The sequence below is a fragment of the Rhinopithecus roxellana genome, chromosome 8 (genome assembly GCF_007565055.1).
Source record: "Rhinopithecus roxellana isolate Shanxi Qingling chromosome 8, ASM756505v1, whole genome shotgun sequence".
Classification (NCBI taxonomy): domain Eukaryota; kingdom Metazoa; phylum Chordata; class Mammalia; order Primates; family Cercopithecidae; genus Rhinopithecus; species Rhinopithecus roxellana.
This window is the reverse complement of record NC_044556.1, coordinates 40,481,747-40,549,941: the sequence shown is the minus strand read 5'-3', so window position 1 is coordinate 40,549,941 and position 68,195 is coordinate 40,481,747. Positions and strand designations below refer to the sequence as shown.

Genomic DNA, 68,195 nt, shown 5'->3' with positions numbered 1-68,195 from the left:
CTTTGTCTCCAACTAGTATTCCCATTAACCCCTACTCTGCTTCCTATGTGTTCCCGAGTCCGGCTAACTTGTGGGCCTACTTGGCGCTATGACTAAGCTAGGTGATGCGAATGCAGAGATGTATAAGCGCAGTGAATGCTCTAAAAAAGTTTGCTGTTCTGACACAAGTGATAGACACACAGTCAAATAAATTAGAGGTCTGTGATGCACAGAGGGAGGGGGTCATTGCTGTGATTAAGAGCAGCGAGGCCGGGCACCGTGGCTCAAGCCTGTAATCCCAGCACTTTGGGAGGCCGTGACGGGCGGATCACGAGGTCAGGAGATCAAGACCATCCTGGCTAACACGGTGAAACCCCGTCTCTACTAAAAAATACAAAAAACTAGCCGGGCGAGGTGGCGGGTGCCTGTAGTCCCAGCTACTCGGGAGGCTGAGGCAGGAGAATGGCCTAAACCCGAGAGGCGGAGCTTACAGTGAGCTGAGATCCAGCCACTGCACTCCAGACTGGGCGACAGAGCGAGACTCCGTCTCAAAAAAAAAAAGAGCAGCGAATGACAGGGAAGACATCCTAGTGGAGGTGACAGCTGATTTGGGTTGAGAAGTGAAAGAGAATTCATCAGATTGAAGAAGAGAGGCAGTGCAATCAGTGGAAACAGCATGTGCAAGAACAAGAAGGTGAGTTCGGGAACTTATACTCGGTTCAGTTTTAGAGGAGAACAAAGCTCAGCCAGGGAGAGGCCAGAAGGGATCCTGGAGGCACAAGGCCAGGTCCAGTAGCACCTTGGGCACCATGCTAGGGCCCTGGCATGGGGTCTGGTGAACAGTCACCAGCCAAGGAACACTTTAGACGTAGGTCAGAGCCAGATTTGTCTTTTAAAAAGAGCCATCTTGTAGCAGGGGATTGGAAGGGGGTGAGGCTAGGGACAAAGACCAGTTGGAAGGCTACTGCAGTAGCACAGAAGAGAGATAATAAGAGCCTGAACTAGGCTGGGTGTGGTGGCTTACGCCTATAATCCCAGCACTTTGGGAGGCCAAGGCGGGTGGATTACCTGAGGTCAGGAGTTCGAGACCAGGCAGGCCAACATGGCAAAACCCCATCTCTAGTAAAAATACAAATATTAGCCAGGCATGGTGGTGTATGTCTGTAATCCCAGCTACTCGGGAGGCTGAGGCAGGAGAATTGCTTGAACCCGGGAGGCAGAGGTTGCAGTGAGCTGAGACTGTGCCATTGCACTCCAGCCTGGGCGACAGAGTAAGACTCCATCTCAAAAAAAAAAAAAAAAAAAAAAAGAGCCTGGACTAATAAAAAATAATTATGACACCAACAACTATGCTGAAAAAATATTATCTGATAGGTTTCCCCATCTTGTATTTCTCCTTTTACCCTTTCCCCACACTCCATCCAAGCAACCAAGCAGCCTAGGCTTATAGCTTGGGCAGGTAGGAGAGGAGAATGTGAAAGAACAGAAAACAGAAATCCATACCTAAAGCCTTCAGAGGAACAGAGGAGACTCAAGGGCTGAGACAAAACTGGGAAAAGTAGGATTGAAGAGAGCGGATGCCCCCCTGAAGATCTGAGGGATTCCCCTTACCTCTCACCAGCTAGGGGAAATAGAATCTAGATGTCGGTGACTCATGGCACCTGGGGTCCCATTCTTTGCTTCCTGGAAAGGACCCTAGGTGTACAGGACCCTGAGAAAGAACAGTTGTATAATAAGCCAGGCAGACAATAGACAACTTTGCAGAAATTCCTGACCTAGCCAGAAAGGAAGTATCTGAATGAATTACTCCCCTCTTCTGCTTGGTCCCTGGGCTTGAAAGGGCCAGGTAGATGAGAAGAAAGAAGGTGTCAGTGGACACCTTTGTGAATAGATGGCTGAGGACCAGATGAGCCTCACCTTGGCATCATATACCTCCCCCTACTTAGACTCCACCCTGCGGAAAAGGAGGGGGCAAATCCCCAAACTGATTCACATTGTTCCCATCATCCCAGTGGAATCAGGGCTTGAAACAGAAGTTGAGTAGAGATGAATTTCCTCCACACCAGAGTTATGGACCAACACACATATAGTGTTTGCTATATGATAGGTACTATATTTAGCATCATCTTACAAGAACTGTCTTGTTTAATCTTTACAGTACAGATTAGAAACTGAGGCTTAGAAAGGTCACACAGCTAATAATGGGTAGAGACTAGAGCTAAATGCAGATAGTTGCACTCCAAGCTTGAGTTTTTTTTGTTGTTGTTTTCTGAGACAAAGTCTCAATCTGTTACTCAGGCTGGAGTGCATTGGCACGGTTTCGGCTCACTGAAACCTCCACCTCCTGGGTTCAAGCAATTCTCCTGCCTCAGCCTCCCAAGTAGCTGCGATTATAGGTGCCCACTACCACGCTTGGCTAATTTTTTTGTATTTCTAGTAGAGACGAGGTTTCACCATGTTGGCCAGGCTGGTCTCAAACTCCTGACCTCAGGTGATCCGCCTGCCTCAGCCTCCCAAAGTGTTGGGGTTACAGGCATGAGCCACCATGCCTGGCCCCAAGCTTGAGTTGTTAACCACTATATACTATACCACCTCCAAGGCATGAGACTGCAGTACAAAGGGTATACTAGAAGAGGATTTCAAAGGTAGAATCAACAGGCTGGGATTGAGAGCCAGAGAAGGAGTCAAGAATGAACGGCTCCTGGGTTTCTGGTTTAGAGACTGGATTGTTGGTCTACTATTAACACTGAGAACACGGGAAGGGTACAGTTAGGGAAATGTGAGTTTCACTCTGACAGGTTACATCTACAGGTATACATTTAGAAATTATCAGTCCATCAGTGGTGTTAAAATCACAGGAGTCAGTGAAATGTTCTTAGAACAGTATATAAAGTAAGAAGAGAAAATAGCAAAGGGCAGCACGTTGGGGGACACTAGCATTTAAGAGGCAGACAGAGGGCCCAGCAAAGGAGATGCAAATGGAATTTTCAGAGAAGGAAAGAGAGAGCCAGGAGACAGAACGTTATGGAAGCCAAGTGAAAAAAGAGTGCAAGGATGTGGTGGATACAGAAAGGAATCAAACAAGAAAATGATTCAGAAATGATTGCTGGATAATTGGGAGGTCATTGGAGCCTTGGTGAGAACAGTTTCAGTCCCTGCCCTCTCCCTAAATCATCCTCCCTTCTTAAGGGAAGCCTATTGAGTGAAGGACAAACTGAGCTGCATATTTGGCCCTGACCAGGCTGTGGTAGCATCTTAAAGGCCCAGCTGTCGGCAGAAACTGCGGACAGCTGGGTTAGCCTGCCTTGGGCATGGGACTCAGGACACGCCACCCCAAAATATGACTGTAGGAAACTATAATATGCCACCTCAAAATATACTTCTTTGGCATATTTTGAGCAGGTTATTCTGAGAAACTGCGGACACAGGAGTAGCCCTGAAAAGTTGTCCTTTCATAAAAGAAATTTATATCTGTAAAGGAAATCTACATTAGTAAAGTATCTGTATCAGGAAGAGGGCTGCTCTGAGATAACTTTTGTTTGTCCTAGCCGGACAACCTCTGTTCACCATGCACTTGCTCCTCTCACCCTCCAATAACTTGGATCAACACCACCCCCGAGATGCCCCAACCTCTATTCCTTTCTGTAGCTGGGGATGCTATATAAACGTCAATCATCTGACCTTTCTTTGAGTCTCATGTGTTATGGGACTCCTGTGTATATGCACATACAGTCATGAGCCTCATAACAACGTTTTGGTCAACGACAAATCACATATACAATGGTGGTGACGTAAGATTATAATAGACCTAAAATATTCCAGCGGCCGGGCGCGGTGGCTCAAGCCTGTAATCCCAGCACTTTGGGAGGCCGAGACGGGTGGATCACGAGGTCAGGAGATCGAGACCATCCTGGCTAACCCGGTGAAACCCCGTCTCTACTAAAAAAAAAAAAAAAAAAAAAAATTAGCCGGGCGAGGTGGCGGGCGCCTGTAGTCCCAGCTACTCGGGAGGCTGAGGCAGGAGAATGGCGTGAACCCGGGAGGCGGAGCTTGCAGTGAGCTGAGGTCCGGCCATTGCACTCCAGCCTGGGTGACAGAGCGAGACTCCGTCTCAAAAAAAAAAAAAAAAATATTCCTATCACCTAGTGATGTTGTAGCCACCCTGACATCTTAGTACAACACGTCACTCACATGTTTGTGGTGATGCTGGTGTAAACAGACCTACCGTGCTGCCAGTCATATATATATGTATAGTAATGTCCTAGGCTGGATATGGTGGCTCATGCCTGTAATCCTAGCACTTTGGAGGCTGATGCAGGAGGATTACTTGAGCCCAGGAGTTCAAGGCCAGCCTGGACAACATAGTGAGACCCTGTCTCTACACCAAAAAAATTTTTTAAGTTAGCTGGGTATGGTGGCACACGCCTGTAGTCCCAGCTAGTCAGGAGGCTAATAGGGAGGATTACTTGAGCCCAGGAGGTCAAGGCTGCAGTGAGTTGTGATTTCACCACTGCACTCCAGCCTGAGTGACAGAGAGAGACTCTGTCTCAAAAAACAAAAACATAAACAAAAAATGGTAATGTCCTAGGCCTTCACATTCACTCACCACTCACTCACTAACTTGTCCAGAGCAACTTCCAGTTCTGCAAGCTCCACTCATGGTGAGTGCCCTATATGGGTGTACCATTTTAAATCTCCTTTTTTTTTTTTTGAGACAGGGTCTCCCTTTGTCACCCAGGCTGGAGTGCTCTCCCTTTGTCACCCAGGCTGGAGTGCAGTGGTGTGATCTCGGCTCCCTGCAACCTCCACCTCGTGGGTTCAAGCAATTCTCCCGCCTCAACCTCCCCAGTCGCTGGGATTACAGGTGTGTGCCACCACGTGCAGCTAATTCTTGTATTTTTAGTAGAGACAGGGGTTCACCATGTTGGCCAGGCTGGTCTCGAACTCCTGGCCTCAAGTGATCCACCCACCTCAGCCTCCCAAAGTTCTGGGATTACAGGTGTGAGCAACTGCACCCCACTTAAATCTCTTATACTATATATTTAGGGTACTTCTTCTGTTTAGATATGTTTAGATACACAAATATCATTGAATGATATTTGGTGACAGTATTCAGGAGAGCAACATGCTGTACGGGTTTGTGGCCTAGGAGCAATAGGCTATACCAGAGAGCCTGGGTGTATAGTAGGCTACACCATCTAAGTTTGTATAAGTACACTCTATGATGTTTGCACAACGATAAAATCACCTAATGATGCATTTCTCAGAACATATCCCTGTTGCTAAGCAAAGCATGACTGTAATTAAAATGGTTTTTCTCCTGCTAATCTGTCTTATGTCAATTTAATTTGTAGCCCAGCCATAGAATCTAGAAGGGTAGAGAGAAGCCATTTTTTCACTCTGCCACAGCACCATCTGTAGCACCCAGCACTAGGCCTGCACATAGCAGGCATTTAGCAAAGGCTGCAGGCCAAATGCAGGTGAGCCCCATCACTTCATAATTTTGTTTCTGGCAAAGGCCTCTTTACTTAAAAGAGGACTTTCCCTAGGCAATGAGGACGTTTGCTTTCTGATGCAGGCCACCCTTGGTGAGTTAGGGCATTATATTCCCATCGTCCTGAGGCCCGCTGTCCTCTCATTAAGCAGAAACTGTAGGTTGCAGATCAGTGGAGTTGGAAAAAGGAGTCTGGGGGGAGTCTCTTCTGATCTCCAGGCCTTTCCTATCAACCTTTCACCCTATTCCCAAATGTGAAACCACCACACAGAAGCACAGTATGTGAGTGTGTGTGTGTGTGTGTGTGTGTGTGTGTGTGTGTGAGAGAGAGAGAGAGAGAGAGAGAGAGAGAGAGAAAGAGAGAGAGAGAGAGAGTTCACTTCCAGGACAGCTCAAGCCCCATTAAAGCTTGCTATCACAGGTCAGGCCAGGTGCAGTCTGTAATCCCAGCACTTTGGGAGGCCAAGGCAGGACAATCATTTGAGCTCAGGAGTTTGAGACCATCCTGGGTAACACATCAAAACCCCATCTCTACAATAATAATAATCATAATAATAATAATTAGCCAGGTGTGGTGCCACATGCCTGTGGTCCCAGCTACTCAGGAGGCTGAGGTGAGAGGATCGCTTGAGCCCAGGAGGTAGAGGCTGCAGTGAGCTATGATCATCTATGCACTTCAGCCTAGATGACAGAGCAAGACTCTGCCTCAAAAAAATAAAAACATAAACAAACAAACAAAAAAACTTGCAATCACACAGTGTAGTGGAAGGGACCCTAGGCTACTCACCTTGAATCAAAAAACCTAGAGTTGGCTGGGCGCGGTGGCTCACGCCTGTAATCCTAGCACTTTGGGAGGCAGAGGCAGGCAGATCACCTGAGGTCAGGAGTTCAAGACCAGCCTGGCCAACATGGTGAAACCCAGTCTCTACAAAAATACAAAAATTAACCAGGCGTATGGCAGGCACCTGTAATCCCAGCTACTCGGGAGGCTGAGGCAGGAGAACCACTTGAACCCAGGAGGCAGAAGTTGCAGTGAGCCGAGATTGCGCCATTGCACTCCAGCCTAGGCGACACAGCAAGACTCTGTCTCAAAAAAAAAAAAAAAAAAAAAAAAAAGACCGGGCACGGTGGCTCACACCTGTAATCCCAGCACTTTGGGAGGCTGAGGCAGCTGGATCACTTGAGGTCAGGAGCTCGAGACCAGCCTGGCCAACATGATGAAACCCCATCTCTACTAAAAATACAAAAATGAGCTGGTCGTGGTGGCATGCACCTGTAATCCCAGCTACACAGGAGGCTGAGGCAGGAGAATCACCTGAGCCCGGGAGGCGGAGGTTGCAGTGAGCCGAGATGGTGCCACTGAACTCCAGCCTGGGTGATAGAGTGAGACTCTGTCTCAAAAAAACCTAGAGTCTAACCCCAGCTTCATGACTGCTCTTTGACCTTAGTTAAGTCACATCTGCTGTCTGAGGCTTGGTCCCCTCCTCTGTGAAATGAGGGGATGAAGTAGATGATATCTGGGGGTGTAACTAGTAAGCGCCCCTCTGATGCCTTGATTCATTTCTTGAAGTGAGGGACTTGAGGGGGTGTGTCTGCAGCACTATCGAGGTTTAGCACTAAGATACGGCCCCAGAACTGTCACTCAAATAATTCCCTAGGAGTGGAGGGTGGTACCTGGTTGTCTAGTAACCTCCAGGGCTTTGAGCTAACAGCTAGGGAGGTAACCCAAGCCAGTGGGGCCATTCCAGAGAGCCAGCTGCGGAGAAGACCCAAGGAGGTAAGGTGTCCTGCAGTGGGCGTCCCCACACTGCATGGGGGTAGTCAGAAATGCCCTGGAGTGGAAGGCCTTGAAAAGTCAGGATTTCTGAGTGTTCTTAGAAGTGAGGGGAATTTCTTTTAAAAGAGACTGTTTTTCCTCTGCCTGCCCCTCCTAAAAAAGGGGGAAAAAGAATAAAATGGGAGGGGTCAAGAGCCCAGGGCCTGCGTCTTTTCCACTCTTTTTCCCATCTCCTGGGAGGAGAGTTCATGAAAAGCCTTTGCCCTTCCAGGGGAAAGATAACTAACAGGATATACAAGCTGATGAGATGCTTGTATTCAGGTTTAAGGAGGCTCTGGAGACCAGAGCAGGAGGCTGGGGGCCTGGAACCAGCCAGCAGACAGAAAGCAGAAGAAATGGAGAGAGAGAGCTTCCTCTTGAGCTAGGGAAGGGGCAGTAAATGGATGTTCCATCCCACACCACACTCCTTTTCTGAGAATCCTGCGCTCCTGGAGGTTGGCTCCTTGCCAATTCAGGAGCCTCCTCAGTGCCTAGTGTGGCTCCTAGCACATAGCAGGGACTTACTGAGTGCTTGTTGAGCTGACCTAAACTACATCTTGAGATTAGATAGCAGGAGTACCCAGATGATGAGTGGGTGAGTATTAGTAGAGGCACAGTGTGAAGGAGGTCATAGAGGAGAGGCCCTGCATATGCGGTTCCTTCATCTATTTATTTGCAGCTTTTTTTTTTTTTTTTTTTTTTTTGAGATGGAGTCTCGCTCTGTCACCCAGACTGGAGTGCAATGGCATGATCTCAGCTCACTGCAACCTCCACCTCCCAAGTTCAAGCAGTTCTCCTGCCTCAGCCTCCTGGGCAGCTGGGATTACAGGTGTGCACCACCACGCCTGGCTAATTTTTGTAATTTTAGTAGAGACAGCATTTTGCCATGTTGGCCAGGCTGGTCTCTATCTCTTGACCTCGTGATCTGCCCACCTCAGCCTCCCAAAGTGCTGGGATTACAGGTGTGAGCCACTGCACCTGGCCTATTTGTTCATTCCAAAAACATTTGTATGGTGGTAACATATATATAACATACAATTTACCATTTTAATCATTTTAAAATGTGCAGTTCAGTAGCCTTAAGTACACTCACATTATTGTGCAATCAACACCACCATCCATCTCCAGAACTTGTTCATCTCTTTCCAAAAACATTTATTGTGAATCTACTATGTGCCAGACCCTGCAAGTTGCTCCAAATCTAGCAGCGGGGGGAAGACAAGAAAGTCATCAACTCTGACCCAGTGTGATAAATGTTATAAAAGACATAGGCATCAGGTGCTATGGGACCACAGGAGTACCCAGTTCGTTGAGAAGAAGGTGTGCTCTGAAGCAAGCTGTTACTTGACTTGAGTCTTGAAGGAGGACTAAGAATTAGTCAGGACGTTAGAGTGAGAGTGGATATGGTACCCAGTGGGACAGAAGAAACAAAGTGAGAGGTCAGAGAGCAATCCTTGAAACCCTGAGGGTCATGCTAGGGCAGGGGTAGAGCTGAATTTCTCAAAGGGGGTCCTGCTCCAGAGGAAGCCAAGGCTGACATACAGATCCCTCTGTTCCCCTCTGTCAGCTCTATGTCTTCCCCCAACCCTGAGGATGTGCCCCAGAGGCCAGAGCCTGAGCCTTCAAGCTCCAATAAGACAAAGAAGAAAAGAAAGTGGCTGTGGCAAGAAGCGAGCATCCAAGCCCTCACCAGGGCTGGCCACGGGGCCCTTCAGGCTGGCCGGAACCATGAAGCCTTGAACAACTTCCAGAGGGCCTTCCTTCTGGCCTCCAAGACCCCACAAACTGGGGACACCCCAGTGCTCCGGGCCTGTGCCTTCAACCTGGGGGCTGCCTATGTGGAGACTGGGGACCCAGCCAGAGGCCTTGAGCTGCTCCTGCGAGCCCACCCTGAAGAGAAGGCACAGGGCAGGCGTCATGGAGACCAGTGTTTCAATGTGGCTTTGGCCTACCATGCCCTTGGCGAGCTGCCTCAAGCTTTGGCCTGGTATCACAGGGCCCTGGGCCACTACCAGCCACAGGGTGACCAGGGAGAAGCCTGGGCAAAAATGGGAGCCTGCTACCAGGCTCTGGGACAGCCTGAGCTAGCAGCCCACTGCCTGCAGGAAGCAAGCCGGGCCTATGTCCAAGAGAGGCAGCTGCAGGCCGCAGCCCTGGCATTGGGGGCTGCGGCAGGATGTATGCTGAAGAGTGGGGGGCATCGGGTAGGGGAAGTTGTGCAGGTGCTGGAGAAAAGCCGGAGGCTTGCCGAGAGGAGCACTGAGAGGGGACTGCTGGGTAAGATCTTCGGGCAGGGAAGGTATGGGATCTGGGGAGACACAAAGCCTGGTGCTATTCAGAGGGCTGGGTTTGGGGAACACTGGAGGAGTGGATAGGGGCTGTACCAGCCTTATTTATACCTGGTCCGGCTACCAGTGACCCTGGCTATGCCCTCTAGGGCACCTCTATAATGACCTAGGCCTGGGCTACTCCCAGCTCCGGCTGTTTCCGCTGGCTGTGGAGGCCTTCCTGCAGGCCCTTCCTCTGTGCTGGGTGCCAGGAGAGCAGGCCACAGTGCTAAGAAACCTCGGGATGGCCCACAACGCCCTTGGCAACTATCAGGAAGCTCAGGAGTTTCACCAGAAGGCTGCTGACCTGCACGGTGGGTGCCCGGGGCCGGGGAATGGGACTGGGACTAAGACACTAAGAAGGGTTTCCAAAAGGGGCCCCAAGGCTTAAGGGTGGATGGCCCTTTGGGACCACTTATGGAGCCTGAAAACCCATAACCAGTCGGGGAGAGCTGGAAGTGCAGGAGATGGGACAGTCAGACAGGACAGAGGGTTGTGGGCCCAGAGGCCGAGACCTCAGGGTTGGGAAGGCAGCAGTGGGCAGGGGGAAGGGTACTGGCTGGGAGAGGAGGCCTGAAGTGGAATCCAGCCCCTCTGCTGACTGTTTGTGTGACATTCAGGAATCACTTTCACTTTCCGAGCTTCAGTTTTCGCATTTATAAAAACAGGGCCATTAACACCTGCCTTGCCTGCATCACAAGGTTGTTGCCTGACTCAAACTAGCCAGGTGGAGGCACTCACACCAGAACTCAGGATGGGTCCAGGCTGGGAGTGGAGGGTTCAGGCCTCTCGGATGCATCTGGAGTGTGCTGGGGCTGGGCACCAGGCCTCCTGGGAGCTCTGTCTTGGTTGCTGGAGGGTGGAGTCCTAATGTCCCAGCAGCCAGAGTCCCCTCTGAGGATGGGGTGGGCTCTGTCCTCAGGCTCTGTGGGGCAGCGGTGGGAGCAGGGCCGGAGCTTTGGCAGCCTGGCCTTTGCATTGAGCCAGCTGGGGGACCACAAGGCTGCCAGAGACAACTACCTGCATGCCCTGCAGGCTGCCCGTGACTCTGGTAAGCGTGAGGGGGTTGGGATGTGACTGGGCCAGCGGGGAGGTTGAGGGTCCTAGGAGCTGGTGGGGAGGCAGATGGGGGGAACTGAGGGTAGGGAGTGCCTCTGAAGGGGCGGGTCAGTGGGGTAGGGAGCCATGAAAGGACCTTCCAGGCTGTCTTTCTCAGGGGACATGAAGGGACAGTGGCAGGCCTGTGAGGGTCTAGGGGCTGCTGCAGCCAGGCTGGGGCAGTATGACCAGGCCTTGAAGTACTATAAGGAAGCACTGGCCCAGTGTCAGGTGAGACCCTGTATCCCAGAATCCACCTCTCCCCTGCTATCCCTCTTCTGGCTGACATTCCTGCCTTCACTCCTTGCCTTCACCCACAGCATCGGACACACTGTGTGCTAGGTGTTGGGATACTATTGTGAGGAAGAGTCCATCACTGTCCGCAATTCTGGGCAGGTGGTGGCAGGACCCTGGGAAAGGCATGGGGATGGGGTAGAAGAGAGGGGGAAACAAAGTCCTGCTCCCTCCTCCCTTTCCTGCTTCCTTCTTCCCCAACCCCCAGAGGATCACAAAGTCCAGGCATTCCCCATTAACCTATTATCACCCTCTTCCCAGAAGGAGCCAGATTCTGTGCGAGAACGGCTGGTGGCCAAGCTGGCAGACACCGTGAGGACGCACTTGGCCCAGGTGGGGCTGGTCACACCCTGGTGAGATGACACCTGAGACAAGGAGATGGGGGTGGAGAGAGGTTACCCAGAGAAGGGGTTGGTGGTAAGCAGAGCCCATGTTCCCTGGGATGCGGCGCGCTTGGCCGCTCATCTGTGTTCATCCGCCTTGAGCCTGCGCATGAGATACATCACTTTCCAGGGGTGGGAGGTGGGTGGGGGACTGCGGCATGTCTCCAACACAAGGGCTGATATGTAGGTGATTAAAAATAAATTTAAAAGAATCGGTAGACCATGTGTGCAAGGAGATAGAAAGTTTCAAGTCCTTGGCTGCAGTTCCCTAAATGGCCACAGGATGGCGATGTGCTCCAAGGAAGTCCCTCTCTGCCGTCTTTAAGTCTCTGGAGTTCATTTCTCTGTGGGTCTCCACCGTGTTACTCCTTCCCTGTCTCTGCTTTAACTTGTTTCTATCTCCGGGTCTCTTTGTACGATTCGTTGACTCTCCAACCGCCTCCTCCTTCACATTTTCAGACAACCCCAGAAAACCTCTTACCACTCCAGGAATTGAAATTATATTTTAATATTTATATGTATGTAATAGATTTTATGCTCCTGCATTTTAAAGATCACATTTAAAGACACCATATTTAAAATCTGCAAGAAAAATTAAATTGCCTGGTACAGGCAGAGGATTGGATTGAGGGGTCAGAATACCTGGGTCCCAGCCAATGTCTGCCACCTACTTTCTGTGACTTTACCATATCAGGCCCCAGAAGGGATGGGGTGGCCATTAGACGCTGGCCAGGTCTGCTAGTCCCTAAATCTGAATTCAAGCTTGAGAGTTACTAGCAGGGACCTTAACAGAACAAAGAACCTCACCCCAGAATTGTATTCTCTGAGACCCTGGCACACACATAGCTGGGATGGCCGTTTTTCTCAGACCTAGTCCCTCTACTCCGCTTCATTCCCAGACCTCGGCTCCGGGAAGACTCCAGGCTCCAGGTGGGGCCAGCCAGGTGGAGGGGACCCCAGCAAAGGCAGGAAGCAGTGCAGCAGGTGCTCAGCACAGGTGAGGGTGGGAACGGTGGGGCAGGGATGTATGCAGCCTCTGCAGGGTGTTGGGGGCTGTCACAGTGGGGTAGGACCCCATGCATACCCCCAGGGAGGAGGGGACTGGTGTTGCTCTGCCAAGCTGTGCCCTGGTTCCTTGCCCCTACAGATCTTCCAGTGGGTGGGAAGATGAAGAGTTTGAGGAGGGCCACCAGGAGAAAAAAGAGGAGAGGTCGGCAAATGTTCCCATGAGGGCTGGGCCAGGGAAACTGGAGCGTGAGTTGATGTAGAGTATTCCTGGTGGTGCCTCTCCCCACTGCAAATGTGGCACTCCCACCCCCACCTGCCTGCCTCCACTTCTTACACCCATCCTGCCATCCCGCCTTCTTCTTGTCATTTCTCTGAGGCCTGGCACAACTTCGCACCACCCCTGACCCTGACTGTCCCAGTTCACAACTCCCCAACAGCCCTCCCCTGATTTTTGCTTGTCTCTCAAGGCCCTGGACCATTTTCCCTGAACCCTTTCTAGAACTGCCTCTTTCTTCCTGCTCTCATGGCTTTCCTAACTTCTAGAACTTTGGATCTTGGACCCCAGGGTTTTGTTGAAAGCCTACTTTGTGCCCAACACAGCACTGGGCACTGTTCGTAATCCCCAGCTCACTACTCAATAGCCTCTCCCACAAAGACTTGCAACTCGGGGAGCAGAGTTCCTTGCTACTTATTGAGCTGACCTGAATTTACCGATGTCTCCTTTTCAGTGTGTTTCCTTCCAGGCACAGTGAATCATTCCCACCATCTAGCTTCTAGTTGCCCATGTTTACCAAGTACATGCCCTGCAGTGGGATAGTCCTCGGCAAAGCCTCCAAGTATAGTGAGCAGTGCATCCCCTGACACCGCCCCAACTCCTGGTTCTTCTCCAGAGCTTTTTTCTACCATGATAGTTCTTGGTGCAGAGAGGCATGTGATGAATGTGTCTGTCCTTCTCCATCTAGGTCCAGGACCCAGGGCCCATTTTCCATTTGTAGGTCGAGGCCCTCCCAGAGCGGAGTACCCTAGCATCCTGGTACCCAATGGCCCTCAAGTCAATAGGTGGGTCCTTGGGGGAGAGCAGGAGGCCTGGAGAATAGCAAAGAAAGTAGAATATGTGGCTTGGGATGATATTAATGGAACACGACTGCTGTTGAAGTTAGGGGATGCTGGGTTCTCATGCTTGGGATATAGGGCCCCGAGCTCCCCTTTGTCTTTGCCCTTTAGCAATGTGAACAACCCTCACCCAGCTCTGGAAGCCCGGGGTATGCCCTGCTTCCTGAATGGCCTGATGGTAGGCCTCAGTGAAAGACAGGGTGCTGCAGGATGGGGGGATATGAAGCTTAAGCCAACTCCCTCCTTCTCTGGAGCCCACCAGCAGAGGTAAGGGCCAAATAGGGCAAAGGAAGCTGAAGCCAGGGCAGGCTGCCTCCTGCTGTCTCCCCAGTCACCCCCACTGGCAAGCCCCTCCCTGCCTTTTTCAGGTCATCCAAGTGGCCCAGGGAAAGCCTCAGCAGGAGCTGCCAGAGGAGACCCATGGAGTCAGGCATCTGCACTATCGTGTGACCTCCCCCTGCCGGCCGCAGCCCTCATCTCTGAAGCACCTGCCCAACACGCACATGCTAGGGGGTCCTGGGGACCAAGCCTCTTCCCAGTTGCTCAGCTCTGCAGGGATGCGGAACACAATGCAGCTAGTGGACTCCTGAGGAGGCTGGGCAAGGGCTTTTTGCAGGCTTGGCCCTGAGAGGTTCTGTTTGTTCTTCCTTGGGATTTTTGGACTCAGTAGGTAAAATAAAAAAGGAAAATGGATGGCAAATTCCCTTTGTCTTTCTGGATCCAAATCTTATGATTGCTAGGGGCCTGGGAGTTCTAAAAACTGACTTCGTGGTCAAGTAGCTTTGGAGTCACTGACTGTCTCCAGACCTCCATTTTTGCCTATGGGAAATGAGGATATAATACTACAGAAGAGGCATCTTACCCAACCGATGCACCCTACTTCCTCTGTGAAACATAGGGGATGCTGGGCGCAGGCCTAGGCTGTAGCCTGTAGCCTGTAGGACAGCTCCTGCCAGCAGCCACAGGGACAATGATGTGCTGTAACATTTCCCTAAGTACTTGGCTCATGCCCCACCCTATTCTAGGTGCTTCACAAGTGTATTCTCCTCTGATCCTCACAACAAATATATGAGGTGCTATCATCATCCCCTTTAACAAATAAGGAAAATAAGGCACAAAGCTTCAATCGTCTGAATTCCCAGATCACATAACTAGTATGTAGAGAAGCTGGGAATCAAACCCAGGCAGTGAGCACTTTCTAGAATGCTGTGCAATTCCACTTCCCCAGCTAAGCCCTTGCTTACCCAGAGGCAGTTGTGATTTAATACCAAGTGTGTTTATGCCCATTGTATGTGTTACTGTAATTCATAATTTAATTAAATACTATATACATTGATGAACAGGCCAGGTGAAATGGCTCATCCCTGTAATCCTAGCACTTTGCGAGGCCAAGGTGGGAGGACTGCCTGAGCCCAGGAGTTTGAGACCACCGTGGGCAACATAGTGAGACCCCATGTCGATGTAAAAGAAAATTTATCTTTAAAAAAAAATAAATTGATGAACTGAGAGTGGGAAAACTAATCATTGTTTCTATGAAAACTAAGTTGGGTCCGGGCGCAGTGGCTCAAGCCTGTAATCCCAGCACTTTGGGAGGCCGAGACGGGCGGATCACGAGGTCAGGAGATAGAGACTATCCTGGCTAACACGGTGAAACCCCATCTCTACTAAAAAATACAAAAAACTAGCCGGGCAAGGTGGCAGCACCTGTGGTCCCAGCTACTCGGGAGGCTGAGGCAGGAGAATGGCGTAAACCCGGGAGACGGAGCTTGCAGTGAGCTGAGATCTGGCCACTGCACTCCAGCCTGGGCGACAGAGTGAGACTCCATCTCAAAAAAAAAAAAAAAAAACTAAGTTGGAGCCTTAGAAGACTCGACTAAAGTAAGTTACTTTTTCTGTATTATTATTATTCTTTATAATAATATATTTTTCCTCCAGTGATGGAGGAAAAAGTGAGTTTATTTATTTATTGAGACAGGGTCTTGCTCTGTTGCTCAGGCTGTAGTGCAGTGGCACGATCACATCTTACTGTAGCCTCAAACCCCTGGGCTCAAGCGACCTTCCCACCTCAGCCTCCCACTAGGACTACAGGTGCACCACCATGCCAGGCTAATTAAAAAATATATATAGAGAGAGAGACAGGGTCTCACTATGTTGCCCAGGCTGGTCTCAAACTCCTGGGCTCAAGCCATCTTCCTACCTTGGCTTTTTAATCACCTGGGTGGAGGCAGGCTGAGTCCGAAAAGAGAGTCAGCGAAGGGAGATAAGGGTGGGGCCGTTTTATAGGATTTGGGTAGATAAAGGAAGATTACAGTCAAAGGGGATCTGTTCTCTGGCGGGCAGGAGGGGGAGTCACAGGGTGCTCAGTGGGGGAGCTTTTTGAGCCAGGATGAGCCAGGAAAAGGACTTTCACAAGGTAATGTCATCACTTAAGGCAAGGACCAGCCATTTTCACTTCTTTTGTGGTGGAATGTCATCAGTTAAGGCAGGGCAGGGCATTTTCACTTCTTTTGTGATTCTTCAGTTACTTCAGGCCATCTGGGCATATACGTGCAAGTCACAGGGATGCCATGGCTTGGCTTGGGCTCAGAGGCCTGACAGAGCCTATGGTTTCAATTACATTTTAAACCATAGCTTACAGAACCTATTTAAGGATAATTTTCTATTTTCGTAGCTATTATCTCAGTAAAAGGGGTAAGTATGACTAGGGAAGTACAGCGCGATATCCTGGTAAAATAGAGGTAGGGGAAGCTAATTTAGTGGAGAGGGGGCCTAAGTTACATAGGCTTGGTGATGTAAATAACAACAGTAGCTTAATTTCTATAGCACTCCCTCTGCGCCGGTTTGCAGGCATTAGCACCTATGAAGTATGTACTCATTTCCCTGTTGTATAGGCGAAAAACTGACACCAGCAGCTCCCCCATTCACTCAGCCTCTAAGCAGTGGGGCAGGAATAAAGGCTAACTGCTATACCATACACCTTTCTGAAAGAGTTACAAAGCCAGCACTTATTATCAAAGGGCGGTTGGGAGCAAGGCATTTCGGCGTATCTGGAACTGTGTGGCGATTTGTAAACGCTCCTGAGGAGAGCTGGGATCCCAAGTGTAAGGGAAGGTGGCCCAGGTGGAAACGGCTGCCCTGCCCAAGGGCTGCTAGAACCACAAGACTCCAGCCCCGAGCCGCTTCCGGAATCCGCGCGTGCTGGCCCGGCCTCTCCGGGGGCGGGGCGAGCGCCGCGCATGCGCCGGGGTCGGATCGAGCCGGGCCTGGCGGGGGGCGAGCGCTCTGCGAGCTGGATGTCAGGGGTGCGGACGCTGCTGGGCCTCGGGCTGCTGGTTGCGGGCTCGCGCCTGCCGCGGATCAAAAGCCAGACCATCGCCTGCCGCTGGGGACCCACCTGGTGGGGACCGCAGCGACTGAACTCGGGTGGCCGCTGGGACTCAGAGGTCATGGCGAGCACGGCGGTGAAGTACCTGAGGTAGGCGCGGGTCTCGGGTGGCCTGCCCTGCCGCGGGGCGGGGCCTGGGACGGCCAGGCCACCTGCGCGACGGAGAACACGAGGGGCGGGACTCAGGCCGCGGGTTTTCCTCAGCCAGGAGGAGGCCCAGGCCGTGGACCAGGAGCTATTTAACGAATACCAGTTCAGCGTGGACCAACTTATGGAGCTGGCCGGGCTGAGCTGTGCCACAGCCATCGCCAAGGTCAGTGGCACAACTCTCGACCTTTGGGAGCAGCCAGGGAGGAGTCACTGTCCCAGCCCCCTGGCCCAGGCACAAAGGGGTGGGAGAAACAGCTGGGCCAATCTGGTCTATTACCGCCTGAAACCCCGCTGAACCACCCTTGACTCTGCCTTCAGGCATATCCCCCCACGTCCATGTCCAGGAGCCCCCCTACTGTCCTGGTCATCTGTGGCCCGGGGAATAATGGAGGAGATGGTCTGGTCTGTGCTCGACACCTCAAACTCTTTGTGAGTATGTGGGGAGGGGCTGTCGGGGAGGAGGGTGTGAGGGCTCTGGGATCTGGGGTTGAATTACCACTTCCTTCCTAGGGCTATGAGCCAACCATCTACTACCCCAAAAGGCCTAACAAGCCCCTCTTCACTGCATTGGTGACCCAGTGTCAGAAAATGGACATCCCTTTCCTTGGGGAAATGCCCTCAGAGGTAGGCGGCTCCAGTTGAATACTTCATCTCCCAGTAACCACTGCCTGTGCTCCGCTCTTCCATCGTGTTTCCAGGCTAAGCTCATTTTAGTCCCTGGTACAGAAGATGCCTAAAGGATGGTATTCAAATAAGTGTGCAAGAGCCTTCTCCCCCTTCATAAAGTGTGCTCCATGAGTCCCACACACCACCTTCTCTAAAGCTTCCCTGCCCTTTCATCTCCCTGGTCCATCCTTCCAGTCTGTAATCAGATCCTCTTGCCCTAGCATGCAGTAAACACATGATTGCCCCTCAGAGGCCAGAGTTGGCTGCCCTATCTGAAACCCTTCCTGCAGATGCATGGATTAAGGGATGGGAAATTGGGTAATTTTTCTCCTTAACCCATTTTACAGATGAAGATACTGAGGTGGAGAGAAGTGGTTTGCTTAAAGTCACTGAATTGTATCATGGCAGAGCTGAAACCATAATCTGGCTCTCCTGACCTGGTCTCAGGCTATCTCACCCTGTAGCCTCCCCAGTGGCGGGCAGGTAGGCACCGAGAACAAAAACTGTCTGGTCTCAGTTTGGCCTGAATCAGTGACCAACTCACACTTTCTCTAGGCCTCAGGCTGCCCTCTGAATGAGATACAATACTTGTGTCTCTGTGAATGGTCTGCAGGTGCAGAGGACAGCCCTCTCCAGTTAAGGCTGTTTGTGCAGCTGCTGGCTCTGACATCCTTTTCCTGCTCCACCACAGCCCACGATGATTGATGAACTGTATGAGCTGGTGGTCGATGCCATCTTTGGCTTCAGCTTCAAGGGCGATGTTCGGGAACCGTTCCACAGCATCCTGAGCATCCTGAAGGGACTCACTGTGCCCATTGCTAGCATCGACATTCCCTCAGGTGCTGGGACCCAGAAGGTGGGGCAGGGGTGGGCAGAGATTGGGGCCCTACCCTCCTGACTCTTGCCCACACCAGGTCTAAAATAATTTTAGTCTAGAGGGGCAGAACACAGCTTTCTGGACCCCCATCAGGGCTGGGGAACAGCATTCGGAAGTCCCCTTTACATGTTGGCCCCATGAAGAGACCATGGCCCAAGGGTACGTGGAGCTTGTTGGATGAGAGTTCCTCAGGTGGGAACTGAGGGGACTTCCCACTTCTCTGGGACTAGGGTAAAATAAGGTGTAGAAGGGGATGAGACATCTGGCCTCTTCCTGAATATCACCCTCTTTTCAGGATGGGACGTGGAGAAGGGAAACTCTGGAGGGATCCAGCCAGACTTGCTCATCTCCCTCACAGCCCCCAAAAAATCTGCAACCCAGTTTACTGGTCGCTACCATTACCTGGGGGGTCGTTTTGTGCCACCTGCTCTGGAAAAGAAGTACCAGCTGAATCTGCCACCCTACCCTGACACCGCGTGTGTCTATCGTCTGCAGTGAGGGAAAGTGGGTGGGTATTCTTCCCAATAAAGACTTAGAGCCCCTCTCTTCCGGAACTGTGGAGTCCTGGGAGCTCCTCTGGCAATAAAGGTCAGTGAATGGTGGAAATCAGGGAGCAACCCTGGGGATTGGGTGCCATCTCTCTAGGGGTAACACAACGGGCAAGAGGTTGCTATGGTATTTGGAAACAATGAAAATGGACTGTTAGATGCCAAGTGAGTTGTGCTGTCCTTTACACAATTCTTACTCATTTGGGACACAGACAGGGAGCGACGTTCACTTATCAGTGTAGCAAGACTATAAGGAGGTTAACAGACGGAATTTCCTCAAAGGCCTCCAAGAAGTATCTTCTAATTTGTATTCAGGACCTTCCCAGGCTGGGAACAGAGAGCCAGTCAGTCCTAGCCAGTTATCTCTAGGCTAGGAGCCCAAGCTGCTGATTATTATTCATTTGGTAGTGCTAGGAACTGGCAACTGTGGGCTAAATCTAGCCCATAGACCTAAATTTGTGTTTTTCTTAACCTTCACAATATTTAAAAATCAGAGCACTTCACATAGGTCTACATTTTCAGCTTCTTTTAATTTTAGCAGGAATGCTCCTTCAAAGGGTATCTGCATTCCTATTCCCACAGCCCCCAGCATTCCTTATCCTTTAGCTGCCTGGCTTCTCTAGGCACCTGAGTTGATGATCCTGGGTTAGAAGCTGCAGAGGGGACTATGCTGACTCCCTCAACTAAGGGATGGTACTACCGCTTGCTCCTCTCAGCAGCTGACATCCCAGAGATCAGTTTCCTTTCTGGGAGGGACTCCTCATTGAGTGGGGGTGCAGAAGACCTGCAGACCTGCATCATCCCTGGTCTTCGAGGCTTCAGCTCCTGAAAATCAATCGAGCCCCACCTTGACCAGACCTTTAGTCTCGCTTCTTCTGTTTCTTCTTTTTGGCTTTCTGGCTGATGCTGATTTCAGCTCTTTCCTTCTTGGCACGCTGCTGCCTCTTCCTCTTACCTCTGCTGCTTGAGCCAGTGTGTGCTCCGCTCTCTGCTTCTCTAGCCCCACCATCCTCCTCATCCTTTACATCCAAGATGTCCTCCTCCTCTTGATGCTGCTGTCTTTTCTTCTTGCTTCTCCGATCACTGCATGCTCTGCTCTCTGCTTCCCTGGTTCCACTACCTAAAACAGTTTCCTCATCTCCATCTTCTAGGTTCAAGTCCTCCTCCTGTTGCTGCCTCTTTTTTCTTCGGCTGCATGGGTCAGCGTACGCTCTGCTGTCTACCTCCTCTGTCCTGACACTGCCTGCAGCCTCCTTGCCTTTTCCTCCTTCCTCCAAGACCCCCATCTTCTCTTCACGGTGCCACCTCTTCTTTTTCTTCACTTTCCTGAGGGACTGATTGGCTTGCTCTCTGCTATTCAATTCCCCAAGCCCACTTGTTCCTGTGGCATCCTCCTCCTCATTCCCTTTAGTTGTACCCTCTGTTTCATCTGAGACCTTTCCTTCTTGATGTCGCCTTTTCTTCTTCTTGCTTTTTCTGATGTTCTGCTCAGCGTGTTTGGGGTGCTTTTCATCTGCATCATTCCTTTCAGATGCTGTAGCTTCTTCCTCCTCTTTCTGCTTCCTTTTCTTTTTCTTTTTTTGGGGGGGCTTGCTCTCTGACTGCGGTTGAGGGGCCCCAGGGTCCTGGCCTTTGAGACGAGCCAGGAAGGCCTGCTCCTGGGCCTCTAGGCGAGCAAGCTTGGCCTTCATCGTGATCCCAAGACGGGCAGCCCTGAAACAGACAGGGTCCAAGTCAGAGCAAAGGTATCAGGGAAAATGGGCCTAGTCCTTAAGCCTGCAGGGAAAGTTGATGGAGGGTAGAAGGAGTGGGGAGCTGCCTATCTTCAGGCAATAGATGGGTAGGTAATAGGAATCATTTCCCTGGGGTAAAAAGAACCAAGAGGTGGCACAGGCCATGCTCAAAGGTGGGGAGAAAAGAAGGGAGCTCAAGGAGCTGACTACTACTTACTTGTGTGCTGTTCGCCCTTCACAGGCTTGGAGCAGCATCTCATCAGTCAGACTGTTAGGGGAGATCAGCAGTTACAAACAGACCCGGTAGAAAGGCTTGACCTCTCCTCCTTCTAAAACATTCCTTCAACACTGAGTTCTTGTTCAGGACCTGGCACTTTTTGAGGTACTAGGGATACAAAGATTAGTACAACACAGTTCCACCCACCACCAAGAAGCCCCCAGTCAAGCATTAGACTTAGCCCTTTCTCTTACCATCTAAGGACATCTCCTCCCACATTCCCCAAGAGCTAAAATGAAGTCTCACATCTTTGGGGACTTGGGCCCCTGGTTGTCATCATCACTGCAGCTCTCCAAGTCTTTGTGTGGCTTCTCTCCACTTGAAGTCAACGTGGCCATCTAGGAGGGGTCACGGGGGTGGACAAGGCCTTCTCAACACCACCACCATCCCTATTCCCTTGTGGAAGCCCCCTAAGGATTCATAGCTCCCGGCAGGAGTTTGCCAGCCCCCACCATTGCTCCTTGAGGAGCCACAGGGAGGCATGCCACCCTGCATACTTGAACTTGGATAGGAGTTGGGCTGCTGCTGCTGGGATGTGCAGCAGTTTTGCCCTCTCTGGCCTACAGCTGGCTGGTGAGCAGAAGAAGAGGAAATGCTCTAGTTCATCAGGTCTTCACAGTGGACAAGTGCCAGTGACTGGCAGTAAAGATGCCCCGCTCTGGCCGGGCGCGGTGGCTCAAGCCTGTAATCCCAGCACTTTGGGAGGCCAAGACGGGCGGATCACAAGGTCAGGAGATCGAGACCATCCTGGCTAACACGGTGAAACCCCATCTCTACTAAAAAAAAAAATACAAAGATGCCCCGCTCCACCCCAACCATAGTACTCATTCTTATTCCGCTCGGAATCCCCAACTCTGTGGCCCATAGTAGACTCTCAGTCTGATTAAATGAAGGTACTATGAACAGGTATGACTTCTAAAAGTAACTGATGTATAAGCTGAGCTCTGGAAGATAAGAAAAACTCAGCAGATGAAGGGGGAAAGGGAGAAGAATGTCCCAAGCAGAGGGAGCAACATGTGCAATAACCTGAAGATGGAAGAATGTAGTGCCTTCAAAGAAAAACAGATTGGAATCTGTTAGGCTGATGGTTAGGCTAAAGTGTAGTGGTCCTGGAGAAAAGTGAAAAGAGATGAGGCTGCAGATGGCAGGAACAGGCATGCAGGGCCATATAAGCCAGTCCAATAAATCTGGATTGTGTCATCCTAGGTCAAAGAAGACCCAGTGACATGATGACATTTATGTTTTAGAACACTCTGGATGTTCTAAAACATCCAGAGTGACATTTATGACATTTATGTTTTAGAACATCCTCCACAAAAGTTGGGGTGGGGAGTGAGACTAGAGGTGTCCTTAGGAGGCTGCTGGAGAAAGAAATTAGGCAAGAGATGATGATGGCCTGAAAGTAGGGTAGTAGATGGTAACAGAGATGTAGAGAAATGGGAAAGATTTGCTAGGTAACATGTATAGCCCTTAGCACATAATGACCATTACATGTCATTGTAATTACATTACATTCCTTATATTGGCACAGTAGAAAGTGGAGGCCTGAAGACTTGGGTTCCAGTCCTGTTTGCCATTGCCATTACTAGCCAGCCGTGGGCTCTTCAGCAAACCACTTTTCACTCTTTTAGCCACATCTGCAAAGCAGGGATGGTCCAGATAATCTCTCAGGTCTCCTCTAGCTTCTCTTTTTTTTTTTTTTGAGACGGAGTCTCGCTCTGTCACCCAGGCTGGAGTGCAGTGGCGCAATCTCGGCTCACTGCAACTTCCGCCTCCCGGGTTCACATCATTCTCCTGCCTCAGCCTCCCGCGTAGCTGGGACTACAGGTACCTGCCACCACATCCAGCCAATTTTTCTGTATTTTTTAGTAGAGACGGGGTTTCACCGTGCTAGCCAGGATGGTCTCGATCTCCTGACCTCGTGATCCACCTGCCTTGGCCTCCCAAAGTGCTGGGATTACAGGCGTGAGCCACCGTGCCCGGCCTCCTCTGGCTTCTAAGTCCTTTGAATTAGATGTCCCCTGGCCCCCCCAAAATTTGGCAGCTCCTGACTTAAAGAGACTGTACCCTACCTCTCACTCCCTATTGCTGCTCCCTTAACAGATGGCAGGATCCATGGAACCTGAAGATCTCAATTCCTGCTGAGGGTCTGGGCAGTCTAAGTAAGCAACAGCAAGGGTGGTCACAGGATCCCACTATGTTAGGAAAGTCCTGAGAATTGATAAGGCATACAAGGCAACTGTTCAGGCCCCAGGGAGACCAGGGAAGAGAAAAAGGATGGACGCTGTTACTCAGTCTCTAATACCTTCACAAACTTCTGATATAGCAAGTTGGGCTTGGGATGATTATAACGGGTGGTCTCCTTAGAAAGGCTCCTTATCTGTACTCCATCCTGTAGAGAATTATCAGTATCAGTGAATGGGTGACATACCATGACTGCCTACCCCACAGGTCCCAGGCCCTCTGTTTCATGTGCCCATCTATCAAGAGCTCATACCTGCCCAGTTTCCACTACCAAGTTGGCCGCAGTCTTGTTGAAGAGCTCATTCCACCAGTGGTTTGTGAACTCCTTGGCAGGGTCATGTCCCACCTGCCAGGGGAATAAGTATGAACTCTGAGTGCCTGCCTCACATGCCCTCAAGGGTCCCTTCTCCCATGCATGCTAACCTTCCTCAGTCCACCCAGTCTTACCCCATGAGTGTCTTGCTTCAGTGTCACCCTGAGAGCCTGGGTGATACCATTCTCCTTCCGGCCGAGGCCTTTGCCTGCAGAGGACAGTGAGCAACTTGGCTTATTCTCCTGCCTGCTGTGAGACCTCACAAGGCACGCCCCCCACAGGCCTCTTGCCATTTCACACACCTGACATTGGGGTATACTCTGTACCTCTCAGAAGACCTCCCAGCTCCTTTCTTTCTAGTACCACTCCATATAGTCCCCTGCCTTTGTGTGAGCCTGAACTAGCTCTTCCTTCATAATTCTTTTGGAAGAGAGGCCATGTCTCTTCTTCTCTCCCCTAGTCCTCACAACCACAACTTCTTCATTATCCACAGTCAAATTTCTTCCTTTCTTCCCTTTTCTGGGAAAGTCAGAAATTTTCTTCTGCAAATTTCCCTTTAAACTAGCTTTTCCTCCTTTAAATAAAGGAGGGCGGTAATCCAGGATGATGCCTTTCCCCTGGGCAGAAGGTAGGCAGGGAGTTGGGGGATGTGAGACCCCATGGGGATCACCTTGAGTCCATCCATGCTTTAACAACTGCTCCTCAGCAAACTTCATCCCACGACTCTTGACCTCTGGGGTGACATTCATGGTGAGAAAAAGGTCTCTATCCTCCGACTCTCACCAGAGAAGAAGGGTGATAACATCCTTTTAAGAAGAAAGGAGAAAGTGCCCAAACAGCCATCAGTTCCATCCCACCTGCTTGTTAAGAATTCTCTGCTAGTTGGGTGCAGTCACACACACCTGTAGTCCCAGCTACATGGGAGGCTGAGGCAGGATTTCTTGAGTCCAGCCTGGGCAGTATAGCAAGAACCCCCTCTTATAAAAAGAATAAAGCAGCCAGGTGCAGTGGTTCACATTTGTAATCCCAGCACTTTGGAAGGCCAAGGTAGGAGGATCACTTGAGCCCAGGAGTTCCAGACCAGTGTGGGCAACATAGTGAAACTGTCTCTAGAAAAAAATAAACAAAAGAAAGAAAAAAGAATTCTCTTTCCTGAGCCCTGGGGAGAGAGAGAGGAAGGAGGTGGCCTGGTCTTTGGGGAGCTCCCTATCTGGCTACAGAAAGACCAGCATGTAGAGAAGTCAAGGATGAATGGTGTCAATTCTGATACCTAAATTTATGGTGTGCTCACCACATGCCAGGATGTGCTGAGACTTTACAAAGATTATTTCATTTAATCTTCCCAGCCCATTCAGGGAAATATTAGCCTATTTTACAAATGAGTAAAGTAAGGCCTAAAGAGGTTAAGGAACTGCAAGGTCACACAGGTTAACATGTAGAATTCAAGCCCAGGCAGCTTGTCTGCAGAATCTATACTCTTTACCACTACATAGTATCTCTCAAAATACATTACCTTGTAAAAATAAAGCTAATGAGGTGCTTATTAACCTGAGTCATAAGATAATGGTACTTGGTAGAGACCAGATCCTGTACTTATGCTTCAGCATTTACACTGTCCTCTTGGTGTGGGGGCTACACACTTCTCACACACCACTGCAGTATTTCAGTCTGGCTGGAGTTCTCCTTTTGAAATTGTCCAGCTTAGGAAGGGCACTCTTACTGAGCACTTAATACATAACAGGTGGATTACACATATTGACATACTGTCAATATTAACTCAATCTTTTTTTTTTTTTTTTTTTTGAGACAGGGTTGCTCTGTCACCCAGGCTGGATGGAGTGGAGTGCAGTGGCACGATCATGGCTCATTGCAGCCTCAAACTCCCAGGCTCAAGCAATCCTCCCACCTCAGCCTCTCGAGTAGCTGGGACCACAAGCACATGGCACCACGCCTGGCTAATTTTTGTATTTTTTTTTTTGTACAGACAGGGTTTTGCCATGTTTCCCAGGCTGGTCTCTAATTCTTGGGCTCATGCGATCTGCCCACCTCTGCTTTCCAAAATGCTGGGATTACAGGCATGAGCCACTGTCTGGGCTTAACTCATTTAATCTTGATAGTCCTGTGAGATAGATGTTATTCTTATTTTGCAAAAGAGGAAAACAAGGCCTGGGTTTCTTGCCTAAGGTTGCATGGCAAATGATGGAGCTGGAATGAGCCCGAGTCGCCTGACTCCAAAGTGGTCCTCTTTTTTTTTTTTTTTTTTGAGACAGAGTTTCGCTCTTGTTGCCCAGGCTGGAGTGCAATGGTACAATCTTGGCTCACTGCAACCTCCGCCTCCCAGCGTCAAGCGATTCTCCTGCCTCAGCCTCCCGAGTAGCTGGGACTACAAGGCTCATGCCACCACGCCCGGCTAATTTTTGTATTTTTAGTAGAGGTGGGGTTTCACCATACTGGCCAGGCTGGTCTCGAACTCCTGACCACTCGCCTCGACCTCCCAAAGTGCTGGGATTACAGGTGTGAGCCAAGGCGCCCGACCAAGGACTGATGTTCTTCATCACTACAGTCGTCAGTCTCTTATAGCTCTTTGTGCTTTCTCCCGTAAGACCACAGCCTAAACCTTGTCGCAGTAATTGAAAACTACATGGCCTGGAAGTTAAGAGATCGGCTTTATTCCGCAACTCCTGAGCACGTAACGCGGCGCCAGAATTCTAGAAGGCATTCAGTCCTTATTTGTTGAACTGAATGGCATAGTTAGGAATGGCTTTACAGGATTTTCAATGGATAACTGGACAGAAACTGTGAACCCCAGTCTTTCTGAAACCTATGATCACACTTTGGGCACTGTCCCCTCTACAGTCAATCTGCGTTTTCAGACGTGGCCCCAGGTGCACTAACTAGTCTTAGAGCTGTCCTCAAGAGCCGGCTGCCCTTTCCCTAGGCTTCCTTCCTCTTGAGGTCTAAATTCCAGCCCTCCTACCGCAGTGCCACTTGGGTAAAAATACTCCGCTCCTCTCACTTTTGCTACTAAGCTCGGGCTCCGACTACCACCGTTAGGGGGAAGGGAGCCCCTTACCGTCAATGAGGGGTCCTCTCCTTGGAAACATGTGCCAAACCTGACTTGTGCGCCGCCATCTTCCCGGAAATGCCGTTTTGTTCCTTCTAGGCTGTCGAAACCATAGAGACGTCCGCTGGAACCAAAAATCACGGTCCTCCCAGGGGAAACCACTGCGGAGGCCAATTTGCCGGTATGGTTGCCATAGAAACTGGGACCTGAAGTGTGCCCATTTTCGGAGGTTCCGAGGCTGTTCCACTCGCCTCATCCCTGCAATCCTTGAGCAGCCGAGGGACTTCAGTACTAACTGGCCCTCTCAGGATGCCAAGAACGCTATGTGTCCTACACTGAGCTAGTCCCGGGCACAAATACGAGGAAGAAAAACTCTAGGGAAGCATTGAGAGTAGCCTAATAAATTCGTGGAGGCAGAATGGGTGATAGCTGTGTCCTGATTTTGCAGGGTTGAATACTCATGAATACTCAGCCTTCACAGGAACAGTTATTTATAAAAGCCTAGAGACTAGACATCTCAGTATGTTCATCAAGCACTTTATTTATTATTATTATATTTATTTTTTATTTTTTATTTTTTCTGAGACAGGGTCTCACTCTGTCGCCCAGACTTGAGTGCAGTGGTGCGATCTCGGCTCACTGCAACCTCCGCCTCCTGGACTCAAGTGATCCTCCCATCTCAGCCTCGTGAGTAGCTGGGACCACAGACATGCACAACCACGCCTGGCTAATTTTTGTATGTTTTGTAGAGAAGGGGCCTTGCCATGTTGTCCAGGCTGGTCTCCAACTTCTGGCCTCAAGTGATACGCATGCCTCGGTTTCCCAAAGTGTTGGGATTACAGGGGTAAGCCACCATGACCGGCCTCATCAAACACTTTTTGACTCACCACTGTGTGCCAGAACTTGTCCCTTTGGTACTGGGGGATACAAGGATGCTTAAGACACAGGTCTTGATTTCGGGGAACACCTAGTCTACCCTGGGAAAGTTGGGACTTTGGGTGGGATCGGATGGAGGACATGGCCAGTGGAACTTGGAGAAAGATACAGGATGGGTGAGACGCGGTGGCTCATGCCTGTAATCCCAGCACTTTAGGAGGCCAAGACAGACAGATAGGCTTGAGCCCAGAAGTTCGAGACCAGCCTGGGCAACATGGCGAGGCACCGACTGTACTAAAAATACCAAAAAAAAAAAAAAAAAAAAAAAAAAAAAGCCGAGCATGGTGGTGCACACCTGTGGGTCCCAGAGGCTGAGGTGGGAGGATCCCTTCAGCCAGCGGTGGGGGGTGGGGAGGGCGGAGGTTGCAGTGAGCCAGAAAAAAAAAAAAAAGATGCAGGATCCCAGAATGCATGCCAGGCTGAGGAGTTTGGACTTGCCTTATGGGTATGAGGATCTATTGAGCAGAGGAGGGAAAGAAGATACTGCAAACAAGTCAGCAAGAGGGACTGCACATGCCCCTACCCCTGCAAGCTGTTCCTTTGCCTCACTGAGCCGCCCAAGAACTAAAACCCGAGAAAAGCATCCCTTTCTGCCTCCCCATATCGGTATTTCCGTTCACTTAGCGCCCCCTAGAAACTGCCAAACAGAAAAATCGCCGTTTCACAGGAAAGCCTTGTCATAATTGTTCTGTATCTCATACCCATTCATCCCCATAATTTTTTCCATAAAATTAATTTTACTTTCAAAGCATGCTACATGGGGATAATACTTTAAACGATGATCTTAATTACTGGAATTTTAGACTCTTGCAGAAGGAATGTGGGATGCTTCAAAGGCATTCCTTCGAGGTGGATTCAACAGAGGAACATTTTGTGAAGGAGAGTCAGATCTGACTCCTTTTCCCATTCTGCCACTCATTATGTGACCTTGAACAATTTTTTTTTTTTTTTTTTTTTGAGATGGAGTCTCGCTCTGTCGCCCAGGCTGGAGTGCAGTGACTGGATCTCAGCTCACTGCAAGCTCCGCCTCCCGGGTTCACGCCATTCTCCTGCCTCAGCCTCCCAAGTAGCTGGGACTACAGGCGCCCACCACCTCGCCCGGCTAGATTTTTTTTTTTGTATTTTTTAGTAGAGACGGGGTTTCACCGTGTTCGCCAGGATGGTCTCGATCTCCTGACCTTGTGATCCGCCCATCTCGGCCTCCCAAAGTGCTGGGATTACAGACTTGAGCCACCGCGCCTGGCCTGAACAATTTTTTTTTTTTTTTAGATGGGGTTTCCCTGTGTTTCCCAGGCTGGCCTTGGACTCCTGGGCTCAAATGATCCTCCTGCCTCAGCCTCCTCAGTTGCTGGGAGTACAGGTGCATGCCACTATGCCAGGGCAAACTTGAGTTTCGTTGTAGCATCCTGCAGCCACTGAGAAAATTCCACAGACAGGGCTTCAGTTTCCACCCCCCACACCCCACCTCTCCATTTCTTCTACCCCTTCTATCTAAAATATATGTGGGTGTGTATTACATACAAAATTGTTTATTATGTAGAATATTTCATATACGTGTATATGTATGTATATATGAAACATATACATGAAATATATACTTATATATATGAAATATATGTTTTAAAATTCTTAATGAGGTCACCCTCAAGGACCCTTTCCAACCTAGAGTTTTTGCGTGACACACTTTGCCAGCCACTCTCAAATCTTAGTGACCATAAATCTTTGAATCAAGATTCCTAGTCTGGTCTAAGTCTTTGAGCTCACTGTTCTGTCTGACTCACTCATTCAATAAATATTTATTTATTTATTTATTTATTTATTTTTTGAGACGGAGTCTGGCTCTGTCACCCAGGCTGGAGTGCAGTGGCCGGATCCCAGCTCACTGCAAGCTCCGCCTCCCGGGTTCATGCCATTCTCCTGCCTCAGCCTCCCGAGTAGCTGGGACCACAGGCGCCACCACCTCGCCCGGCTAGTTTTTTTTTTTTTTGTAGTTTTTAGTAGATAGTTTTTAGTAGAGACGGGGTTTCACCGTGTCAGCCAGGATGGTCTCGATCTCCTGACCTCGTGATCCGCCCGTCTCGGCCTCCCAAAGTGCTGGGATTACAGGCTTGAGCCACCGCGCCCGGCCCAATAAATATTTATTAAAGGTCTCCTATATACTAAGGGCTAGAGGTATAAAAAGGTCCATCTCTTGTCCTGTCAGGCCTCATGATCTTGTGGGGGTTTAAACTAATTATCAGGCATTTATATCATTGAGTAATGAGAGTTGTGGCAAGGTCAGGACACAGTGTTATGGGAATGAGATAAGAACCATCTGACCCAGTCTAAGACCCCTGGGAACTTCTTGAAGAAGTCATTGAGGCTGCAGCCTGTCCCTGGGGGCCATGAGGGATCGCAAGAGAAATGGGTCTCAAGGAGTTCACAGTTTAATGGGGTCTCATACCTCCTCACAAGGGTAGAAATAAAGGCCATTATGAGAGAAAAAGAATACATGAATACTTGAAATGGCTTGAAATCAGATAACAAGATGCATAGAAATATTTATTACAGTGTTATTTATAAAATGGAAAAATTGGAAAGAATCAAAATATCTCACAACAGGAGAAAGGCTAAATAAATTACAGTGTAAACATACAATGGACTAATGTGTAGTCTTCAACAATGATGTTGAAGAATTCTTTTTCTTCCTTTTTTTTTTTTTTTAGACATAGTCTCTCTCTGTCGCCAGGCTGGAGTGCAGTGGCATGATCTTGGTTCACTGCAACCTCCAGCTCCTGGGTTCAAGCAATTCTGCCTCAGCCACCTGAGTAGCTGGGATTACAAGTGCACGCCACCACGCCCAGCTAATTTTTGTGTTTTTAGTAGAAATGGGGTTTCACCATGTTGGCCAGGATGGTCTCGATTTCTTGACTTCGTGATCTGCCTGCTTTGGCCTCCCAAAGTACTGGGATTAAAGGCGGAGCCACCGTGCCCAGCCGAAGAATTCTTTTTTTTTTTTTTTTTTTTTTTTTTTTTGAGACGGAGTCTCGCTCTGTCGCCCGGCCTGGAGTGCAGTGGCCGGATCTCAGCTCACTGCAAGCTCCGCCTCCCGGGTTTACGCCATTCTCCTGCCTCAGCCTCCCAAGTAGCTGGGACTACAGGCGCCAGCCACCTCACCCAGCTAGCTTTTTGTATTTTTTAGTAGAGACGGGGTTTCACCGTGTTAGCCAGGATGGTCTCGAACTCCTGACCTCGTGATTCGCCCATCTCGGCCTCCCAAAGTGCTGGGATTACAGGCTTGAGCCACCGCGCCCGGCCTCAGAATTCTTAATAGCTTGGGTACATGTCTGTGATATAATTGAAATGAAAAAAGAAGATACAAGGCCGGGCGCGGTGGCTGAAGCCTGTAAGCCCAGCACTTTGGGAGGCCGAGAGGGGCGGATCACAAGGTCAGGAGATCGAGACCATCCTGGCTAATACGGGGAAACCCCGTCTCTACTAAAGAATACAAAAAACTAGCCGGGCGACGAGGCGGGCGCCTGTAGTCCCAGCTACTTGGGAGGCGGAGGCAGGAGAATGGCGTAAACCTGGGAGGCGGAGCTTGCAGTGACACTCCAGCCTGGGCGACAGAGCCAGACTCCGTCTCAAAAAAAAAAAAAAAAAAAAAAAAAAAAGAAAAGAAAAAAGAAGATACAAAATGTTACCTACAGTAAGAACCTATCTATGTTAAAAATTCATAGGCAATAGGATCAAAAGTAATAAAATACTTAGGAATAAATTTAACAAAAGAAGTGCAAGCATTATACATTGAAGCTTTAAAACCACATTGAAAGAAACTAAGAAGAGCTAAATAAATGGAAAGATATCCTGTATTCATAGAATAGAAGACAATATTGTTAAGATGACAATACTCTCCAAATTGATCTATAAATTCAACACAATCTCTATAAAAAATCCCAGCTGGCTTTTTTTTTTTTTTCATAAATCAACAAGCCCATCCTAGAATTCATATAGAAATGCAAAGGACCGGCTGGGAGCGGTGGCTCAGACCTGTAATCCCAGCACTTTGGGAGGCTGAGGCGGGAGTATCATTTGAGGTCAGGAGTTCGAGACCAGCCAGGCCAATATGGTGAAACCCCGTCTCTACTAAAACTACAAAAATTAACTGGGTGTGGTGGCACAAGTCTGTAATCCCAGCTATTTGGGAGGCTGAGACATGAGGATCGCTGAACCATACCACTGTACTCCAGCCTAGGCGAAGGATGAGACTCTGAAAAAGAAAAACAAAAACGAAAACAAAAACAAAAACAAAAAGCCAGAGAGAGAGAAAAGAAAAGAATAGAAATGCAGGCTGGGCGTGGTGGCTCACGCCTGTAATCCTAGCACTTTTCAAGGCCGACATGGTGAGATTACCTGAGGTCGGGAGTTCAAGACCAGCCTGGCCAACATGGTGAAACCCTGTCTCTACTAAAAAAAAAAAAAAAAAAAAAAAATTACAAAAAATTAGTTGGGTGCAGTGGTGCATGCCTGTAATCCCAGCTCCTCTGGAGGCTGAGGCCGGAGAATCACTTGAACCCAAGAGGCCGAGGTTGCAGTGAGCCAAGATCATGCCACTGCACTCTAGCTCTAGCCTGGGCTACAGAGCGAGACTTGGTCTCAAAAAAAAAAAAAAAAAAAAAAAAAAAAGCAAAGGGCCAGAATAGCCATTGAAATCTTTAACAGGAAGAAAGTTGTAGGACTCACACTTCCTGATTTCAAAACATACTACAAAGCTACAGACTGTGTGGTTTTCAAAGAAGATAGACATATATATCAATGTAATGTAGTGGAATTGAGAATCCAGAAATAAACCCATACGTTTATGGGCAATTGATTTTGAACAAGAGTGCCAAAACAGTTCAATGGAGAAAGAATAGTCTTTTCAACAAATGGTGTTGACCGGGCATGGTGGCTCATGCCTATAATCCCAGCACTTTGGGAGGTCAAGGCAGGAGGATCACTTGAGCTCAGGAGTTTGAGACTAGCCTGGGCAACATAGTGAGACATTGTCTCTACTAAGAATAAAAATCAGGCTGGGCGTGGTGGCTCATGCCTGTAATCCTAACACTTTGGGAGGCCAAGGTGGGTGGATCACCTGAGGTCAGGAGTTCGACACCAGCCTGGCTAACATGGCGAAACCCCATCTTAGCCAGCATAGTGGCAGGCGCCTATAATCCCAGCTACTCAGGAGGCTGAGGCAGGATAATCGCTTGAACCCAGGAGGCGGAGGTTGCAGTGAGCCAAGACTATGCCACTTCACTCCAGCCTGGACAAAAAAGCAAAACTCCATGTCAAAAAAAAAAAAAAAAATTAAAAATTAAAATTAAAAAATTAACTGAACGTGGTGGCCCATGCCCATAGTGCCAGCTGCTTGGGAGGCTGAGGTGGGAGTCTGAGAGGTCAAGGCTACAGTGAGCTGTGGTTGTGCCACTGTGCTTCAGCTTGGGTGACAGAGTGAGACTCTGTCTCAAAAAAAAAAAAAAAAAGGAAAGAATCCTGTGAAGTCAATTTAGCATGAAGCCCTCCACTCTTTTTTTTTTTGACAGGGTTTTTCTCTGTTGCTCAGGCTGGAGTGCAGTGGCATGATCATGGCTCCCTGCAGCCTTGACCTCCTGGACTCAAGCAATCCTCCCACTTCAGCCTCCCAAGTAGCTGGAGCCACAGGCATGGCCCACCACACCTGGCTAATTTTTGTATTTTTTGTAGTGACGGAGTTTCACCATGTTGCCCAGACTGGTCTCCAACTCCTGGGTTCAAGTGTTCCTCCCGCCTTGGCCTCCCAAAGTACTGGGATTGCAGGAGTGAGCCACCTTGCCCAGCCTAAGCCCCTTACTCTTGATACCTGATCACCCTTGATGTCTGATCAGGTTCCTCATCCTTCACCATCCATCAAGTGATATCTGATTACCTCAGCCTGTCTTTGGCAAGAATCTTGTAAGGTTTTAGCACGAATCCCCTTTACCCCTGGTGTTTTCTCTTAATAATTTCCCATCTCCTGACCCCCACCCTGCACCTCAGTTATAAATTCCCACTTCCCAGGCTGTATTGAGAGTTGAGCCCAATTTCTCTTTCTGCCCCACTGCAAAATCCCATTGTCATGGTCCCTATACCTATCACAATGGTTCTGAATAAAGTCTGCCTTACCATGCTTTGACAAGTGTCACTGAATAATCTTTTTCTTTAACAAGATATTTTCCCTTCATTAAAAATTGTCTACAATTAATGTACTTTTTTTCAGGAAAGTGATTTTAAAATAACAAATGGTTTTGGGAGGTCGAGGTTGGTGAAAGACCTGAGGTCAGGAGTTCAAGACCAGCCTGGCCAAGATAGCAAAACCCCATCTCTACTAAAAATACAAAAATTAGCCAGGCATGATGGTACGCACCTGTAGTTCCAGCCACTTGGGAGGCTGAGGCAGGGGCATTGGCTTGAACTTAGGAGGCGGAGGTTATAGTGAGCCGAGATTGCAACACTGCACTCCAGTCTAGTGACAGAGCAAGACTCCATCTCAAAAAACAAAAACAAAAACAAAAACAGTCAAGAAATGGCTACAAATGAGAGTCCCTGAGTGCTGAGGGAGGTGGGGCAGAGGTGAGGTGCATATGGCCGCAGGGGAAGACCTTCAGGAGGAAGTATGTGTGGCCCCTGAGACTGACTACCGAACCTTGAATGCCTCTCCAGATGCCTGAAGCAGAATTAAATCCTAAAAATTAAGGCACTGTGTTATTTTTCTATACTGGGTTCAAATCTACACACTGTGTTATAAAAGTCAGGCCAAGCCAGCATCTTCCCATGGTTCATAAACTAGTTTACACAATTTATCTTCCTCCAGTTCTTCTCAGTTATTTTTTCTGCCAGTGAACCCTGAGACTGAGGAAAGAAAATATCTCGTGGTTGCAATGAGTGTAGGATTCTTTTTTTTAAAAAACTATATAGCAAATACTGGCAATGCTTACCTATTCGAATATTATTCACTTTTCTTTCTGTTGAGGGGGAAAAAAAAAAAAAGTGACCCTGCGTCTCACATGATTCAATCCGTAGCCTAGGCAAGTTCTAATTTTCTGACTTTATTTATTTATTTATTTATTTATTTATTTATTTATTTATTTATGTTTTGAGACGGAGTCTCGCTCTGTCGTCCAGGCTGGAGTGCAGTGGCCGGATCTCGGCTCACTGCAAGCTCCGCCTCCTGGGTTCACGCCATTCTCCTGCCTCAGCCTCCCAAGCAGCTGGGACTACAGGCGCCCACGACCACGCCCAGCTAGTTTTTTGTATTTTTTAGTAGAGATGGGGTTTCACCGTGTTAGCCAGGATGGTCTCGATCTCCTGACCTCGTGATCCACCCGTCTCGGCCTCCCAAAGTGCTGGGATTACAGGCTTGAGCCACTGCGCCCGGCCAATTTTCTGACTTCATTAACCATTTGAGTACATGATAATAAAGATATTATGATCCTTTGCCAACAGTACTTTACTATTTAAAAATAATTTTCACATGGTGGTTTACAATTTAGAATATCATTTTCACAAATATTACTGTATTTGAGTCTCACCATAATATTGCCCAGATTTGTGCTTACCTACAGATAGGGGCCAACAGAGCAGACAGAGATGGAATGAGACGTGATCTCAGCACTATCACTGCTGCTCTCTGATGCCATCTAGTGCAGGTTCAGCTTAACATTTATTTCTATTTAAAGCACTATTGCCATCTGCCTCTTGGTGTCATCATTCTTTCCAATCTGGATGAAGCCCTGTCTCTGACCTGCATCCCTGTCCTCTGGGTCTTGTCTCTGCCTTTCCCTGGCCTCATTGTCTCCTTTAAAACCTTCAGTGTGTGTAAATGCTGGTCATGGTGTGGGTGAAGGATGCCAGGAAGGGAGGCAGGGTATAGCAGGGCCCTCTTTTTCTTTTCTTTTCTTTTCTCTTTTCTTTTCTTTTCTTTTCTTTTCTTTTCTTTTCTTTTCTTTTCTTTTCTTTTCTTTCTTAAGATGGAGTCTCACTCTGTCGCCCAGGCTGGAGTGCAGTGGTGTGATCTCGGCTCACTGCAACCTCTGCCACCGGGGTTCAAGTGATTCTTCTGCCTCAGCCTCCTGAGCAGTTGGGATTACAGGCACCCACCACCACACTCGGCTAATTTTTGTGTTTTTAGTAGCGACAGGGTTTCACCATCTTGGCCAGGCTGATCTTGAACTCTTGACCTCGTGATCCACCCACTCTCTTTCTTTTGCAGTGCTTGCTGTACTTCTAGAGTTGTCCTAGAGGATGTGGGTTTCAAGGTAGCAAACACACCCATTTGGGTTGCTTTTTTATATTTTTCATATGACATATTTCCAGATACATCAGTAAAGATGCTGTGGAAAAATTTCTGAAAGGGGTGGTATAGAAGATGCCAACCCCAGTGGGAGTAGAGCTGAGAAGCAGGACCATGATGGTAAGAAGAATACAAAGGAATCCCAGCCTCATTCATTCTCCCTTCGAACAAGAGCTTAGCTGAACACAGGAAAAGCAGAGGTCTGAAGCGCTGTGTCTGAAGGATGCCCCCAGAGCTTTGAGGGCTCTGCTGTAGCATCTTTATCTTTGCGCATTCTCCACCACAGACACCTGGTGATCCCCTAAACATCCACAGGACCTGAGCCAGGTGCAGCGCCCAGAACGCTGCAGGGGGCCCTCAGCGCTGGGGATACAGCCTTCTTGCTCCACCTGCTGGCTCTCTGCCTTATTACATGTTACCATTTCAATCATGACTAAATATATTCATGCACATCATATATGAATGTCTACAAATGCCTTGAAAGATTGCAAGACAACAAAAGACTAAAAGTAATTTTCTCTATGTGGTAAGATTAAGGGGGCTTTTCACTTTTTTTTTTTTTTGAGACGGAGTCTCGCTCTGTCGCCCAGGCTGGAGTGCAGTGGCCGGTTCTCAGCTCACTGCAAGCTCCGCCTCCCGGGTTTAAGCCATTCTCCTGCCTCAGCCTCCCGAGTAGCTGGGACTACAGGCGCCCGCCACCTCGCCCGGCTAGTTTTTTTTTTTTTTTTTTTTGTATTTTTTAGTAGAGACGGGGTTTCACCGTGTTAGCCAGGAGGGTCTCGATCTCCTGACCTCGTGATCCGCCCGTCTCGGCCTCCCAAAGTGCTGGGATTACAGGCTTGAGCCACCGCGCCCGGCCGCTTTTCACTTTTTAATGTTGATATGTTTGTTAAATTATCTACAATTAAGTGGATCATTGTGTAATCAGTAAAAAAATTAATCCAAGTAGTCTTCCAACTAAAAAAATATTATTCTATGATTCATCCTGGCATTTTCATGGCCTTATTTTTACATTTATGTTTTCGAGCCTTCTGGATTTTAGTTTAAGGAGAGTTATAGATCTGCTGTTTCCTTTTTCCAGATAACTAGTTGTTGCAACCTTTAGCAACCTAAATGTTCATCAATAGGCATCTCATTAAGTAAATTATGCTCCATATGGACACAAATAAAGGAACAATAGACACCAGGCCTACTTGAGGGAGGAGAATGGGAGGAGGGTAAGGATTGAAAAACTACCTATCAGATACTACGCTTACTACCTGGGGGACAAAATAATCTATACACCAAACCCCCACAACATGGACTTTTCCTATAGAACAAACCTGCACATGTACCCCTAAGCATAAAATAAAAGTTAACAAACAAACAAATAGCAGCTGGGTGCCGTGGCTCACGCCTGTAATCCCAGCACTTTGGGAGGCCGAGGTGGGCAGATCACAAGGTCAGGAAATGGAGACTGTCTTGACCAACATGGTGAAACCCTGTCTCTACTAAAATACAAAAAATTAGCTGGGCGTGGTGGCACATGCCTGTAATCCCAGGTCCTTGGGAGGCTGAGGCAGTGGAATTGCTTGAACCTGGGAGGTGGAGGTTACAATGAGCTGAGGTCGCGCCACCACACTTCAGCCTGATGACAGAGCAAGACTCCGTCTCAAACAACAACAACAAACAAACAAGTAAATAATGCTACAGCCACCCACTGAAATACTATGCAGACATGAAAAATGAGAGAATTTGATGTCATGTGCTGATAGGACAAATGCTCACATCATATTATTAGGTGGAAAAGCAAAGTAGGAGGCCGAGTGCGGGGGCTCACACCTGTAATCCCAGCACTTTGGGAGGCCGAAGCGGACGGATCACCTGAGGTCAGGAGTTCGAGACCAGCCTGACCAACATGGAGAAACCCTATCTCTACTAAAAATACAAAAAAATTAGCCAGGCGTGGTGGCAGGAGCCTGTAATCCCAGCTACTCAGGAGGCTGAGGCAGGAGAATTGCTTGAACCAGGAAGGCGGAGGTTGCAGTGAGCCGAGGTTGCACTAATGTACTCTACTCTGGGCAACAAGAGTGAAACCGTCTCAAAAAAAAAAAAAAAAAAAAAAAAAAAAGCGCCAAAACAATAGCAACAACAGGTGATCCCTTCAATCAATCAGTAGCTCTCTGTGTTTTGATTGCTTCTGTTCCCTTTGAAACTTCTTCCCCTACCAGTGATAATCCCTAAAATGTGTTGATTACTTTCTATGAGCCAATCACTGTTCTGCATATCGATGCTGTTGTTATCCTCATTTTCAGATGAAAACAATTAAACAAAGAGAAGGTAGGTAAGTTATCTAATGATGTTCCCCGGTTAGTAGGTAGCAGGGCTGAGATTTATGCTTAGACATTCAACCCAGAGGCTATGGAACTTTTTTGTTAGTTTGTTTTGCGCACAGGGAAAGAAGGAACAGAGCCTGTGGAACTTAACCTCTACATCATACTGCCTTTTTGTTAAACTTGCAGAAATTGGAAGAAAACTTCAATTTTATTTATTTATTCAGTAAATATCTTCTGAGTTTTTGTTTTGTTTCGTTTTGTTTGAGACGGAGTTTTGCTCTGTTGCCCAGGCTGGAGTGCAGCGGCATGATCTCGGCTCACTTCAACCTCTGCCTCCAGGGTTCAAGCAATTTTCCTGCTTCAGCCTCCCCAGTAGCTGGGATTACAGGTGCCCACTATCATGCCCAGCTAATTTTTGTAGTTTTAGTAGAGACAGGGTTTCACCATGTTGGCCAGGCTGGGCTCGAATTCCCAACCTCAGGTGATCCACCCACTTCCGCCTTCCAAAGTACTGGGATTACAGGTGTGAGCCACCGCCCTGCCAGTAAACATTTTCTGAATGCCTGGTATATCCAGGTGAAGCTGTTAAGTTGCTTCTTCCTTTTGTTTGGGTATTTTTTTGGAGTGGGGAGTGGTCCCACTCTGCCTTCCAGAGTGGAGGGCAGTGGCTAAATCAAAGCTTACTGCAGCTTTAAACTCCTAGGTTCAAGTAATTCTCCTGCCTCAGCCTCCCAAGTATCTGGGACCACAAGCACATGGCACTGCTCCTGGCTCCTGTTTCTTGCTTTTGTTAAGGAAAGCTTCCCGGAGGAAGCACAAATGGGTGCACCTAAAGTCTCTTTGATGTTGCTAGTGGGACTGAGGAGCAGGAAATGGTGGCCCATGGGAGCAACAAACAGCAAAGGATGTCCTTAGCTATGCGAAGGCCTTGCAGAGGAGTCTTGCTGATAATGGTCACTTCATCTTGGAGTTCATAGCTGGTTCCTTGCATGCTGGAGATACAAAGTGATCCTACCCTTCCAAGAGTTTTAGCTTCCTAAAAACTCTTGCAGTAATTCTGCCAGTGGATTTATTATTAAAGGGAAGCAGAGGGTGCTAGTGTGTTGCCCTCGATAAAGGGAAGTTAAGAAGTGGAAAAACACAATTCTCAAACTTTTTTGTTATTCATTAACTCATGTCATCATTTTATTTAACTCATTAATGAGAGAACCAATAAGGAGACAAAAGAGCTGCTTTGAGGAGCATTTGAGAGATAGGAATTTAAACAGTCAATAAGAAAAGAATTGTCAGGCCAGGCGTGGTGGCTCACGCTCTAATCCCAGCACTTTGGGAAGCTGAGGCGGGCGTATCACAAGGTCAGGAGTTTGAGACCAGCCTGGCCAACATGGCGAAACCCTGTCTCTACTAAAAATACAAAAAAATTAGCTGGGTGTGGTGGTGGGCACCTGTAATCCTAGCTACTCAGGAGGCTGAGGCAGGAGAATCGCTTGAACCCGGGAGGCGGAGGTTGCAGTGAGCCAAGAATGCGCCACTGCACTCCTGCCTGGGCAACAGAGCAAGACTCCATCTCAAAAAAAAGAAAAGATTTGTCAAAATTAGATTGATAATTTAGATATAGGACTGGTTAACTTTCTAGGATGGTAAAACCAAAACCCCTTTGTGATTAACTTCTCAATTGGGCAATAAAACCCCTTTGTGATTAACTTCTCAATTGGGCAATAAAACCCCTTTGTGATTAACTTCTCAATTGGGCAATAAAACCCTATGATTTTATCAAGTTCTGCAGGTTAGCCTTTACCCGACAGGACTATAAATGTCGGTGCATTTGTAAGTTGTAGATTATTTATCAAATGTATTGTGACAACAAAGTCACATTCCCTGGGAGAGTCAGATGAGTATCAAGCAAGCTTATTAGAAAATGCTCTAGACCAGGTGCAGTGGCTCATGCCTGTAATCCCAACAGTTTGGGAGGCCGGGGCGGGTGGATCACTTGAGGTCAGAAGTTCGAGATCAGCCTGGCCAACATGGTGAAGCCCCATCTCTACTAAAAATACAAAAAATTAGCTGAGCATGGTGGAGCATGCCTGTAATCCTAGCTACTTGGGAGGCTGAGATAGGAGAATCACTTGAACCCAGGAGGCAGAGGTTGCAGTGAGCCAAGATCATGCCACTGCACGCCAGCCTGGGTGACAGAGTGAGATTCCATTTCAAAAAAAAAGAAAAAGAAAAAAGAAAAAATGCTGGCCAGGCGTGGTGGCTCAAGCCTGTAATCCCAGCACTTTGGGAGGCCGAGACGGGCGGATCACGAGGTCAGGAGATCGAGACCATCCTGGCTAACACGGTGAAACCCCGTCTCTACTAAAAAATACAAAAATCTAGCTGGGCAAGGTGGCAGACGCCTGTAGTCCCAGCTACTCGGGAGGCTGAGGCAGGAGAATGGCGTGAACCCGGGAGGCGGAGCTTGCAGTGAGCTGAGATCCGGCCACTGCATTCCAGCCTGGGCGACAGAGCGAGACTCTGTCTCAAAAAAAAAAAAAAAAAAAAAAAAAAAAGAAAAAATGCTCTAGTGTGATATCAAAAAAACAAAACAAGAAACCAAAAAATCCTCATTTTACCTTTTCCAAGTTTCAAGAAATGATTCTTTCACAGCAAAGAAGAACTCATGTACCTGGGTTACTTAGTAAGTATAGGAACTTGAACAAGTTGCTAACTTACTAACCCTTTCTGGACATCAGTTTCCTGGTCTATAAAATGGGAATAATAATACTGTGATAGAGTTTATTTCTCCCATGTGAAAGAGCATACAGCTATAAGATGGAGTTCACTTTTTTTTTTTTTTGAGACGGTGTCTCACTCTGTCACCAGGCTGGAGTGCAGTGGCGCAATCTCAGCTCACTGCAACCTTCATCTCCCTGGTTCAAGCGATTCTCCTGCCTCAGCCTCCCGAGTAGCTGGGATCACAGGCATGCACCACCACACCTGGCTAATTTTTGTAATTTTAGTAGAGATGGCTTTCACCATGTTGGCCAGGCTGGTCTCGAGCTCCTCACCTCGTGATTTACCCTCCTCGGCCTCCCAAAGTGCTGGGATTACAGGTGTGAACACAGCACCCGGCCAGAGTTCCCTTTTTAAAATTATTCCAATCCTATTCTGAGAATGGTCGATTAATACTTGTAGATTTTACTTCTGGGTTTGTTTGACCAATATGAGACTGGGAGTGAGAATCTGTGCAAACTGAAGCCAGACGCCTAGACTGACCTGAATGAGAAGACAAGCTAGGGTTGTGAGACACCAAGCTTTGAGGCCTGGGAGAATAAGATGGGCTAAGAAAATAAACAGTCAGGATCTTGAGATATTTATTTGGAGGGATAGTTGAGCAAAAATACAGTTTAAATGGTCCACTTGAATATCAGCAGTGAACTGACCGTTATAAACAGAATGACAAGTGACACGATTATTAATAAGTAAAATCTAATTTTACGTCTTGGTAACTTTGCAAACAGCTTCTTGACATTTGCCTTTTACTGTTCCTTGTGCTTTCCATTATTTCACTTTACCCTCATCTACTTCTGAGATGGGCAGAAGAGGTGCTATTCTGTTTGACTGAGAACTTCATACAGTCAGGAGCTTCATAAAGTCATTTGCTTCTGTGTCTCTGCAGACTGAGGCCCTTCAGAAAATAATTTAAATAGAATTGAGTTTCCATTGTGCAGATGAAGTAACAGGCCCAGCGGCGAAGCCTGGGCCTGTGTCACCGAAGGTGACACTGTGGCAAAACTGTAACTAGAACCCAAGCCTCCTGTCCTCTACTAGAAGGTCTCCTATGCCCAGTAGCTATAAAGGTTTGTACTGCAGAGTTCTACCTTGCACGCTCTGGGGAGTATGCCTTGCATACTCCAGGCCTCTATATGTGGTCAGGAGTGGAGTCTAGGTGAGTGTACAAATAAAGCATCAGGCTGAGTTTGATGTTGCTGCCTTTTGGCCCTGGAGAAATGCTGGAGAGCCAGGCATGGGGGTGCCCGCCTGTAGTCCCAGCTAATCAGGAGGGTGAGGCAGGAGAATCACTTGAACCCAGAAGTTTGAGGCTGCAGTGAGCAATGATCGCACCACTGTACTGCAGTTCTGGGCCACAGAGACAAATCCCATCTCTCTCTCTCTTTCTTTTTTTCTTTTCAGACAGAGTCTTGCTCTATCGCTTAGGCTAGAGTGCAGTGGTGCCATCTTGGCTCACTGCGACCTCCACCTCCTGGGTTCAAGTGATTCACCTGCCTCAGCCTCCCGAGTAGCTGGGCAGGTGCGCACCACCATGCCCAGCTAACTTTTTATATTTTTAGTAGAGACAGGATTTCACCATGCTGGCCAGGCTGGTCTTGAACTCATGACCTCGTGATCCACCCGCCATGGCCTCCTAAAGTGCTGGGATTACAGGCGTGAGCCACTGCGCCCGGCCAGATCCCATCTCTTAAAAAAATTTTTAGAGATCCCATCTTTAAAAAAAAAATTATTAAAAAAATGTTGGAAAGAGAAAGACCAGAGAGAGTCACTCCTTTTGAAGTCCTCCCTAAAGTGTCGTCTTGCCAACCCTTCCAGTCATTCACACAACAATCCTAGTCATAAACTGGGACCATGCTTGCCATCACCAGGGGTCAGGAAAACTGGCCAGCTGAACCTGCTTGGATGGTGGAAGCTGAACGTGGGTGTTAGAGAAGATGTCGGGACTCCATGCTTGTCTGGAATCACTCCACCACATTCTGGTCAGTAGGTATAGGACTGACAAAGCCCTTCCTCAGAGATGCTGGGTCAGTGAGGAGACCCCAGCTTGCCTCAGCCATCTCACCCTACTCGCGTTTTAGCGTCTGGGGGGAAACTGAGAATGAAAGTGACCTTGAGTAAACTAAACACAGTTTGGCTATTCATTATATGTATTCCTGTCTGTTCCTTTCTCATTCAATCCTCACTGGGTTGTTTTTGCATCTATCAAATAGTTCTAGGCTTTCCTCCCCATCAAACTCAGCCTTTTATGGATTTGCATACCAGAGACTTCCAAGCCACAGTTCAGAAGTGATTTGTGGAGAAAGGAGCAGTAAATTTGTGGAGAAATGAGCCTGGGAATGGACGCAGTGACCAGGCTGTGCAGCCATTTATATCTACTCCTCCCTCTGCTGGAGGCTGTTTGTTTGAGTTGGCAGGAAGCCAATCAGATGCACTGGATCAGGGTGTCCTGTCCAAGGAGACAGGGGGCTATTTGTCTTCTCTCATGAGAGAGACAGTCGTGGGAGGAGGAGGGAAGCGCTTAAGAACAGGGATGGAGTAGATAGGAAAAAGATAGCCAATCAGATCTCTCAAGAGTATAGTTGGCCGGGTACAGTGGCTCACGCCTCTAATCCCACAACTTTGGGAGGCCAAGGTGGGACCGTCACTTGAGTACAGGGGTTCTAGAGCAGCCTGGGGAAGACAAGGAGACCCTGTCTTTACAAATAATTTTTAAAATTTAGCTGGGTGTAGTGGTGCACATCTGTGCATCCAGCTACCTGAGAGGCTGAGATGGGAGGGACTGTTTGAATCTGGGAGGTCGAGGCTGCAGTGCACCATGATTGTATCACTGCATTCCAGCCTGGGTGACAGAGTGAGACCCTGTCTCAAAAAAAAAAAAAAAAGAAAGAAAGAAAGAAAGAAAGTATATTCACGGTGGCTTCCTGTTATTAGATATGACCCTAGTGAAAACCTGGAGCTTGTCTGAATTGGACGGCCAAGGAGAGAGGCAGAAGAGGATTAGCAGAAAAAGCAGAAACTTCTAGGCTTGACTCAACGACTGTATGGTGTGTGATTTGGGGCAAGCCACCTTCATCTCCATCTCCTCCTCTAGTAAATGTTCAGCATCCTGAGGTCTCCTCCAGTTCTGAAAGGGTATTTTTTTGTTGTTTTGTTGTGTTTTTTGAGATGGTGTCTCACTCTTTTGCCCAGGCTGGAGCGTGGTGGCACAATCTCAGCTCACTGCAACCTCCTTCTCCCGAGTTCAAGGGATTCACTCCCCTCAAGCCTCCCAAGGAGCTGGGATTACAGGCACACACCACCATGCCTGGCTAATTTTTGTATTTTTAGTAGAGACAGAGTTTCACCATGTTGGCCAGGCTGGTCTCGAACTCCTGACCTCAGGTGATCCGCCCACTTCAGCCTCCCAAAGTGTTGGGATTACAGGCGTGAGCCATAGTGCCCGGCCTCATTTTTTTTTTTTTTTAATTTTTAACTCACAAAACATGAAATTATATGGTTTTAATAATGCAAAGCTACTTTCATGGGGCTACAGCAGAGAGAAAATAAGGCTAAAATGGAACTCAAAGCTCAAAACATTTCTAAATGGCTGTTTACAGAGGCAGGTCGAGGGAGCCCTCCCTCTGCACTGATAGAAAACAAAAACAACTGGGCCTATTCGGCATTGTTGAAAATGTTCTATATCTTGATCTGGTGGGTTTTTACTTGTGTACATTAAGTGTACACAGGTAAAAATTCATTTAGCTATACACATAATTTCAATGACTTTTTTGTATGTAAATTATACCGCAATGGAAAGGTTTTAAAATGGACTTAATTAGGCCCAGCATGGTGGCTCATGCCTGTAATCCCAGCATTTTGGGAGGCTGAGGTGGGCAGATTGCTTGAGCCCAGGAGTTCGAGACCAGCCTGGGCAACATGGTGAAACCCCATCTCTACAAAAAAATACAAAAATTAGCTGGGTATGGTGGTGCACACCTGTAGTCCCAGCTGCTCTGAAGGCTGAGGTAAGAGGAGGAGGCAGAGCAGTGAGTCGAGATGGCGCCACTGCACTCCAGCCTGGGTGACAGAGCCAGACTATCTCAAAAAAAAAAAAAAAAGTTAATTAGACGGGTGTGGTGGTGTGCACCTGTAGTCCTAGCTAATTTCGAGGCTAAGTGGGGAAGATCTCTTGAGCCCACGTGTTCGAGGCTGCAGTGAACAATGATTGGGCCACTGCACTCCTGCTTGGGCAACAGATGGAGACCTTGTCTTAAAAAAAAAAAAAAAGGAAAAAAAGGCCAGGCGCAGTGGCTCATGCCTGTAATCCCAGCACTTTGGGAGGCCAAGGCAGGCAGATCACGGGGTCAGGAGATCTAAACCATCCTGGTTAACACGGTGAAATCCCATCTCTACTAAAAATACAAAAATTTAGCCGGGCGTGGTGGCGGGCGCCTGTAGTCTCAGCTACTTGGGAGGCTGAGGCAGGAGAATGACGTGAACCCAGAAGGCGGAGCTTGCAGTGAGCCGAGATCACGCCACTGCACTCCAGCCTGGGTGACAGTGACAGACTCCATGTCAAAAAAAAAAAAAAAAAAAAAAAAAAGGACTTTAGAAAAAGTGAATTTCCATCCAGGAAGACTAAGGATCCCCTTCTGAGTATTTTAAAAATGTTATCTATTTGCGCTGAGGGAAGAGGTAGAATACTAGGGAACCAATAAGATAACCTCTCTTTTGGAGAGATTTCCAAAGTCCTTTATCCTCAGAAATTCTCATGTTCCTCCCCAGGGAACATGAAAAATCCTCCTTACTGTCTAATCTCCATCTCTCCTATTGCAATGCTAGCCACTCCCTCTGCCCTCATGGAGCCCAGCCTTTCCCCTGGCCTTAGACAAAATCTCTTTAGAGCCCTGTAGTTTGGAGTGTTGAGAGAGATTCCATTTCAACCTTTTCACCATCCGTTCTCTGCCCCTCGCCCTATTCTCTTCTTCTTGGGGATGTCAATTCCTGTTCTGAGACCGCCCCCAACCCAGGCCCTTTTCCGGTGGTATGTGCCAGCCGGTCCTGCATCCCACATCCCCAGCTGTTGACATTTCATTGCCATTACCCACAGAATAAAGAAAGGGGCCCTGTTATTCAACAATAGGGGAAAAGACAGAGACAATGGGAAATTGTGCTTCCGATGGGGTGGGGACTGAGAAGGAAAGGACAGACAGACAGACAGGGGGGTTGTACAGAAGAGGTCCGGTTTCCTGAAGCAGCTCAAAGTCCTGGATGGTTCCCACCTGAGAGTCCGTTTGCAAAGGCAATGCGCAGTCAGGCACCAGAGGGCAGAGGTGAGTACTCTGTTGTGGGGAGAGGGGAGATGGGGATGCTGCTTACATGAGGTGCATATGGAAAGGGAGGCAGCTCAAGCTTGGCATTATAGATCTTTGAGCCACATTTAGAGTTTATCCCCATCCTCATCAGTCCAACACCTTCATATCCACCGATCAACCTGCACCTCTCTGGTCCAAAGGCATCAAGAAACAATGAAGCACCTCACTTTCTGCACTCTTCCAGGTCATCATTCCTGGGTTGCTCCCTTTATTCCACTGCCCTTCATGGGTTCCCAGCCCTCATCCCAAGCCCAGCATCTTCCGCTAGTCCCAGAATAGTGATTTCCACAGATACAGTCACAGGGCTGGACACAGGTCTCTTAACAAGGCTGAGTGGACTGATGGGGGAGGGGGTCGTTCTTGGCATCTTGGCTTCTTCTTCGAGCACAGGACAGAAGCTTTTCCTCAAAGGTGCAAAAGGAGCAACTGTGTTGAACAGGTGCTCAAGTCCCAGGGTTTTAAGGTGCTTGGAACTCCCAGGAGCCTGGCAAAACCTTCATCCAGAACCTCTTCCTCAAGCAAGACAAAAAGCTGCTAAGCTCTGCTCCCTCCGTCTCTGTGAAGAGACCAGCTTCTAACTGGTAGGCAATGGAGCTGCTGACTACTCGTATTTTCTCTAAGGGGTATGAAGAGCATGTGTGTGCACTTGTTTTGAAATACAGAAATATAGATTAGTGATTAAGTGCTTGAGCCTCACTGTCAGATCTGGATTCAAATCCCAGCAAACCCGTCCTCTTACCAGCTGTGTGACCTCATTTCCTAAAATGTGTGCACTTTGGTTTCAGCATGTGTACAATAGGATTTATAATTGTTTCTGCCTCAGGATTGCTGGGAGGAGTAAATATAAAAATATGCATGTAAAGTGCTTAGAGCAGTGTCAGGCACATTCAATTTTAAAGGTATTCATTTGAGCTATCATTGTTGGTCTCAGTCAATTTCAGTCCTCATGATCACTCTTACTTACCAAGTTCTCCTATAAAGAAGTGTTCTCTTGCTCATGTTCACATCCCAGATACTTTCACTTTTAACCACTGAGAAGTTTTCTGTGCCTAACCTCCGTTTCTCCTACGGCAAGCTGGTCTTTGGTCCTCATTTACAGGAAGATGGAGCTCCATTCTTTAGATTTCTGGTGACTTCTCAGGGTGCTTCCTCCGTTTCCCCATTCCCCATCCCGTCTTCTCATGAATCCTTAATGAAAGTTCATTCATTAAGCCACACACACTTATTTAACACCACTATGTACCAGAAACTATGCTGGGAACTGGAGATAACAGCCAACACATACACAGCACTTACTACATTCCAGACACTATTTCAAGCGCTTTCCATATATCAATTCATTTGCTCCTCACAACTACTCAGTGAGGTAGGTGTGCTATTATTCCCCACATTTCACTGATGAGGACACTGAGGCAGAGAGAGGTTAAGTAACTTGTGCATGATAATTAACTTATGCATAGTCATGCAATTAGGAAATAGAGGAGCCAAATTTGGAAAATGAATACAGTGAAGTCGAGAAGTCTTCATTTTTTTTGAGACAAGGTCTTGCTCTATCTCCTAGGCTGGAGTGCAGTGGCACGATCTCGGCTCACTGCAACCTCCACCTCCTGGGTTCAAGAAATTCTGCCTCAGCCTCCCTAGTAGCTGGAATTACAGGTGCATGCCACCATGCCCAGCTAAATTTTATATTTTTAGTAGAGACAGGATTTCGCCATGTTGGCCATGCTTGTCTTGAACTCTTAACCTCAAGTAATTCACCTGCCTCGGCCTCCCAAAGTGTTAGGATTACAGGCGTGAGCCACTGTGCCTGGCCTAGTCCAATTTTTTTTTTTAAGGTCAAGGGGATAAGAATGATACAACAGGTGCCGGAGGCGGTGGCTCATGCCTGTAATCCCAGCATTTTGGGAGGCCAAGGAGGGTGGATTACCTGAGGTCAGGAGTTCTCAAGACCAGCCAGGCCAACATGGTGAAACCCTGTTTCTACTACAAATACAAAAATTAGCCCAGAGTGGTGGCGGGTGCCTGTAGTCCCAGCCTACTCGGGAGGCTGAGGCAGGAGAATTGCTTGAACCCAGGAGGCGGAGGTTGCAGTGAGCTGAGATGGTGCCATTGCACTCTAGCCTGGGCAACAAGAGTGAAACTCCGTCTCAGAAAAAAAAAAAAAAAAAAAAGAATGATACAAAAAAGGAGGAGCTGGGTGCAGTGGCTCAAACCTGCAGTTCCAGCTACTTAGGAGGCTGAGGTGGAAGCATTGCTTGAGCGCAGGAGTTGGAGGCCAGCCTGGGCAACATAGTAAGACCCTGTATCTTATTTTAAAAAATTTTAAAAGGGGGGAAATCAACTACTGTACTGAAATAGATAATTGCATTTAAAGTAGTTTTTAAAAATAACTTTATAATTTTATATTTTTTAACTTCGTAATTTCTGGAAAACCTCCTTGATATAGTCTATATACGGATACATATTATGTTCAAATTCACACTGTTAAGTTTAGGTGCTAATAAAAGTACTTGTAAGACAAAAACAGTCCTGGCTGGGTGTGGTGGCTCATGCTTGTAATCCCAGCATTCTGGGAGGCCAAGGCAGAAGGATTACTTGAGCCCAGGAGTTCAAGACCAGCCTGGGCAACATTTTGAAACTCCATCTCTACAAAAAATAGAAAAGAAAAAAAAAATTAGTGGGGCATTGTGGTGTGCACCTGTAGTCCCAGCTACTCAGGAGGCTGAAATGGGAGAATGGCTTGAGCCTGGGAGGGCGAGGCTGCAGTAAGCAATGATCATACCACTGCACTCCAGTCTGGGCAAGAGAGTGAAACCCTATCTCAAAAACAAAGGTCCCCAGTCCAGCAGATCACAGTGCACTACAGTGTGGAAAACTGGGGGTGAGTAAAGGTTTCCCAAAGGAGGTGAGGCCTGTGCAACCAATGCAGGCACAAAGGAAAGGAAATGAGTGCAAACTTGGACTGTGTGGGAAACTGCCAGAAGTCCAGCATGTCTGGGGCACAGTGCAGGGGCCAAAGTGGTAAGAGGTGAGGTGGGGGCCATGCTGGAGAAGCAGGGAGCAACTGGATTATAGACAGCCTTGGAAGCTGTGGTTATGAGATTGGATTTTATCCTTGGGGCAACCGGGAGTCACTTTCAAGCAAGAGAGTGACAAGGCCAGGCACAGTGGCTCACGCCTGCTGTAATCCCAGCACCAGCCTTGTCAACGCAGCATGACTTTGTCTCTACTAAAAACTTAAAAGAAAAAATTAGCTGGGGTGGTGGCACATGTCTGTAGTCCCAACTACTCAGGAGGCTGAAGTGGAAGGATCACCTGGGGCTAGAAGTTAGGGGCTGCAGTGAACCATGATCATGCCACTGCACTCCAGCCTGGAATATGGAGCAAGACTCTGTCTCAAGAAAAAAAAAAAAAAAAAGCGGGAGAGTGATAAGATCATTTTGACTTTGGCTTCAAGATGGAGAATGGGTGCTGGGAGAGGATAGAGACGAGCTGGCAGTCCAGATGGCAAGCTTGGGAAGTAGCACTTTTGATGAAGGGGACAGGTAGAGGAGATGCTAAATTAGTACCTGCAGGCTGAGAGGATGTGACAGAGGAAGAGAGGGAGAGGAAGAGGATTGCTACTGCCTTCCTCCCCTCATCACCTTCCTTTTGTCACCTACCCCTTCTCTCTGCCCCGGTGGCTTCCAACTGGACAGTCCCTTCTAGGAATCTCTGATGGGAGTTCACTGACAACCCTGCTTTTCCCCACCCTTTTGCCCCAGTCCTAACTGCCCACTCTTTGTGCCCTGCAGACAGTGCTGGGCTGCCCCCCATCATGCCAGGTGGGCTCACCCTCCCCACACTCTGCTGCTTTCTTCTTTGGGCCTTCACCATCTTCCACAAAGGCCAAGGAGACCCAGGTAAGACCCCAGCCCAGGCCAGAATCTGGGGAAACTTGGGGAGGCTGCAAGGGTGGGGAAAGGGGAAAGGGCAGTTGTTGCAGGTACTCAGGGAGTGAAAGTCATTGCTGAGAAAGCAATGGAGGAGAGGGTTGGGGGGCTCTGGAGAAAGCATTTGGGGAGCAGGGTCTGATGGGCACTTGGAGCAATGAGGATCGGGGGTTCCTGCCACTGTGGCCCCCTCTGCTCAGCATCCCACCCGGGCCCCCACTACCTCCTGCCCCCCATCCACGAGGTCATTCACTCTCATCGTGGGGCCACGGCCACGCTGCCCTGCGTCTTGGGCACCACGCCTCCTAGCTATAAGGTGCGCTGGAGCAAGGTGGAGCCTGGGGAGCTCCAGGAAACTCTGATCCTCGTCACCAACGGACTGCACGCCCGGGGGTATGGGCCCCTGGGAGGGCGCGCCAGGATGCGGAGGGGGCATCGGCTAGACGCCTCCCTGGTCATCGCTGGCGTGCGCCTGGAGGACGAAGGCCGGTACCGCTGCGAGCTCATCAATGGCATCGAGGACGAGAGCGTGGCGCTGACCTTGAGTCTGGAAGGTGAGGCCCTTCCACTCCCTCCCCATTCCTCTGTAGCAGGCGGGACCGCCTCGCCTGGGTCTCCCAGGGCTCCTTTCCAGTGTCTCCCCCTCACCCCCGGGGACCCCAGCTCCCTCTCCCAGGCCGCGCCGTCCTTCCTCCCCCTCCGCTCCCATCTGCTGGCCCTCCCCAGGCTCTCCGCCACCCCCTAGGTGTCGTGTTTCCGTACCAACCCAGCCGGGGCCGGTACCAGTTCAATTACTACGAAGCGAAGCAAGCGTGCGAGGAGCAGGACGGACGCCTGGCCACCTACTCCCAGCTCTACCAGGGTGAGCGGCCGAACCCAGCACCTCCCAGGCCCCGCAGAGCTGTCTCAGGGGCCCGAGAGAGGGCGCCAGGCGAGCTCAGTCTGGCTCCTGCCTGTGACGCCTCTCATCCCCGACCCCCGCCGTCTCCCGCCAGCTTGGACCGAGGGTCTGGACTGGTGTAACGCGGGCTGGCTGCTCGAGGGCTCCGTGCGCTATCCTGTGCTCACTGCGCGCGCCCCGTGCGGCGGCCGAGGCCGGCCCGGGATCCGCAGCTACGGGCCCCGCGACCGGATGCGCGACCGCTACGACGCCTTCTGTTTCACCTCCGCGCTGGCAGGTGAAACGCGGGGCGAAGGCAGGGTCTTGGGGCGGGGTCTGAAAAATGTGGGGGGCGAGGAGTGGACCTCAGCTTGAGATCAGGGCAGGGTCTCCAGGTCCCTCCAAGGCACCGCCCCTCCATCAGCCTGCTCGCCCGTCCACCTGGGCTCCAGCCCACCTCTCCAAACCCTCCCTGCACTTCTGCCTCGATCCCCCCACTCCTAGTACCCAAGCTCGCTCCAGCACCTCTGCGGCCCCGCCCCCCAACTCCGCCTTCTGGGAGTCAGCCGCCCCGCCTCGCCCCGCCTACCCTACTTTCGGTCGGTGACCCGCTGTGGTCCCCAGGTCAAGTGTTCTTCGTGCCCGGGCGGCTGACGCTGTCTGAAGCCCACGCGGCGTGCCGGCGACGAGGCGCCGTCGTGGCCAAGGTTGGGCACCTCTACGCCGCCTGGAAGTTCTCGGGGCTAGACCAGTGCGACGGCGGCTGGCTGGCTGACGGCAGTGTGCGCTTCCCAATCATCACGCCGCGGCCGCGCTGCGGGGGGCTCCCGGATCCCGGAGTACGCAGCTTCGGCTTCCCCAGGCCCCAGCAGGCAGCCTATGGGACCTACTGCTACGCCGAGAATTAGGCGCCCACCGTGTCCCCTCCAGCGCGCGCGACGAAGCTTGGGAGTCGTGGCGGGGTTCTCTCGCCACCCCTTTCCGGAGAACCTCCCCTCCCTCCAGACCCGGAGCGGCCTCTCCAGACCTGTCTTCCCAGCCGGGGCCTGCGGGCCTCGGACCCTGGCTGGCCCGGTGGCGGAGAGGGGAAGCGGGGGCGCCCCCGGCGGCGAGATGCGGCGGTGACCCTCGGACCCGGTGCGGTTCACGAGCCCCAGGAGAGGACTCAGCTACCGCCGAGGGGAGGGAGAGGCGGCCGGGGGCATTAACTGACCTCTGAGTACAGCAATAAAATAACCTGGGGATCTTTTGTGTTGGGCGGAGCTGTAAGCGCTGCGAGGCGTGGAGAGGTGTGTGTGTGTGTGTGTGTGTGTGTGTGTGTGCGCGCGCGCGCGCGCGCATGTCGGGGCTGATGACCCGTGATCCTGCGTGTCCACTGAGCACCTAAGACAGGGTAAGGGGCAGGGCTGTTGCCGTTACGGGGTGGGTCAGCGGAAGAGCGGGAGTGCGGTGGGAGGGCACCAATAGGCCAACGGAGAGGGAGAACTGGAGACCACGTGGGCGCCTGGCCCAAGCATGAGAACCCAGCATGTTGTTGCGCCAGGCGCCACGCGGGGGCGCCGCACACTCACCTAAGATTAGTTCAAATCTGCCAGGGGCGCCCCATGCCACCAGGCCTACCCTGTGTGCCCCAGATAACAAACATAAGACAACTTAGGGCCGGGCGTGGTGGCTCACGCCTGTAATCTCAGCACTTTGGGAGGCCGAGGCAGGCGGATCACGAAGTCAGGAGATCGAGACCATCCTGGTAAACACGGTGAAACCCCGTCTCTATTAAACATACAAAAAATTAGCCTGGCGTGGTGGTGGGCGCCTGTAGTCCCAGCTACTCAGGAGGCTGAGGCAGGAGAATGGCGTGAACCCGGGAGGCGGAGCTTGCAGTGAGCGGAGATTGCGCCACTGCACTCCAGCCTGGGCGACACAGCGAGGCTCCGTCTCAAAAAAAAAAAAAAAAAAAAGGCAACTTAAACATATTTCAAAATGTGCAGCCTGCAGACTTCCCTGAAGCGTTTGCGTAGACTACTGTTAAAGATAGGAAAGTGATATTCTTGCTGGAATTGACAGGAAATTAACCCTGCGGAAGGAGGAAGCAAACACCAAACACCAGGGCCACCAAAGGAAACGGGCAACTGGACAAGTAACATTCTTAACTCGTGGCTAAAGGAAACATACTAACAATTCAAGAGACAAATTCTAATGTTATTAATTCACTTTTCACATATATGTTGGTGTGTATATACATAGGATTCTAACTATACTACAAAAAGCCTGAGCTGGATAATACTAATGAATGGGGCAAAGGGCATGAACAAGCTAATGGTGCCTGATATATATAGTAAAATTGATTTCCAAGGGGGTTCTTGCTATAATTGCTAAAGAGAATTCATGCCATGGAACATTATATAAGGGACAGAGAATGATAGAATGAACAGCGTCTTCAAAAACCATCACACAACAAATGAGATATTTGTGCCATTTCCTAAACCTTGACTTTCTCATCTTGGTATGGGATAGTAGTGTTTGTCTTTTGTGTTTGTTGTGAGAATCAGTTGAGGCATTGCATGTACTGGGTAGTACATGCCTGGTACACATAACAGGCACTCAAGTGGTACCTATAATAATTAATAATTATTGTGATTACAGTAATATAGCAACAATAGTAGTTTTTCAGCTTCTTATCAGGCAGCCTGGAGGGTTGGTTGTCCTATAGCACTATATTAGTCAAGATCATGTAGATTATGCTGTGAAAACAACTCCCAAATCTCAGATAGCAAATATAAGATGACTTAAACATATTTCAAAATGTGCAGCCTGCAGATCTCCCAGAAGCATTTGTGGGGACTACTATTAAGGATAGGAAAATCAGGCCCGGCGCGGTGGCTTACACCTGTAATTCCAACACTTTGGGAGGCTGAGGTGGGCGGATCATTTAAGGTCAGGAGCTTGAGACCAGCCTGGCCAACATGGTGAAACCCCGTCTTTACTTTAAAAATGTAAAAATTAGGCCGGGCGCGGTGGCTCAAGCCTGTAATCCCAGCACTTTGGGAGGCCGAGAAGGGCGGATCACGAGGTCAGGAGATCAAGACCATCCTGGCTAACATGGTGAAACCCCGTCTCTACTAAAAAAATACAAAAAGCTAGCCGGGCGAGGTGGTGGGCGCCTGTAGTCCCAGCTACTCGGGAGGCTGAGGCAGGAGAATGGCGTGAACCCGGGAGGCGGAGCTTGCAGTGAGCTGAGATCCGGCCACTGTACCCCAGCCCGGGCGACAGAGCGAGACTCCGTCTCAAAAAAAAAAAAAAAAAGTAAAAATTAGCCAGGCATGGGGGCGGGTGCCTGTAATCCCAGCTACTCAGGAGGCTGAGGCAGGAGAATTGCTTGAACTCGGGAGGCGGAGGCTGCAATGAACAGATATCGCACCACTGCGCTCCAACCTGGGCGACAGAGCGAGACTCCATCTCAAAAAAAACAAAACAAAACAAAACAAAACAAAACAAAACAAAGGTTTATTTCTCAGGCTACACAGTCAACAAGGGAGTTCTTATTTTTGTCATTCAGGGACACAGGCTGATAGAGTACCCACCATCTCGAATACTGTCACTCACCATACTAGCAGGAAAAAATAATAAGAGCTCTGCAGGGTTTCACAAAGGCAATTAATAGCTTCCACCCAGAAGTGACACCTGTCCCTTCAGTTGACAACTCATTTGCCAGAACTAATCACATCGCCCCACCCAACCACAAGGGGGCAAGAAAGAGCAATCCTTCTTTGGCCTAGAAATAGGAAAACTGGAAATATTTGCTGAACAGCATCAGTGTCCACCATAAGCACAAAGGAGAGCAGTCTAGACTCTGGGACATATTGGTAGTCACCCATCCCTCTACCCCTTTTCTGGGTTTTCTAAGCTATTGCCTATGATGAAGTTAGAGCCCCAGAAAGCCAAGATACTGGACCCCAGCAGCTCAGCCAGCAGGAGGATGGCTTTTCTTCAGTGTAATGCCTTCAGCCTAAGGGCAACAGATCATACAAGAAATGGTCATGGGCTGGGCACAGTGGCTCATGCCTGTAATCCCAGCACTTTGGGAGGCCAAGGCATTTGGGATCAGGAGTTTGGGACCAGCCTAGGCAACATGGCAAAACCTCATCTCTACAAAAAAAAAATACAAAAATTAGCTGGGCTTGGTGGCACACTCCTGTTGTCCCAGCTACCCAGGAGGCTGAGGTGGGAAGATCACTTGAGCCAGGGAGTTCGAGGCTGCAGTGAGCCGAGATGACACCACTGCACTCCAGACTGGGTGACAGAGCAGGACCCTGTCTCAAAAAAAAAAAAAAAAAAAGTGAAAAAGGCCATGAGAAGAGCTTTCCATTTGCTGCAAATCTCCATTTCTTCAGTCACAAAACCACAATACCACTCATTCCTACAACTACTCTGTATATTGCTATCACCATTATTTCTTATTATAGAAAATTTGAAACATACACAAAAGTAAGGAGAATAGTATGATGAACTACTCCATCACCTGGCTTGGCCATTATCAAAATTCTGCCCTTCTTTTTTCATGGGTCCTCTCAGTCATGTTGGGTTTTACTGGAGTATTTGAAAGTAAATCTCAGATATCCTATCATTTCACCTGTAAGACTCAATATGCATTTCTAACACACAATGACTTCTAAAATTAACCATAATTCCATTATCACACTTCTCCAACAAAATTAAACTAAATATTAGTCATCTAATACTTAGTTCATGATCATTTTTCCCTGAATGTCCAAAAAATAAAATTTTACAGTTGATTTGCTCAAACCAGAATCCAACTAAGGTCTACAACTTTGCAGTTGGTTAATTTGGGGGCTGAGGGTTTTTTGTTTTTTTTTTTCAACAGACAGGGTTTCACTATTTTTCCCAGGCTAGACTTTAATTTCTGGATTTAAGTTATCCTCCTGCCTCAGCCTCCTGAGTAATTTTTTTTTTTCCCCTAAGACGGAGTCTTGCTTTGTCACCTAGGTTAGAGTGTGGTGGCGCAATCTCAGCTCACTACAAGCTCCATCTCTCGGGTTCATGCCATTCTCCTGCTTCAGCCTCTCGAGTAGCTGGAACTATAGACGCCTGCCACCACACCCGGCTAATTTTTTGTATTTTTAGTAGAGACGGGGTTTCACCATGTTAGCCAGGATGGTCTCGATCTCCTGATCTCATGATCCACCCGCCTCGGGTTCCCAAAGTTCTGGGATTACAGGTGTGAGCCATCACCCTCGGCCTGAGTAATTTTTTTTAAGTCTCTGTTAAGTTACAATACTTCTGCCCCCTTCATTTTATCTATGCCATTGTATTTGTTTGTTCAAGAAACTAGGTCATTTTTTCCTGTCAAGTATCCCACATTCTGGATTTGGCTGAGTGTACCCTTGCAAATGTCATTTAACATGTTCCTTTGTCCCCTGTGATTATATTTAGAAGTTTGATTAAATTCAAACAGTCATGGTGGCTCACACCTGTAATCCCAGCACTTTCGGAGACTGAGGTAGGCGGATCACCTGAGGTCAGGAGTTTGAGACCAGCCTAGCCAACATGGTGAAACCCCATGTCTGCTAAAAGTACAAAAAATTAGCCAGGCATGGTGGCAGGAGCCTGTAATCCCAGCTACTCAGGAGGCTGAGGCAGGAGAATCGCTTGAACCCAGGATGTGGAGGTTTTAGTGAGGTGATATCACGCCAATGCACTCCAGCCTGGGCAACTGAGTGAGACTCCACCTCAAAACAAACAAACAAACAAACAAATTCACGTTCACTTTTTTTCTGGAAACATTCCATAAGTGATACTGTATCCTCTTTCATCACATCAGGAGGCACCTGGTGACTGGTAGTTCTACTTTCTTTTGTTTGTTTGGTTTTTGAGATGGAGTCTTGCTATGTCACCCAGGCTGGAGTGCAGTGGCACGATCTTGGCTCACTGCAGCGTTTGCCTTCCAGGCTCAAGTGATCCTGCTGCTTCAGCCTCCTGAGTAGCTGGGATGACAGGCATGTGCTGTTTTTTTTTTTTTTTTTTTAAACTAGTTTTTTTTTTTTTTTTTTTTAAACAGAGTTTTGCTCTGTCACCCAGGCTGGAGTGCAGTGGCGCGATCTCGGCTCACTGCAAGCTCCACCTCCCGGGTTCACGCCATTCTTCTGCCTCAGCCTCCTGAGTAGCTGGGACTACAGGCACCCGCCACCACGCCTGGCTAATTTTTTTTTTTTTTTTGTATTTTTAGTAGAGACGGGGTTTCACCATGTTAGCAAGGATGGTCTTGATCTCCTAACCTTGTGATCCACCCGCCTTGGCCTCTCAAAGTGCTGGGATTACAGGCTTGAGCCACTGAGCCCGGCCTTATTTTTTTATTTTTTATTTTTTTTGTAGAGACAAGGTTTCGCCATTGTTGCCCAGGCTGGTCTCAAGCTCCTGGCCTCAAAACATCTTCCTGCCTTGGCCTCCTAAAATGTTGGGATTACAAGTGTGAGCCACCACGCCTGGGCCTTAATCTACTTTCAGTGATGTTGAGACTGATCAGTAAATTCAGAGTGTCTGTCCATTAATTAATTATAAGGTTCTTCATCGTAGGTCAGGCGCAGTGGCTCACGCCTGTAATCCCAGCACTTTGGGAGGTCAAGGTGGGAGGATCACCTGAGGTCAGGAGTTTGAGACCAGCCTAACCAACAAGGTGAAACCCCATCTCTACTAAAAATAAAAAAGTTAAAAAAATTAGCCTGATGTGGTGGCAGGCGCCTGTAGTCCCAGCTACTCAGGAGGCTGAGACAAGAGAATTGTTTGAATCCGGGAGGTGGAGGTTGCAGTGAGCTGAGATTGCGCCACTGCACTCCAGCCTGGGCGACAGCGCAAGACTCCATCTCAAAAATAAATAAATAAAAGGTCTCCATTGTATTAGTTTCTGGTGTCTGCTGTTACAAATTACCACAAATTTTGTGTTTAAAACAACATACATTTATTCTCTTACCATAGAGACATTTATTCTCTATCAGCCAGAAGTCCAAAATCTAGGTTTTCAATAACACAGTGGTACAACAACAACAACAACGACAACAAAAACCTAGGTGTCAGCAGGGCACTCCCTCTGGAGGTTGTGGGCAGAACCCTTCCTTGCCTCTTCCAGCTTCTTGCAACTTCTTTTTTTTTTTTTTTTTTTTTTTTTTTTGAGACGGAGTCTCGCTCTGTCGCCCAAGCTGGAGTGAGTGCAGTGGCCGGATCTCAGCTCACTGCAATCTCCGCCTCCCAGGTTCATGCCATTCTCCTGCCTCAGCCTCCCGAGTAGCTGGGACTACAGGCGCCCGCCACCTCGCCCAGCTAGTTTTTTGTACTTTTTAGTAGAGACGGGGTTTCACCGTGTTAGCCAGGATGGTCTCGATCTCCTGACCTTGTGATCCGCCCGCCTCGGCCTCCCAAAGTGCTGGGACTACAGGCTTGAGCCACCGCGCCCGGCCCCAAAAATCTTGTCTTTTATTATTATTATTATTTTTTTTTGAGATGGAGTCTCGCTCTGTCTCCCGGGCTGGAGTACAGTGGCCGGATCTCAGCTCACTGCAAGCTCCGCCTCCCGGGTTTACACCATTCTCCTGCCTCAGCCTCCCGAGTAGCTGGGATTACAGGCGCCCGCCACCTCGCCCGGCTAGTTTTTTGTATTTTTAGTAGAGACGGGGTTTCACCGTGTTAGCCAGGATGGTCTCGATCTCCTGACCTCATGATCCGCCCGTCTCAGCCTCCCAAAGTGCTGGGATTACAGGCTTGAGCCACTGCGCCCAGCTCTTGCAACTTCTGTTCCTTGGCTTCCTTAGCTGCATCACTCCAATCTCTGCCTTTGTGGTCATGTAGCCTCCTCCTCTTCACGCGTCTGTGTCTTTTCCTCTTCTACCTCTCATAAGGACACATGTCATTGGATGTACCCCACCTGGCTAGTCCAGGATGAACTCATTCATGACCCTTAACTGAAGTTAAGGAATGAATTCACGTAATGAATTACATCAGCAAAGATCCTTTCCTGAAACAAGTAGCATTCACAGTTTTCAGGGATTCGGCCATGGACATATTATCTTTTTTTTTTCTCCTTCCTTCTTTTCTTTCTTTCTTTCTTTTCTTTTCTTTCTTTCTTTCTTTCTTTCTTTCTTTCTTTCTTTCTTTCTTTCTTTCTTTCTTTCTTTCTTCTCTCTCTCTCTCTCTCTCTCTCTCTCTCTCTCTCTCTCTCTCTCTCTCTCTCTCTCTCTTTCTTTCTTTTTGACGGAGTTTCACTCTTGTTGCTCAGGCTGGAGTGCAATGGTGTGATCTCAGCTCACCACAACCTCCGCCTTCCGGGTTCAAGCAATGCTCCTGCCTCAGCATCCTAAATAGCTGGGATTATAGGCATGCGCCACCACCCCAGCTAATTTTGTATTTTTAGTAGAGACAGAGTTTCTCCATGTTGGTCAGGCTGGTATCGAACTCCCAACCTCAGGTGATCCTCCCATCTCAGCCTCCCAAAGTGCTGGGATTACAGGCATGATCCACCGTGACCAGCCTATGGACATATTTTCTTGTGGCCACCATTTGACCCCCTTCACCTATCAACCTTTTATCTGATGGCACTGATGATCATTGTCTAGATTCGTTCATTCATTAGCAGTTGCAAAATGGAGATTGTCTAATTTTGTCATTCCTCCTCCTCCTCCTCCTTCTTCTTCTTCTTTTTTTTTTTTTTTTTTTTTTTTTTGAGATGGAGTCTTGTTCTGTCACCCAGGCTGGAGGTGCAGTGGCTTGATCTCGGCTCACTGCAACCTCTTCCTCCTGAGTTCAAGTGATTCTTCTGCCTCACCCTCCCGAGTAGCTGGGATTACAGGTGCGTGCCACCATGCCCAGCTAATTTTTGTATCTGTAGTAGAGAAGGGGTTCCACCACGTTGGCCAGGCCGGTGTCGAGGTCACCTGAATCAAGTGATCTGCCCACCTCAGCCTCCCAAAGTGCTGGGATTACAGGCGTGACCCACTGCACCAGACCCACTGCACCAGGCCCTTCATTTATTAGCTGTGAATCATCTATAAGAAAAACTGCTCTCAATAACTGCTTTGTTACTCTGACATTTCACCCATTCAGGAAAGGTAGAATTAATGCTTGATTATCTCCTATTTGTCTTAGGTGGGCTAAGGAAGATCTACTTCCTAAAAGCAGATCTTGAGTCAGGAACGTAAGCAGTTTATTTGGTAAGTGATGCTTATAGGCACTGGGAGAGGAGTGGAGAAGTGGGATAGGAAAGGGAAGGGGGCCAGTTAGAGGCATGTATTAGAGCAGGTGGGCAAATGGTGTTAAATCCTGCTAGGAACCTAGGAGAAGTGTAGAAGCTGCCTCAGAGAATCCTACCCAAGGGGCAAAAAAATAGAATATAATTGTCAACTCCCTCTCTGTTGGTTGAGACCTCCTTCTGGGAGCATTAACTCTGCAGCATTCCTGGTTTGCCCTGAGCACAACATGCTCCCACAGCCAGAATAAATGCCTCCAGGCAGAGTCACAGATGTTCACAAAGATGACTTCTCCTTTAGAGGTGAATGCCGAAGGATGTGGGTCACAGTACCATCCACGCTTTGCACTGCTGGGATCCATTCGTGCCTCTCATTCCCTAGTTCATTCTATCCTGTCTCTGATGCTTCAAGGTGGTGGCTGATTGTAATTTCTAACTCTTTTAAAAGAAAGTCTTAACAACAGGCTGAGTGTGGTGACTCATGCTTGTAATCCCAACACTATTTGAGGCCAAGGTTGGAGGATCACTTAAAGCTAGGAGTTTGAGACCAGTCTGAGCAACAAAGCAAGACCTCTGTCTCTAAAAAATAATTTAAAAATTCACTAGGTATGGTGGCGTGTGTCTGTAGTCCCAGCTACTAGGGAGGCTGATATGGAAGGATTTCTTGAGCCTAGTAGTTTGAGGCTGCAGTGAGCCATAATCATGCCACTGCACTCCAGCCTGGGTGACAGAGTGAGACCGCATCTGTTTTTTTTGAAAAAAATTGTACAACCGGTGGGTTAGTGGGACAAACCATAACCATTGCTGCAGTTGGTTCCAAGGCCGAAATCAACATTCAACATTTCCCTCCTCTACAGTTCATTCTGTTGGTCTGCAGGGCTTTCTCAGTGGAAAATCCAGGCCTTCATGCCTAAAGTTCTCTGCCTTACGTTACCTTGCCCTTGCCAGGCCATCATTGATACAACTGCCTGTTCATCGGATAATGATGATGAACTATCTCTGCTTGCATAATTCCTTTCTTTGTGTACTGGCCAATTGGTATGAGATGCCCCAAATGACCCAGTGGCTGCTGTAGCCTTAGGTTTAGTAGTACCTTCACTGTGACCTCTGGGGGCTGCATCTGCCACTCCAAGAACCAGGGCTTCTAATCCCGCAGACCTTAAATATATAAAGACAGGAGGCACAAATTCCCCCAAATGAGTCACTAGGACTGATGGTGAGAGGGGTATTCCTTCTTCCATACCTTGGTTCCTGTACCCCTGATTTCTAGTTGTCTGGCATATAGCACTATATAATGACCATTAGCTCAAAACATGTACTGCATTTTGCAGGACAGCACCCAAGTCCCAGAGGGTTTTTCCCCAAGCTGGCTTTAGATGTGCTGTAATGAGGCCATACTAATGTACTAGCAAGCTGGAAGGTTCAAGGTGATGTGATATATTATAGCATAGAACCAATGGATCCTGTGGTTGTGTGTCCATTGTCACACTTCCTTCACTATAAAGTGGACACCCTTGGTTAGAGGTGAGACTATAAGGGATCTCATAAGGACAAATCATTGACTTTGGGCCCTTGATATTTGGTGCTGGCCAAGGCATTTAGTCAGGAAAGACAAATCCTTATCCAGAATATGCACTAATCCCAGTGAGGACATATTGCACCTCCCCCAGATTGAAAGAGATACATTGAAATCAACATACTATCAGGCGGGCACAGTGACTCACACCTGTAATCCCAGCTACCCAGGAGGCTGAGGTGGGAGAATCACCTGAGCCTGGGAGGTCGAGGCCACAGTGAGCTGAGATCACACCACTGCACTCCAGCCTGGGCAACCAGAGTGAGACTCTGTTTCAAAAACAAACAAACAAACAAACAAACAAACAAAAAACATACTATCAGCTGCTTGGTTGATCTTCTTGAGGGCTGGTACCATGTTGAGGGGTCAGCATCTGTCTCTGCTGCAGACAGGCCAAACATTCAGCAGTGGCAGTAGCTAGACGAGCCTTGATGAGAGGCCACCCATGCTGGTGGACCCTTGCATAGACTCCTGATCTACTGCCACAACTACTCCATTCATGGGCCCACCATGGAAGCCCTGGCATGACAAAGGCTGGAGTCCTTCTGTTCCTTTAGCTATTCAATGCCCCCTCTTCAGTGAATGTTCTTTAATGGTACTGATATAAGACACAAAGATTTATCACTTTGTGCTCACTCCTATAAGTCCATCCATATACCTCTTCCCTGACATCCTTACCTTCCAATCTTGCTCTCTTCTGGCCCCTGACCAACCAATGAAGCCACTGCCACTGCTCAAGAATCCACGTGTGTATACTTTCCTCAAGTCACCTCTCTCACTGCAGAGTAGACCACCAGTGTGCTGCTTGAAATGTCCTCCCTGAAGGATTTCCCCTCACATTGTCTTTCAAGGCCACCCCTGAGTGGGGCTGTAGTGTGGCAGCATCCAAGTTTAGCTCATATCGATGGATCAGACAGACCCACCCAAGAACCAGGCCTACATGTTTTCCTCCTCTAAAGCCTGGTTATAGGGAAATTCCCACAAGTCTACAGGGTGAGCTGAGAGAGGTACAGGAGCAGCAGAGACAGGTAAAGTGGAATCTGGACTCCCTGCACTTGTAGCTTATTCATGCCCTCTGGACATGCTTACATCCAATTCTAAATATACCATTTGTGTTGCTGCTGTGCCCATATGTCTTCATGACTTGGTGGGTCTGAAAATTCCCAGATCTTGATGGCAAGCAGAGACGAGAAAGGGAAGGAATCCAGTAAATGTTGCATAATGGAACAGGCTATGGCCGTGGAGAAATGAAATGCATGCCTGCTGGGGCGCTCTGGGAGCTGGTGTAGAACTTGCCACCGTTTTCCCACCTGAGAGATGAGGAGGCTGGGGTTTTAATTTACCAACTCTGGCTGGGCGCCGTGGCTTACGCCTGTAATCCTAGCACTTTGGGAGGCCGAGGTGGGCAGATCACCTGAGGTCAGGAGTTTGAGACTAGCCTGGCCAACATGGTGAAACCCCATCTCTACTAAAAATATAAAAATTAGCCAGGTATGATGGCATGTGCCTGTAATCCCAGCTACTGGGGAGGCTGAGGCAGGAGAATCACTTGAACCCGGGAGGCTGAGGTTACAAAGCTGAGATCACACCACTGCACTCCAGCATGGGTGACAGAGTAAGACTCTGTCTCAAATAATAATAATAATAATAATAATAACAATAATAATAATTTACCACCTCTCCACCTGTCACTTGTTGAGGGCTGGTCCCAGGGGCATTAACCTTCTGGCGCTTCTGACTTACTGTGCACTTAGGCCAAGCATTCCTCCACAGACACAAATATACTCGGGCAGCAAGCAGTCTTTGGTTTGTTGAGTGCTAAGAGAATATGGGTCAGGCCAGCAACAGGATGTGCTAGCCCCTGTTAATTTTCAAAACCTTGAATCGGTGCCCTATCAATGTCCAAAGGTGACCAGTGGTTTTATTTTTCAGTATAATTATGAACTCATGAACTTTTCATGTATTTGATGTGTTTCAATCTCGTAGTCATTATTCATTTTAATGCTGAAACTGTTTCATCTTTGGCCAGTGGGAGTCTTCTCAAGTTGGCTACTGGGTCTTTTTAAAACGACCCTCACCTAACCTGAGTTGTATAACTGTAACTTCCTTATTCTCTCTCTCTCTTTTTCTTTTTTGTTTTAGAGAGACAAGGTCTTGCTCTGTTTCCCAGGCTAGAGTGCAGTGGCACCATTCTAGCTCACTGCAGCCTCATACTGTGGACTCAAGTGATCCTCCTGCCTCAGTCTCTCAAGAAGTTAGAACTACAGGCATGTGACACCATACCCAGCTAATTGATCCTCCTCCAACCGAAATCCCTCCCTCAATCCTCCTTCTTCCTTCCTCCTTCGTCCTTTGAATTAAGAAGAAGGAAGGAGTTCTCCCCCCTCCTCCCATCTCTCCCTGTCCATACCTACCTCCTTCTCCTCTCTTTCTTTCTTTCTTTTTCTTTCCTTCTTTCTTTCTTTCTTTCTTTCTGTTTCTTCTTTCTTTCTTTCTTGCGTTCTTCTTTTCTTTTCGTTCTTTCTTTCTCTTTCTTTCTTTCTTTCTTCTTTTTCTTTTCTTTCCTTTTCTTTTCTTTTTTTTTTTTTTTTTTTTGAGACGGAGTCTCGCTCTGTCGCCCGGGCTGGGGTACAGTGGCCGGATCTCAGCTCACTGCAAGCTCCGCCTCCCGGGTCCACGCCATTCTCCTGCCTCAGCCTCCCGAGTAGCTGGGACTAACAGGCGCCCACCACCTCGCCCGGCTAGCTATTTGTATTTTTTTAAGTGGAGACGGGGTTTCACTGTGTTAGCCAGGATGGTCTCGACCTCCTGATCTTGTGATCCGCCCGCCTCGGCCTCCCAAAGTGCTGGGATTACAGGCTTGAGCCACCGCGCCCGGCCCCTTTTCTTTTCTTTTCTTTTCTTTTCTTTTCTTTTCTTTTCTTTCTCTTATTGGTACAGACCAAGTCTTGCTATGTGCCCAGGCTGGTCTCCAACTCCTGGATTCCAGCAATCTTCCTGCCTTGGCCTCCCAAAGTGTTGGGATTACAGATGTGAGCCACCCCACCCAGCCAAACTTCCTTATTCTCTAGTCTGTCAAACTATCCTGGCCCAGATCTGGAATTTCACCAAAGAGTCCTTGTTCCTTTTAGTAGGAAGTGCTATATGGAGATCACAATTGGGACACACAGGGGATTCATTGTTACTGGGTTGTCACTGCTTCTGAGCCTTTTCAGTGGCACGAGTTCATGCTGATAGTTCAATTCAGATGAAGGATTAGCAGTATTTGCTGGGCATGGTGGCTTATGCCTGTAATCCCAGCACTTTGGGAGGCTGAGGTGGGCAGATCACCTGAGGCCAGAGTTCAAGACCATCCTGGCCAACATGGTGAAACCCTGTCTCTACTAAAAGTACAAAATTAGCTGGGCATGGTGGCGTGCTCCTGTAGTTCCAGCTACTTGGGAGAACTAGCAGGGGAATCGCTTGAACCCAGGAGGTGGAGGCTGCAGTGAGCCAAGATTATACAACTGCACTCCAGCCTGGGCAACAGAGACTCTGTCTCAAAAAAAAAAAAAAAAAAAAAAAAAAAAAAAAAAAAAAAAAAAAAAGATTAGCAGTTTTTCCTTAAATTTCCTTCTCTTACAGTCAAAATCTTGGTTTCTAACACTATTAATATTACTAATTACTTATTTACTTTATTATGATAAATAGTATGTTATAATAACTCTCAAAATAGGCTGGGCGCGGTGGCTCATGCCTGTAATCCCAGCACTTTGGAAGGCCGAGGCGGGCGGATCATGAGGTCAGGAGATGGAGACCATCCTGGCTAACACGGTGAAACCCCGTCTCCCGTCTCTACTAAAAATATAAAAAATTAGCTGGGTGTGGTGGTGGGCGCCTGTAGTCTCAGCTACTTGGGAGGCTGAGGCAGGAGAATGATGTGAACCCGGGAGGCGGAGCTTGCAGTGAGCTGAGATCACACCACTGCACTCCAGCCTGGGCGACAGAGCAAGACTCCGTCTCAAAAAAAAAAAAACAACAACAACAAAAAAAACATATATATATACATATATGTGTGTGTGTGTGTGTGTGTATGTAACTCTCAAAATAATAATGCCAACATTAAAATTTATCCATGGCTCCTTTTGCCCTTAGAGGGCTGGAGAGATATAGTCAAAATGCTGAGTTTTATAATCACTTGAGATAATTTTTTTTTTTTTTTTTGAAACAGAGTCTCACTGTGTCTTCCAGGCTGGAGTGCAGTGGCACAACCGTGGCTCACTGAGACTTCCGCCTCCCAGGTTCAAGGGATCCTCATGCCTCAGCTGCTCCAGTAGCTGGGATTATAGGTGTACACTACCACACCCAGCTAATTTTTGTATTTATAGTAGAGATGGAGTTTCACCTTGTTGGCTAGGCTGGTCTTAAACTCCTGACCTCAGGCGATCCGCCCACCTCTGCCTCCCTAAGTGCTGGGATTACAGGCTTGAGCCTGGCTGAAAGAAAATTCTTCTATGTGGTTTTGCTCCAACTTCATATACAGTTAAGTACATTTGTTATAATTTGTTTTATATTTTTAGGGATTGCTTTATTTATTTATTTATTTATTTTTTTGAGACGGAGTCTGGCTCTGTCACCCAGGTTGGAGTGCAGTGGCCGGATCTCAGCTCACTGCAAGCTCCGCCTCCCGGGTTCACGCCATTCTCCTGCCTCAGCCTCCCAAGTAGCTGGGACTACAGGCGCCGCCACCTCGCCCGGCTAGTTTTTGTATTTTTTAGTAGAGACGGGGTTTCACCGTGTTCACCAGGATGGTCTCGAACTCCTGACCTCGTGATCCGCCCGTCTCGGCCTCCCAAAGTGCTGGGATTACAGGCTTGAGCCACCGCGCCCGGCCGGGATTGCTTTATTTTTCTTCTTTTTAATTTAATCTAAAATTAATGTAAACTCTAGTTAATTTTGTATTTTAATTATATAAAACATTTACATGGCTCCAACATCAAAACCATACAACAAGGGGTTATTACCATTTTACAGGTGAAGAAACTGAAGCACAGAGAGATTAGTACCTGCCCCTACATCACAGAGAAATAAGTGGTCCTTCACCATAGGAGGCTGGGAGAGGCACTACAGGCAGCCTTCTGGTGGGACCTCACGAGGTAGATTCAGATGTACTCGGGCTCCAGCCCTCCAATTCCTCCCACTATTCTTTGTGGAACAAGCTGATGGTCTTCTCTGAACACATGGGTTTGCAACCCTCAAAGCGCAGTCTGACCAGCTCATGGGGACTCTGGGTCCTGCTGGTGCAGCAGGGAGGCTCTCTGATGATGCTGTTCAGCCTGTAGTTCCCATTGCTGTCTCCCTACTGCCCCACTTCCCCTCCCACTCCACACTCCACACTCCCTGTCTGTGGCAGCAGTAACCCTCAGAGCCACACTCAGCCATTTCTGCCCCCCACCCCCTCCCGCCTGGGCTGGGGTCCTGTGCTTCCTGGCCTCTTTCAGAAGCTTTCAAAGCCCCCATTCTCTGAACACAGCTGTGCCAGCATTCAGAGCCACATCCCCCTCTTCAGCCCTACTCCCACATGCCCATGGCACAAGACCCAGATGCCTGTGCAGGGCCTGGGAGAGGAACTCAGCTGCCTAGGCCCCCACCCCAAGTCTGGGAGAAAAGAGGCAGGTGTTCAAGGAGGTTGGCAGGACAGGCTCTCCCAGTAGCCACTGTGGAATAGAATCCAATGAGGAAGGCCCAGGGCTAACACTGGAGATGGGGGAACTCAGGGTACAGGAACATGGAGGGGATATTCTCTTTTCTGAACTTGGGTCATGGCCTCGGCTTTGGCATGGATGGGGGATGTTGGGGGTCTGGTGGAGGCAGGAGATTGATTGTTCTCATCCAGAGAGGCTGGAAAATTCCCCAGGGCCCAGGAGACTGGGAGGCAGCCAGCTGGGCTGCATGTGGGAGAGGGAGGAGAGCTGCCCACGCTCTCCCTCTCTCTCTCTTTCTTCTCTCCACCTCCCTCTTTCTCTCTGCCCTGATAGACATCTGGGGAGCCCTGGCAAGAACGTTGGCCTGGGAGACTTGATTTTTGGTCATGGTTCAG

The 68,195-nt window shown here is 48.7% G+C and overlaps 4 protein-coding genes across 5 annotated transcripts; 3 read left to right on the top strand and 1 right to left on the bottom strand.

Moving 5' to 3' along the window:
- Positions 1–8,860: 8,860 nt before the first annotated feature.
- Positions 8,861–14,359, top strand: TTC24 (tetratricopeptide repeat domain 24). Its single transcript, XM_010356415.2, is given in 11 exon segments — positions 8,861–9,566; positions 9,727–9,930; positions 10,539–10,667; positions 10,833–10,945; positions 11,270–11,361; positions 12,266–12,388; positions 12,539–12,645; positions 13,128–13,181; positions 13,184–13,240; positions 13,362–13,458; positions 13,881–14,359. Coding segments are annotated over 11 exon segments (1,764 nt in total). The 3' UTR covers positions 13,963–14,359.
- A 2,388-nt stretch (positions 14,360–16,747) lies between these two features.
- Positions 16,748–19,303, top strand: NAXE (NAD(P)HX epimerase). Of its 2 annotated transcripts, XM_010356413.2 has the most exons (6): positions 16,748–16,987; positions 17,102–17,210; positions 17,366–17,476; positions 17,558–17,671; positions 18,405–18,552; positions 18,886–19,303. In XM_010356413.2, the coding sequence occupies exons 1-6, from the start codon at positions 16,749–16,751 to the stop codon at positions 19,086–19,088; spliced, it is 924 nt and encodes a 307-aa protein (XP_010354715.1). In that variant the 5' UTR covers position 16,748; the 3' UTR covers positions 19,089–19,303. The 2 variants fall into 2 exon arrangements, with proteins under 2 accessions (XP_010354715.1, XP_010354716.2); XM_010356414.2 differs by lacking the exon at positions 17,558–17,671.
- Positions 19,304–19,497: 194 nt separating this feature from the next.
- GPATCH4 (G-patch domain containing 4) lies at positions 19,498–26,880 on the bottom strand. The gene is made up of 8 exons (XM_010356412.1): positions 26,779–26,880; positions 24,376–24,511; positions 23,840–23,913; positions 23,646–23,738; positions 23,454–23,540; positions 21,395–21,486; positions 21,089–21,139; positions 19,498–20,851 (listed from the first exon to the last, which is right to left on the bottom strand). The coding sequence occupies exons 2-8, from the start codon at positions 24,452–24,454 to the stop codon at positions 19,999–20,001; spliced, it is 1,329 nt and encodes a 442-aa protein (XP_010354714.1). The 5' UTR covers positions 24,455–24,511; positions 26,779–26,880; the 3' UTR covers positions 19,498–19,998.
- Positions 26,881–46,135: 19,255 nt separating this feature from the next.
- Positions 46,136–52,539, top strand: HAPLN2 (hyaluronan and proteoglycan link protein 2). Its single transcript, XM_010356410.2, has 7 exons — positions 46,136–46,436; positions 46,918–47,059; positions 50,273–50,380; positions 50,611–50,964; positions 51,156–51,272; positions 51,406–51,588; positions 51,915–52,539. The coding sequence occupies exons 3-7, from the start codon at positions 50,296–50,298 to the stop codon at positions 52,196–52,198; spliced, it is 1,023 nt and encodes a 340-aa protein (XP_010354712.1). The 5' UTR covers positions 46,136–46,436; positions 46,918–47,059; positions 50,273–50,295; the 3' UTR covers positions 52,199–52,539.
- Positions 52,540–68,195: the final 15,656 nt, after the last annotated feature.

Bases quoted from the DNA above. Each gene is read 5' to 3' on its own strand.
- HAPLN2 (XM_010356410.2), top strand. From the start codon at position 50,296: ATGCCAGGTGGGCTCACCCTCCCCACACTCTGCTGCTTTCTTCTTTGG. The intron at 50,381-50,610 runs GTAAGACCCCAG...CCCTCTGCTCAG, and splicing joins CAAAGGCCAAGGAGACCCAG to CATCCCACCCGGGCCCCCAC. The intron at 51,273-51,405 runs GTGAGCGGCCGA...GTCTCCCGCCAG, and splicing joins CTACTCCCAGCTCTACCAGG to CTTGGACCGAGGGTCTGGAC.
- NAXE (XM_010356413.2), top strand. From the start codon at position 16,749: ATGCGCCGGGGTCGGATCGAGCCGGGCCTGGCGGGGGGCGAGCGCTCT. The intron at 16,988-17,101 runs GTAGGCGCGGGT...GGTTTTCCTCAG, and splicing joins ACGGCGGTGAAGTACCTGAG to CCAGGAGGAGGCCCAGGCCG. The intron at 17,672-18,404 runs GTAGGCGGCTCC...GCTCCACCACAG, and splicing joins TTGGGGAAATGCCCTCAGAG to CCCACGATGATTGATGAACT.
- GPATCH4 (XM_010356412.1), bottom strand. From the start codon at position 24,454: ATGAATGTCACCCCAGAGGTCAAGAGTCGTGGGATGAAGTTTGCTGAG. The intron at 21,140-21,394 runs GTGAGACTTCAT...CTCCCCTAACAG, and splicing joins GGGCCCAAGTCCCCAAAGAT to TCTGACTGATGAGATGCTGC. The intron at 20,852-21,088 runs GTAAGTAGTAGT...TGTCTGTTTCAG, and splicing joins GAAGGGCGAACAGCACACAA to GGCTGCCCGTCTTGGGATCA.